Source organism: Epinephelus fuscoguttatus, linkage group LG5 (genome assembly GCF_011397635.1).
Source record: "Epinephelus fuscoguttatus linkage group LG5, E.fuscoguttatus.final_Chr_v1".
Classification (NCBI taxonomy): Eukaryota; Metazoa; Chordata; class Actinopteri; order Perciformes; family Serranidae; genus Epinephelus; species Epinephelus fuscoguttatus.
This window is the reverse complement of record NC_064756.1, coordinates 7,302,643-7,366,086: the sequence shown is the minus strand read 5'-3', so window position 1 is coordinate 7,366,086 and position 63,444 is coordinate 7,302,643. Positions and strand designations below refer to the sequence as shown.

Genomic DNA, 63,444 nt, shown 5'->3' with positions numbered 1-63,444 from the left:
AGTATGTGCCCCAAATGTTTCATACAGAGGCCCTTTGTATTTACTACGGGCGACTGTGTGTGTGTGTGTGTGTGTGTGTGTGTGTGTGTGTGTGTGTGTTTGTGTGACAGGAAAAGAAAGAGGGAGGTTAACTGAGACTTGAGTCTCAAACGCACACAGAAAATGAGGTTTTTCAATTTGGGTACCAGAATAAAATCCATACGCCACTTAATTTCATAATTACAGATGCAATTTAAGCAGGTCAGATCATGTGCCACAGTTTGTCATGTAATCATATTACTGCCTGACTGTATGACAAGCAAAAAAGACACACGATGTCTGCTAAGGTCAGCGACTCTGACTTGTTTTCTTATGTGCTTTGGTACAATCTGATTCTTTGTTTCATATGAATGCTGCAGTACTGTCAGATCATCTTTATCATACGTCAACATTAATGCACATGATGTGCATTCATCTGTATGAAACAGTGATTAAATGCCAAACCGAGGAGGGAAACCAAAAACAATGACGTGACAGCTGAAACAGACCTCTGCAGAGGAATAACCATTTTCCTTTTGTGGCATAACATTTACGCTAAAAACTGCATATATAGCAGCCTGTCTTTAAATCCAGTATGCAGTGGCTGCAAGGTTCTAAGATACATTTGTGTTTTGCATATTCCTCTGTGCTAAAAATGGCACATTTATTTCAGATTTGAGGCGTAACTGGACCACAGCCATACTAAAGGCTCTGCTAGGCTGCACGTGTAGAGTGGTGCTTTAAGCTAAATGCTAACATGAGCTCAAAGTGAAAATGCTAAGACCCTGATGTTTATAAAATATTATGGCCTACTTCCCATGCTCAGTTTAGCATGTTAGCACACTAAAAGCTCAAAACACAACATGCAGCTGAGGTTGATGGGAATGCCACTAGCCTTGCAGGTATTTTATAAACCAAAGTAGCAAACAAAAAGAAATTCTGACCTGATGATGGTGCTAGATGAAAAATAAAGGGACCACTGAGGTTATTACAAGTCATCGAAGGCAGGCATAAATGCATGTGCCATTTTTTATAGCAATGCACTGATAGTTTGTGACATTATACACAGAATCAAAATGTCAACCTCTCTGGTGGTGAGGAGAAGTCAGGGGATCACGAAAATAAGATTCATCATCTGGGCCTCATGTATGTCCGTGCAGACTTTCATGGCAATCCATCAAGTAGACGTTGACATATTTTAGTTTCAGTGAAAAATTTTTACTTACTGGTTGTGCTGGAGGAAAGTTAAGGGATCTCTAAACTCTCTAAAGCTTGGTTTGGTTTGGTTTGGGCCATCAGCCCAGTGTGGCCGGATTTGTGGTTGTGAGGGGTTGGCTGTGGTCGGCAAGATGTCACTGGCACCTGCTTGAGAGCGGGCGGCCTGGCTTTTGGACCTACTCCTGAGGTCCATTTCCAGCATGGCTTGGCATGGTATGGCTTGTCTAAACTGACAACAGAAACAAAAATCGGCACAGCATGGCTTTACTTAGCGCAGCCAATGATGCCTATGGAAAAAGGGTAATGGACACCAAATTTCATGGCAATCCATCCAGTAGTTGTTGAGACATATCACTAAAAGCCAAAAAGGTTTGTGGCGCTAAAAGAAAAGTCAAGATCATAAAAGTAATTTGGATTCTTCCATGGCAGTGTAACAGTTCTTGAGATATTTTAGACAAATATGGTTGACTGACAGACCAACCAACCAACACACATTGCCATCCTGTAGCAACGCTGCTATTATTGCTTAAGAACCTCTTGGTTCTGAGTGGTAATAAGCTTAACCTGGTGTTCCCTGACGCTAATACACAGTAACTGTGATTCTTTCTGTGTGGGGGCTTATTACTAACCTTATGCAACCAGGCCTGCTCTGACAGCTAGGTTCCTTTATGGCAGATCTTTGAAATGTGGTCTTGAGCACGTGAAACAAGGTAAAAGGTTTGTTGTTGTCCCTCCAAAGCAAACGAGATTCGGCAGTTCAGCCATTTGCAGGGTAGGTTATATTATTCACACCAAGAATGTTGGGAGTGAGGAACTAGCATTTGATGACACAAGTAATTAACTATGTCCATGCTTAGCGTAGTGAATGGATTTGTTGTGTTACTTTTACTAAAATCTTTCAGGTTCCCAAATGTCTGTCTGTACACCAGTTACTTGTGAATGCATGACAATAGTTTTCAAGACCTCAAAACCTGGCAGTTTAAACCCAAGTGCAAAATTAACAATACTCAAAAAAAAATTTGAATTATACGAGGAATGGCAACATGAACTCAGGGAACACATGAGCCGCGGGCGTCTGTTTGTGCGGAGTGTATTTTCAGTCGGCTTGCTTGGTGTTTGTTTTGGCTGTCCAAGCAGAGGCCAACATCTTGGTGTCTTCCATGCAGGTCTGTCTGGAAATAGTCAAATAAAATGTTAGTCTGAACTTTGAGAGCAAACATTCTCTCTGGGACTTTCGGTTGGCCTCTGTGCACAAACAGAATGACAGTTAGAATTAAGCAGCCCAAGAATCACTGCTTGCAAATGCGTAAAGCAAGACTCTAACGTTATTGAATGTAGAAACATCATCCAGCCTTTTATAGATGAAGCTTAAATTCATGAGCAGTGCAAGACATTTTTTCTTGATTTAACACACTCGACACTTTTGCTGCTATGTCCTCACTTGGTCCAGTATGACCAGTATGTCATGTTGGCTGATGTTAGCAAGCTTTACTGTTGAGTCAGTTCAATGATTGCAAGGCTTTTTTCTATTTGTACTACCTTTACAGCACTGAAGGTTTTAGCATATAGCATTATTGTCACTTGTAGCCACAGTTGTAGTGTTGCAGCCGAAGGTATGTACTCTTGCTAAAAGTATTTTTGGTTGCATGCCATTTATTTTGACCATTTGATCAATATGTGGCACCTGCTAACCTCAGTAACATCTCATAGAATTCATAGCCTTGCAAAGTTGTTCGAAACTTAATCTTTCTTTGAATTAAAAATGTATTTTTGATATGCCAGTAGATTCATGTCTATAAGATACTGGAATAAAAATACAAACTGTGTTGGCTTCAAGAAAAACAAACAAACAAAAAAGTGAAAAGTCAGTAACCAACAGTAGGCCACATGTAAACTTGTCAACACAGCTGACAGTGTGCGTGTCCCTTTGAGTCTATCCCCGAGGTTCCTGTCCCCCTCTATATTAGGGAGAGACAGTGAATGTGTATCAGCGTGGCGACCATATTAGGGTGCTCCCTTATAAAGGGAATTGATTTGGGGGAATCCCTGACTGTGAAGTAATCCCTGGCAAGTTCCATGTGTCAGTCACCATATTAGGAGACTAGTTTATACCCTGTATCCAAGGAGCACTGGATATAATGTGAGGCATGTGTGTGTGAATATACTGTATAAATGAACTAATGCATGTTTTGTTAGTGTACAATTATTCTGTCAGCATCACTAAGAGGACTCAGTGAATAAATGTGAGGCAGACACCAAGGTATGTTTTCACTTCTCAAAGACCAATAAATCACATATGAGGCACTTTAATTATACGAAATGTGTGAATTTACTGTTATATTTCATTCCAGTGTCTGGCACTGTATGTGGCCTGCATGGTTAGAAATGCTGAGGAAAGAAAAAAAACTTTATACATCATTAATTTCAAAAGGATTTTCTGGAACATGTGGTAGGTCAACACCTCATCAATGATCAACTCACTCTTAACTCTGGGTTAATGAACTTTGTTGAAAAAAAAAAGCATTTTCTCCTCATACTAAGTGCTTACCATTAGTGTAAGTATTTATGCTGGTTTATTTCCATGTATGCATGTAAAAGTCATTATTCAGTATGTTGTAGTCATGAACTCATGACTTGTTGTGAGTAGGAAAGATTTGATTTTGTGTACACAACTGAAATCTATGACAAAAATACAAGTTAAACTTTAACCAGTTTCAGGGCACTGGGTTTATGTGTATGACATGTGACAGTGTTGTTGTCAGTGATTACAGAGATAACCGTGTTTTGCTCACATTTGCCCTGGCATCCTTACTGTACCCGCCCTGGTCTAGTTTTTATACATTTAGTTCTCTCCTCAGATATTCGACTATACCTTCTTTGGTGGTACAACATACACACTCTAACTACATGAGCAGCAAAGAGTCTCTGCCGATATTTTGAAACTTAGCTGTGACCTGTGCTGGGCTTCAAAATGTTAATACAGCAGGCTACAATAAAAAACTGAAACAGAGCCCAGGCAGATGGATCCCTCATAAATAGAATTGTATGCAGCCACGAATTGTATGCAGCCACGAACCCGTCATGTTGCACTTGCAGTTTAGATCCATGTCTGTGAAAACATGGATGCTTCACACACATCTTCCCCCCCGGCAGCACATAAGATCTATACAATCAGCAGTTTCAAGGTGGACACCCAAGATTTGTGTCACTGTTAGGCTGCTATACTAAACCTGGCTTGTGGAATCCCATCAACTAAGGCTGGCAAGCCCATAACTGTGTGTGTATGTGTTGCATTAGACATGAGAAATGTACCTAGACTTCCCTAAATTACCTAAATTCACTGCCAGGCCACCACTCTTGCTTCTTGTGAGCAGCTCACTCGGACCAAGAGACTCCATTGGACACCCCTTGGGTACCTTTCTGGCGGACCAGTCGGCCAGCTTGCTTTTCTTCATGGTTGTTCAGGGTGAATGCGTATTTAATTCATGGTGGTGTGTCAAATGCTTTCTCAGTCTCCTTTCGTCTTCAGAATGTCTTGCGTCTGGCGTCTTACTCGTAGCGTGCCCGTTCAGCTCCAAGGCCTCTCCAGTTCTCCCTCCAGGTGCTAATAGTGGCTAATTAGTCGATATCACCAATCCCCAAGTGTGACATTAGTGCTGACCCTGCCTCCTGCCAGCTGTCTAAACCACATCTACAAGACATTCATTTTACCACCAATAACGCCACCATACCAGCCACCTACTCAGTACCAGACAAAATGTCTCCCAAAGTTATTGTGTTGAGTAATGGCCGGAAAAGTGTTTTTGCAGATCATTATGAGGTCACAGTGAAGCTGACCTTTGGCATTTTGGATTGAAAATTTCATCACCTCATCATTTTATCCCATTAGACATTTTTTTGTAAAAATTTGTCACAATGAGTGCATGAATTCTTGAGCCCAAGTGGACGTTTGAGCCAAATTTGAAAGAATTCCCTCAAGGTGTTTTTAAGATACCGGATTCATGAAATGAGACCAATGGGGTCGCAGTTACCTTGACCTTTGACCCATGACCACCAAAAACTAATCAGTTCATGGACATTTGTGCCAAATTTGAAGAAATTCCCTCAAGGCGTTCTTGAGATATCTCATTCATGGAAATGGCACGGACAGACAACCCCAAAACACAATGCCTCCCACCACAGCTATCACTGGCACAGTCAAGCAGGCAACCAGGAGGACTTTGAGCAACTTTAGGTGTTGCCAAACAGATAAGACCTGAGCCACACGATGTTCTCTTCACTATGCAGACCTGGAAGTGATCAAATTACACAAACACAGGCACAACTCCAGCTCGCCATTCACACAGATAGCAGAAAGAAAACACACAGCAGGAGAGAGAGAAAGGAGGGCAACTTGTAAACAAGGGAGACAGAAAGAGATGAGGCGAGGTTGAATCCCCTGCAGGACAAAGATCTGCATCCAAACATCTGGAATATGGCACCAACAGCCAGAGAGAGAAGTCCCAACCAATATTTTTTAGAGGCTTAGAGAGATGCAGTGTTTTTTGTAAATTTACAGGACAAACATGAACTAGTACTTGGCTTTACAGATTCACTGAGACTGAGACTTTATCGTAATTTTGAAACGGGAAATTATGTGACATCCACTTTTCAAAGCAGAGAAGCAGGTCTCTAATTTAATAATTTGGGAATGATCATCTTTACATGCACATAGAGTGGAGTATCAGCGTAGCAGGGAAAATTAATTCCATTATGTAAAGTTTGGCCAAGTGATGAAATTTATGAGAGATGAGTGGAGGTCCGAGAAGAGAGCCCTGAGGTACTCCAGTTTCTATATTTTATTCCTGTCACTCGCATTGAAAGTCAGGTCAAGCCAAGTCAAGTCAGATTTATTTATAGGGCACATTTATTGACCAAAGTGCAGTTGAATTTTGCAATAAAAATGTGTGGTTATCACAAAATCCCACAGCACACCTGGACTGATATAGCCTTTTAAATAGTAGTGGGGTAGTTTAAAGTAGCAGAAGATGCAAATACAAGTATTTTGACAAAGGCCCGAAAACTGTTGTAAATATTTGATGTATTGTTAGTAGAGTAGTTGAAATGTTACTATCTTCCACCACGTCTAGTTCATATTCACGACATAAATTTGCAGCCTGTCAAGGTTAGCATCATTGATCAAAACATCACTTTATGTCCATCAAGCATTAACCTTTTACCACCCACTTCCCTGTTTGTTCATTTATGTATAGACTATTCTTTTTGATCACTGCTGTCATTTTAAGACAAGCCTAATTCTCTCCAAAGTTACAATTAATGACATAACAGTCATGCTAGCTGCTGTTTGAGGCGATTAGTACACATGGTGGTGCTTTGAGCTAATTTGTTATATAACCACCTCTGTACGTACACCAAGAGATGAAACTCATGATAATGTGGAAAAGAATCAAGGCAGCTACCAGGCATGCCCTCACTGCAGACTATTAGAACTGATGCAAATCTTATGACATTCACACGCACACACATCTGGCTGCCAAGCATGATTGAGATTCTCCAAAAATTCTACCAACACAACCTCAGCATTTGATTGCACTTAAAATTTACTCTATAAAAGACACTTTGGGGATGTCACACAGACATATAACAAACCCATACACCTCTTAAAGTTATGAGCTGAAGCCGTCCACATGACAACAAAAATACATACACGCACAGACATGCCATTCCCAATCACCCACACCATCCCTGTCATCCCTGTCCCATGACTGCTATTGGTGCAGAGTGGATTTGAAAGAAAAAGGTCATGTTAAGTGGTTGCACGTTCAGCAGCTTGGCTCATATGACTGCCGTACCTTCAGATATTACTGCAGCAGAGGAGGGAGGAGGCTGTGGATAATGATCCACTGAAGGCCTGTGAGCTTCCTCTAGGATGCCTGATTCAATCATCAATAATCACAGACTGGCCAAGTTTGTTCCGGGACCCTTCTGCAGATGCACGCCACATTGGGGCCAATCAGGAAAAACACAAAGGAAAAACCAAACCACGAGACGGTACTGCAGTTGTAACAGTTATATAAGAAACTGGCTGACTTGTCACCTGCAATAAAAACATGGAGCTCTTGATGCTGTGAGTTGTTTCAGCTCCTACAAGAGCTTTCTCATCAAGACACATGTTAGTTGAGGTCAAATCAGTTTATTTAAAGAGCACATGTAGGGGACAAAGTGGCAAAATGACATGGATGCAACAAAAATGGCATTAGAATTTAAGATCGGTGGGAGACAGCTAGCTTGGCTCTGTTTAAAGGTAACAAAATCAGCCAACCAACACCCTTTAAGTTCAAAAATTAAAACGACAAGTCTCATTTGTTTAATCCATACAATTTAAAAAAATTATAAAATGACAATTTGTTGTTTAGGCCAGGCTAATTTTCTGTCTTAATGCTAAGCTAAGCTAACTGGCTGCTGGCTGTAGCTTTGTATTAAACAGATATGACGGATATGAGAGTGGTATTGCCTCGACCTTTTTCTTGGGGGGAATCAATAAGTGTATTTGCAAAAATGTTAAAACTACTGTCTTAAAGCAGAAAAAAATAAATATTTTTGTGATGACAATGTATCAAATGAGAATGTGTAAACAATGTAAATGTAAAAGGAGCCGTTTGAAATGACCCGACAAAGAATTATTGCCCAAATTTGCAGCTCCCCTTGGCTTTAAAGAGCTTTACCAACACATTCTCACTACGACCTCATCACATATCAACGTTTTCTCATGGACATGTCTAGATATGACGTGCAAGGTACCCTGAGTGCGTCAAAATACACTTCCACTTTCAAAGGAAATTTCCTATTTACATACAGTCTCTTTCAAAATAAACGCACTACGTTGATACAGCAACACAAACTGATAGTTTTTGCAAGTGGTTAAGTTTAGGAAAAAGAACAGAGTTTAGCTTTATAAACTTATGGGACTCAAACACCGCTCTCCTGGGTGAAAGTAGGTGTTTGTTGGACCTATCCACCACTACAACCACTTACCCAACTCTGACTTTCGTTCTTGTCCTGCCATGCTTCCCCCTGATGCCACAGAGTGTTGTTAAACTGTAACGGCGACTGTCTGCATACCATGGTGACGTTAAATGACATCTTTTTTCATCATTGTCTGACGCCACAAGTCACTGCCTAAGCGCCGGATTTTGACGACTTTGGAGTGAGACTGGGTTGGCTTTACAGTGAGTTTCAGCTGCGGCCCACAACTGCACCAAACATCAGATTTTTCTTTTGGATCTGGCCTCTGATAAGGCAACCCGGTCAAACTCCGAAGTTATCGAAATCTGGCGCTTGGGCAGAGACTTGCGGTGTCGGGGAAACATGGGAGCACAAGAACAAAAGTTAAGGCGACGAAAGTCCAAGTGGAGTAAGTGAGTGGGTCGGAGGGATGGTGGTGGGTCCAACAAACACAGACTTTGACCCAGGAAAGCGGTGTTCGTGTCCTGTAAGATTATAAAGCCGAACCCTGTTCTTTCATCCTAAACCCAAGTGTGTGTTAGTTCTTGGAGGAAAAAATGTCAATTAGCAGTGTTGTACCGATGTAGTGAAAAAACAGATAAACTAAAAAAGTGCGCTCACTCCCCTGGACTGATTCATCTTGTTAATGTGCCTAACTTCAGTGGCTCATAACACATCAGGCAAAAAACTAATCTGCAGATGCTCTGGTTCAAAAGTAGACCAAATGTTTTTATGAGCGATGACGAAAGCCAAAATGTGTCTTGCAACAAGCTTTTTGTTTTTAGTCAATTTCCGGAAAACTTGCGGCCCCTACTGGCTGGTTAAGAGGAGTGAGGTGTCAGCAGTCAGTGATGGTATAAACAGGTTTTTCCCAACAACTGTAAATCACCACATCCTGAGCATGCAGTCATACACGTGCACAGAAAATATTAGGCTAATTGGTCCAGTAGTTCAGGAGATTAGCCTTGGACAGACGGATACACACACACACACACACACACACACACACACACACAGCCAAACATGTGATCTCCTCTAGGTTTACGCCCTTGCAGAGATAAAGAGAGTAAACTGGACTTACATTGTCCAAATACACGACTCCAAATAAAAGATAATGTTGACTCTTAACTGCTGAATGTGTACATGACCAATGATTTGTGAACAAGTTCACTATATCAGAATCAGAATCAGAAATGTGATGTTGTGTCAATAATGTGTTCACAACTTGTTTCTGCACCAGTGTGGCTGAAAACATCAATAGGTTTGATGGAGACAACCTCAGTGACAGAATACAAAGTAGAGAATAGAAGCAGCTGCTCAGATGAGTCTGTCTGCATGATCCATCAGTCAGTGTCTGGGCTGGCAGCCCGACAATCTGCCTGCTGCTCTGCATCAATAACGTTCAGCTAACAAATTGTTCAAATGAGAAGCTTTTTGTCGACCAGGGGGTGATTTACAATAAATCAGCAGAACTGCACAAGAGCTGAATGAAGTTGCTTCTCAGAGTAAAGTACCAAAAGAGTGTGAGAGGGTAAGAAAATGAGGTTTTGAGAGATGAAATGTCAGAATGTAATAAGAGTGTGATTCTTGTCACAGTCAAAATAAAACGCTTGCATACCTGATATATAAATTTCTATCGTGAGCTGAAAACAAATAAGAACAAAAACGTCCAGTGATGAACTGAGTGATGTGTACGTGTTTCCAGCAGCCAACAGATAAAAAATGTTGAAATGTGATTCAACCAGGTGAGCTGACTAAGAATGCATTGTGACACACTGCACAATGCAAAGTGTCACTGCGTTCTCCTGCAAACCCAGCACCATTAGAAGCTTGTTTGTCTCTCAGTCTTTCCGTCACGTCTCAGTGTCTCGCTCTGACTGAGACTGAATGTGAGTAAACTCGCTGCCTCTTTGCTAACCACATGAGCAGACAGTGGTGTGCTGCAGGCAGGATGACACTGATTAGTAGCAACCAGATGGCTGCGCTACCGGACTGTAAAGAGTTGTGTGGAGAGGAGCGAGCTGTTAACGTTGTCCCACACATCTCATTTATAAAAATCATAACTTCAGAGCTGCACATTTGCAAAGCTGAAAGACTGCAAGAGATATTTTTTTTAATGAACTTGCATAAAATATTCAAAAACAGTTTATTTAAATAAATCCCAATCATCCTGAAACATTTAAAGCTCCTAATAGGGTTTAAAAATGTCTGACATTGGCGCCCCATGGTGGTCGAGATCCTGTGGGTCAGAGCGCAGCACTCCACTACCTGACAATAAAGGGCTGAGAGCAACACACACAACCCACACCAATTTTGTGCTTGGATTGACTCATTTTTCTGCCAACAAAAAATTACTCCATCCAAATGATTTGAAAGATCTTACAATAAAATTTAAGTCAACATAAAGGAGCTTTAAAGCAATATTCAGACCCGAATCTATGTTGAGCATCTCTGTAAACATGTTGCTCAAACAGCTTTATTTAAATAGAAGTAGCACTAACACTTTGTCCATTCAGAACCATACTTAAATATAAGGACACACACATTATCAGCAAAACTACTTAAAATATTAAAGTTAAGGTACTCACTATGCAGGTTTAAATGCTCTGTCAGTGGTTTGTTGTGACTTATTATACCTTTGGATAATTATTACTGATGCATGAAAAAGCATTTTAATGCTGTTCAATGATATTAAATTTGCAGCCCACGGGCCAAATCTGGCCCCTGATAGGGCAACCAGGTCTCACTCTGAAGTCATCAAAATCCAGCACTCGGGCAGTGACTTGCAGCATCAGACACTGACGAAAAAGCTCTCCTGAAACATCAGCGTGATACACGGCTAGTCACTGTTATAGTTTGATGGAGCTCGGTGGCATCAGGGGGAAACATAGGGGCACAAGAACAAAAGTCAAGGCGGCAAAAGTCCAAGTGGAGTAAGTGGGTGGGTGGGAGGGGTGGTGGTGGGTCCAACAAACACAGACTTTCACCCCGGAAAGCGGTGTTCGCGTCCTGTAAGATTATAAAGCCAGACCCTGTTCTTTCATCCTAAACCCAACCATGTGTGTTAGTTCTTGGAGGAACAAAAAAAAAAGTTGATTAGCAGTGTTGTACCGACGCAGTGCATTTATTTTGAATGAGACTGTAGGTGAACGATACATTTCCTGTGAAAGTGTATTTTGAAAGAAGACAATGCATGTAACAGGCAGAACTTGACACAGCTGCAAGGCTGCCAGGTGCCAGAGAAGGATCCCCCACACCCCGTAAGTGCCCTGGACTGACCCCTGGTTTCCTGTCATTTTGCAAAAGTGGCCCCCAGGCAAAGCAGGTTGAGGATCCTTGCTGTAGTGTGTTCAGATGGTGCTGATTTTAACAAGTGATAAACTATTGGATTGTTTAATTTGGGCTTCTGTGTAACGATGCATCATTTTTCATTCAGTCATAACACAGCTGTCAAATCAAAGTAGTGGAGTAAAAAGCACAGTATTTACAGTTGACATGTAGTAAAGTAGAAAGTAAAATCAAATTAGAGTATTTAAGTGTTCCTGTGCACAGTTCCTGAGTAGATGTACTTAGTCACTTCCACTTTCCTAAAATGGCCAAGAAAGAAATATATGTATCACATACACACACACACACACACACACACACACACACACACACACACACACACACACACAGAGGGTGTTCATCAGAAGTTTTTATAAAGCTATGTTACTTTAAAGTGATGCAATGAAGACTTCAAAATCAGTGCTTGACGTGTGTTGGATCCATTTTGTCAGTGAACATAAAACCAATATTCTGGATCCACAGTTCAGTTAAATATGAAAGTGACTGCTATATTTATACTGTTTGTAGGAAGAAAACATCTGTAGCTCTCAGAGACTCCCACGTTTGTGACTAAACTTTGACTAATAAGTGATACTGAAAAAAGGAAATCTGGACTGAAAAATTACAGTTCAGGACAAACATAACTCCAAAGTTTATTTAGAGTAAATTTGATGATACTTAACTTCCTCTCTGATACTTTCTCTTCTTGACTCAGTGCAGGCTCAGCAGGTTATTTTAGCTCATATTGGATCTTTCCTTCAAACACCAATTTGCGCCGTTTTTTTAAACTTCACATCATGTTTGAAAATATTTCTTTGTGTTGGTGAATATTTCATGTTCATGAGTTCAGGTGGAAGGAACTGATGTGTACGAATAATAATGAAACAACAAAACAAAACTGTGTCCTTTTACTTTTGTGTTGTTGGCTGTGTTCACCTCTAGGTCATACGGTCATGACAATCTCTGAAGGAGAAATTCTGCTCCCTTGGGTATTCATTGGTATTTAAGATGGCCAGGTATTTTATTCACGTTACCTGTCAGCACTAAAGAGTAGATTCAATACGTTTCCTAACAGGCCATAAAAAAGATTTTCCCAGGAGTGCCAATGATGTATAATTACAATCAGTCAGTGGTTAAAGTGTTTATGTGAATGTCTTTCCCTCCAAACCTGCTGCGTGAATTTGATGCTGCAACACTGTCACGCTATATTCTCTGTGTTCAGACTGTGATGAGTTCTCAAACATTACAACAAATACATCAAGTTTTTTTTTATATGTAAATTAGGGGGCGAGTGCTCGATTTTGAAGAGACCTGTGGTTTAATCAGTGATATGCCCATATTTCTATATTTTACTGGTGGTAAGTGTTTTGCAGATGGGATGCATATAAATATATAGACTTGCTCCTGACAGCTATGGCAAAGAAAACAATGCCAAGCATGGAGCGGCAGTAACATGTACATGACAAGGACAGGGCCAGGTTTTGCTTATAGTCAGAATTTGCTTGCAAGCTAAGAACCTTTTTGATGGAGAGAGGACGTATTCACTTCATATGCATATTGAAGACTTTACATGGATAGACAATGAGAAACCATTCTAAAAAAATGAATTAAAAAATCATGGGCACATTAGGTGTTTTTTTTAGCAGGACACTATTGTAATCCTAGGTCTTCTTCTTCTTCTTCTTCTTCTTCTTCTTCTTTCTTCTTCTGAGGAAATCATACTTCCCATGGGTGAAAACTCACCAAACTTTGCACAAAGGTCCAGTCTCATGCCAGATATCCTCAGCTGTAAACTCAAGCCAATAGTCCTGATGGTGGCGCTACAGCAAGCGTCTAAAGTTCAAAACTTTGAAAATTCATAACAAATCAACCATACGTGCTACAACTTCACAACTTTCATCAAACTGTAGCCCCAATACTGAAGAAACTTTTGTACATTTAAACCTATTAAAAATTATGAAGTTCATCACTGTTTTTTTTTTCAAAAACAGTAAAACTTCTTAAACCTATCTCCTCTCACAATTTTTGCTCAATTGACACCAAACTTGCTACAGAGCATCTTCAGACTGTCCTACAAAAACTACGTTTCTCAGATTTTTGATTTATCAAAAATTGAGCCTACAGTGCATCAAAATGTTTGACTGTAAACATATACTTGCAAATTCTTGCTAAATAAATCTTCAGTGTTCATGAAAAAAAGACAAAATTCTAGAGTCATGGTAGATGATGTGTGGCAAATTTCAGAATTTTATCTCAAAAACTGAATTTTTGACAGCATTTTGAATTTTGCTCTAATGTGAACAATTGGAGTCAATGTAAAAATGGCAATTTTAAACATCAGTTTTTCACTTATGGAGCAAATCAATCATTGTTACAAATAAATTACCAACATCTCCATGCTGTCTAGATGCAATATGTGGATTTTCAGATTTTTGTCCTAATAACTGAATCTTACAGTGGTTTCAAATCTGCCTTTCCATGCACAGATGGCTGCTTCCTACACAACAGTGAATGGCTTACTCAATTTGTGAAGCCACTGTTGAGTTGCTACTTGCCAGTTAGCTCAGAGCGGTAGATGACCGTCTTAGATTCCAGGGGTTGTGTGTTTGAGCCTCAACTGGTACAGAATCCACATTGTAATGTAAACATCTTAATCATCTTCCTGTGCTCCAGTTTATTGCTTAGAATTGCCTGAGCCTGACTCATTGATGTTCAGCATCTACGAGTCGTCTTCCTGCTAGAAAATCTGCCTTCTCATGCTTGAAAATAAACCAAACTTTGCACAAAGATCCAGTGTCAATACTTCAGTGTGAAACCATCTGAGGCTTCTCACTTTGCACATAGCTCAACTAGTTAAACATCAGTTTTTCACTTATGGAGCAAATCAATCATTGTTACAAATAAATTACCAATATCTCCATGCTGTCTAGATGCAATATGTGCATTTTCAGATTTTTGTTTCAATAACTGATTTTTTTTACAGTGGTCTGAAATCTGCTTTTCCATGCATGGACAGCTGCTAAACCTGAACGTCTGGCTTAGTCAATTTGTGAAGCTACACATGAATTGTCACTGACTAATTAGCTCAGTGAAATAGAAATTGATTCTTAGTCTCAGAGGTTGTTAGTTCAAGCCTCAGCTGATGCAAAAGGCAGATTGTGTTGCTAAATTCCTAAATGTCTTCCAATTGTTCTGCTTGTTGCTCAGAATTGCCTAAAAATGCCCAGACCCGACCCATCGCTGTGCAGCAGCTATAATTTTATTTGATATTTCCTTCCTAATTGAAGCATTGTTTACATTTTTATCAGAATCAGAAATACTTTAATGATCCCCGAGGGGAAACTGATTCATTACAGTTGCCCCCATGTTAAATGGAGAATTATAAAAAGTAAGAATAAGAAATAGAGGTATGTCAATATAAAGCAATAAAATAAAATGGAATAAAATGAAATAAAACAAAGATGAAAATATGCATTAAAAATAAAAATAAAAGGTGCGTTATTCTACAGTGTTTAACACCAATACTTAACATATTAAAAATAAAATATATATCATCACTGTGCTGAGGCTGTAAGTGTGAAAATTTAACTACAATATATTCATCCATAAAATAAAAGAACAGAGTAAGAGTAAACATAAGAAACATGTACAGTTATGTGCATTGTATGTTGAATAAATATATACATTCAACAGGTACTGGTGAGTATAAAGTTGTATACTGAAGCATATTGCACTGTTGAATTATTGCACCAAATAGATAATTACTAATTATAAATACAGTAGGTAAATAAAGTCCAAATGCCAAGTGTCTATTGGCTCAGAGCGTCTGACACTCTGAGGGAGGAGCTGTACAGGTTGATGGCTACAGGCAGGAATCCTGTGGCGCTCTGTGGTGCATCTTGGGGGAATGAGTCTAACACTGAATGTGCTCCTGTGTTTGACCAATACATCATGGAGTGGGTGGGAGAGATGATACGAATCCTAGACACTGCCACCAGAGAGCCCAGCTTCACCCTCATGATGTTAATTGGCCTTTTGAGTCAAAGGACTGCGATAATACTTGGAAAATTAAACAACTGTATTGCTCCTCAGATGTTACTTGATGTTACCAGATTGGATTTACCTGCCAGGGTCTCCTATTACAGAAGGATTGGCAAGATGTTCCTGAGCTGCACGTTTCTTCCTCTCCATCAGCCATCTTGGTTTTGACAGCTTTGTGTTGCACTGACGGCACCTGGCCAGTGGGTGGCAGTATATGACATGAAGCACTAGGGTCCACTGTAGTGACTTAAATGCAACAACAGCATCAAACCCTGCATATACATTTGCACTCATTTTTCACTTTATTTTCAGACAAATCTCTAACTTTGAGTTTGTTTATGAATAATTTCAGCTCAGTTTATAATTCTTATAGCTTTCTTATGTAGCATGAGATTCGAATTTGTGATTGTTTTGTATGTATTTACTAAAACCAAATGAATTTGGTTTCGTGCAGTACTGCAGTGGACTTTGGCATTTTTGTCTTTACATGATCTGTGTGGTTTCCAGCACAGTTTATGATACTTGACAATTCCCAAAATGTATTTTCATAGACTTTGTCTATTTTATCAGTCATGATTTGTACTGGATTATTGATTTGTTGATATCCAAATATTGTACATATTTAAATTTCATGACAAATTTTAATATCAAACCATGGTTTTAAAGTTTTCACTAGTGTTTCCACTGGTCCTCAGAAGCTGCTTATAATCTTTTGTTGAAGAAAATTAATTTGAATCATTTGCAAACAATCCAAGCTTTGGCAAACTGATCAAATCAAATAAAACTACATTCACAAAAATGTCACTATTAACACAGTCTATTTGTTTTCGTGTACGGTCAAAAGCATTTGAACACCACATCTAACACCTCCAGCGATCAGGCCTTGGAGGCAACATGTGCACCGCCGTCATCAGTCCTGCAGATGGCGCAGTGTGGTCGGGTTTCAGCAGGGCTGTCCGTCCACAGACCAGCATCAGAGACTCGCGATTCCACAACCGTCAAGTTGGTAAGAGAAAGTTCAGGTGGCACCGGAAAACAATACACTTTGCTTTCAAAATAAAAGCACATTCAGTCAAGTCTAATACGCCTTTGTTCTCAACACAAAACCTGGAATATTCCTACATCTGAGAATCACCTGCAGCTGGCTCATGGTGGTGGCCATGGTTGCCATAATAATAATAAATATTATTATTATAAGTCAGTAACAATCTATAACAAAATATGTCATAAAATGCATGCTTATTCTACATAAACTATAACTAAACTAAAAAAATATTCAATAAAATGAATAATTCCTATTTTCTTTGGTATTTCTGTCACATATGTGTGTGCGATTATTATTTCGGGGTAATATTTAGGGCCCATGTTGGTGTTAGACAGTGTCAGGACTACATTTCACCACGTGAGGAGATGATACGAGTACACCTGCATCAGTGGTAACTGTTAGTCTCGCCACCAGACAATCAGAGATCTCTGCCTTCTGATAGTCTGGGGACACTCCTTTCTAAAGTGTGTTTAACACATCGGTGAAAACTTCCGGCAACAAAGCAACGCCTCTTGCATTTTTGAAAAGGACACACCTTCTCGGAAATGTGCGCTCCTCCTTTTGTCGTCCGCAAGGAAACAAACACACAGAGAGCTTGAAAATGGATGCCGAGACATTTAACTCCGTTTTATCAAACGTGTGCTCAACCGTGAAGAAAAAATATTTTTTCCAGCGGATGTCTGACTTACAACATGATTGAGCTAACTGGAGTAGTTTCATGTCGTATCCAACAACGGGAGGCTTTTAACAGATGACGTCCTGATGTTAGCTTTGCTGCTAGTGTTAGCTGTCCCTGTCAGCTGCAGCCGCTGATGCTTTCTAGACATCGTGATTTCCCAAAACTGAATAAATACCACACATAGCAACACAAAACTGCTTTGCTAGCTCAATCATGTTGTAACTAAGATATCCGCTGGAAAAGATATTTTTTTCACGGACGGTTTAATGAGTTATTACCTATTACAGACACCGCTAACGGCTAACAGGGCTAACAGCTAACGGTTAGCCCAGCTAAACGTGCACACAGAAATAGTAATGTTTGTTCAATCATTGTGTTTATAGACTTTACAAACATCGGATTAGTCTAAACGGTGATACAGTGATGTTATATATATATATATATATATATATATATATATGTAAAAGTTATATATATAGCTCTGCTGGTTTTCTACCCGGACTATAGACTATAGAGGGAATCGCCTTGTAAACAACAAGGCGATTCCCTCTATAGTCCGGCCGGACAGATGAGTCATGTCCTTGTAAAAAATTATGTTTGTTTCTTTTAGTTGGCGAGAATGTGTCGCCGCAAACGCGACAAACATCCACTAACTTTGGCGGCGTTTTCTGCGAGCACGGCTGAGCCATTTTGTACCGCTACACGTGTTTCTAGTGGGACTATGTTTACAAGCACAAGAGTTCAGCGAGCCACCGAAGGACCGCCCTGCGGATTTACTATTAGTTCTGCAACGTAGGGAGTTTTTTTTAAACTCTGAAATTGTATCCACCCATCTAAACACAAAATCAGTCTTTAGTTAAGCAAAGCGTCTAAAGACTGACTTGTGAGTCTAGGTAACTGTATGCATTGGGGCCCCTCATAATAACGTGCACAGGGGCCCCTTGTAGCTACGCCACTGCTACACTTTATTTTTTTTATTATTATAATTATAAAACTATTGAAAAGTTAGTGTCTGAAAATATCACACACTAATCCACTATGTAAAACACAAAACGTAGCAGTATATTATTTTAAAAGTCCTCACCGGAAGTGTCTCTGTGTGTCGCGTGCACCTTGACGCCGGTCCGCGCCGCTGTGTCGGCAGTCGGTCGTACCGGAGAAATCGGAGCGCTGGATTCAAGTGTTTAACCCGGTCGAGTGACACTGAGCCGCTCGGTTCCTGCAGGTAGGAAACATGTAACACACACTACACTGTCAGTACAGGTACACACATGTAATGTTTGTGTCACCGTCTCCTGCATCGAGTTCTCAGGAGTGTTAATTTAATTTCTTGTCTCGGTTGCTCGGTCGGTGAGGAGCGACACAAAGCCGCACATCAGCACCGGAACATGTCTCCGGTCCCACAGAAGCAACAAGTACCGTTACCGAGGAGTAAAGTTAGGAGAAGTCAACTATAACATACATGACAGCAGCAGTAGCTCCATTTACAGTGTTCCTCATGAGCCAGTCAGTCGCATTGTGTCGCTACCGTGCGAGATTAATGGATCTAAGTAGCAAGCTAACTGTTAGCAACTAGTTATCTAGCTGTAGTAACAATACACCTTTGGTTACCAACGTTACGCGCAGAACTCCATTCAAGAAACGGTCACTTGAAAGAAATTCAGTTTCACGTTACTTATGGATGAAATAATGTGTCAGTTAAAGGTGTTTGGCATTTGTTATAGTCCACTTTTGATTTCGGCGTTGAAACAATACAGAAATTAGCGTGCTGTTAAATGAAAATGAGACCTGGCAGCGCTCCTTCACTGTAAATGTCGACAGCAAATAATGCGTCATACGTGGATTTAAGTTGGTATTTAATTTCAGTGAGTGCCTTTTGGTGGGTTATATGTAAGCCGAACCAACCAGCTGGTCCCTTATTTTTAAAATATCTATGTGATAATTAAACTGAGTGACATATTTGAGCTGATGAGCAACACAGTAATAAAGTGCTGGAATTTTGACTGGAGTTTGGTGTGACACGTCCTGAAGCCACAGGTTAGTGTGCGCAGGCGGTGAAATGGGTCAGGAAGGAGCATATTTGTTGGTCTAATCCTGCCTGGAGCATCGTTTTACAGTACCTCGGTTAGACTCCAGACTGGAGTATATTTAGGCCGCCTAATGGTAGGGTTTATTGTGTAGGGCTGCATTTACTGCAGATTTAGTTTTTCCACCCCCATGCCTCTCTCTGCTTGGTTTGCAACCCTGTGCCCTTGCACGGACTGGGCTATTCATGGGCATGTTTAACTGCTGGGTGCATGGTGGACAATGGTGCAAGCTGTCACAGTGCTGTATTACAATAATAACAATGTAATAATTTTTATTTATAAAGCACTTTTCAAAGTTACAAAGTGCTTTACATGTCAATAATTAAAACAGACAAGACATGAAAACAACAGCTTTTAAAAGAACTGATAAAACACTCTGGTATATAAAAACTGAGGAAATAAAACACAAAATTAACTTAAAACACAAGTAAAATCAGGAAAGGCGCTCCGATAAAAGTATGTTTTGAGAAGGGACATAAAAGAGATCACTGACTCGGCTGACCTGATTTCCTCGGGGCCCTGACAGCAAACGCTTTGTCCCCTTTAGTTTTCAGTCGGACCTCTGGAACAGACAAAAGACCTCAACACACGTCCTGGCGTGTACGGCACTAAGAGGTCAGCAATATAGCTGGGAGAGAGACCATGACGAGCCTTGAAAGTCATCAGTAATATCTTCAATCTGTTGTAAAACATACTGGGAGTCAGCGTAAAGACGCTGAAACTGGAGTGATGGCATCATGTCTCTTGGTTCTGGCTCTGGCTGTACATGTGTGACTTTGGAAACCTTGTTTTCAGTCATCATGATAATCATCGTGGTTATTTAGCTTCTAACCAGTCACTGAATGACTTGGCTTGTCCATTATAACAAAATCCCTTTTATCCGCCCAGTGTACTACATCTTGCATGCAGAGCTTGGCCTCATAATATTAGTGCAGCAAAACAGGCTAGAGTCCTTATCTGTGTAGTCAGAACAAAACAGTAGAGCTCAGTCGTCAGATTTTCTTATTTCTGTGAATAGCTGGTCAAACAGACGACCTGCACACCAATGTAACTGGACTAGAAAGCCACAAAAGGGTCCACAGGCTGAGATCCATGCCAAATAGTCAGTTTATTGAAGCTGTCTGTGCACAAAAAGGGTGCTCAGAGTGCAAAAAAGATAGACTGAATGAAAACAGCAGCAGAGTTTCAGTCCTTGACTATCATCAGTGCAAACAGATGAGGTGACATTCCTTGGTGATGTCAACTGTCTTTTTGAGTCACCATTTTGCACAAACCTTGAAGAGTTAATCTGTCACTGACGACGCAAACATACAGTGTTTTCTGCAGATTGTATTTGTGCAACACAGCACTTAACGTTTAAGGTTTTCAATAAGATTGTTGCAAAAAAGCGTTGCTGCATTTTGCACTTGTTTCGGGACATGATGGAAATGACTAAATTATGTCAGCCTAAAGTAGCCAGGTCACACTGAAGATGGCAGACCAGAGGTAATTTGCATTAATGGCTGTGCTAATGCAGTGAATGTCAGATATTGATGATGGCTAGAAATATGAAGAGCATCTGAAGAAGGCTTTTTTTTCCAGGTTAAAGGCATGTTTTAGTTTCTCCAGAAGAGGGAGGGACGTGAGGAGAAATTTCATTGCTGACTTTTTTGGATAGTTGAGTCATTGTTTCAGCAATTTTTCAGGCAAAAATCTCAAACATTTGCTGCTTTTCGTCTTCATTTCATAATAGTAAATGAAAAGCCTTTTGGTTTTGCACTGTTGGCTCAACAAAAAAAGCAATTTGAAGACAAGACTTTGGCCTCTGGGACATTGTGATGAGCAATTTTCACATTTTTTGACATTTTATAGACTAAATGATTGATCGATCATTCAAATAATCTGCAGATCGATGCCCTAAAAACAACAGGAAGTTAGTTATTTAGTTAGTTATTTTAGTTCGGGTGCAGATTTTGCCCACTCATCAAAGCTCAGCCAACACATGAGGCAATTAAGGTAACCAGTTGCAACAATATGCATTAAAAATTGCTCTGCCTTTTCTCTCATGACTCAGTCAAATCCGCACACACAGATATTATACACATATTTTTAGAGTCACTGTGACTTAACACCTCCTGGTGATTTCATTATCTCTGAATACATTTTCATAAACCCTATTAGAAATGATAGAAAGGAGGTGTTTCTAATGACTCCAGAACTTTCCTGAGAGTCATGATGTTTTCCTCAGCATTAAAGTAATCCAGTGATAGTTCTTTGTACATCCATGGGTATTTGGCGTACTTTAAGTGGTGCCTGTTTGGCAAAATTTGAATAAACATTGACTAAAAAGTGAGCCTCCGGTTTTAGCCAATAGCATATGTCTGTGATTTGAGGGGTGAGTGGGACACAGTTGTCTCAAGTTTGTCTGAGGGAGTCCGACAGTGTCACATGTTGAAAACCTCTGTGTTATAGCAAGAAAACAGCCCTGAGATAATCACTGTCTAATGGTATGAAACTGACAAAACTAAAGTTGTTACCACACTATATACATTCTCATCCGCTCACTCCTTGTGTCCAGACTGCAGGGATGGGCCGTGGAATGGATGGCTGACGGAAAAGGACAAGGACCAATCACATGATAAGATGCTGGCCCGTAACCGCTTCCTCCTCCTGGTGGCGGTGGGCGGAGCCGCACTGGCCATCATCAGTCTGAGCCTCCAGTTCTGTAAGTGCGCCGTGATGTTTGTGATCCACTTGACTGCTTCACATATTCACTCTGTCTCTGACGCCCTGGCCCAGTATTCAAATTTTAATGTGAAAGACAGCGCTGTGTTCAACAGTTCTTGTGTTTGCATGTGTGTTTGTGTTCATACATGCATATCCTTTCATTGCGTTCCCATTCAACAGACCCCATTCATACCAAGACAAAGCACAATCCCCTATAGGGTTCCTATAAATATCCAGCTCCAGCAGCGGGCCTCTGGATATTCTGAAACCCTCGGAGAGACTGTGGCAACACACATCAGCTGTGGAATGCCTAGGTGTATATACGATTGTGTCTTTGTTCAGCATCTCCTGTAGGTATTGTCTAGACGGTGTATCCCTACCAGCCGCAGTGAATGCAAGGAAACCACCGCTCAGCAAGAGGAGACGCTCTCTGTTGCACTGGAAATGATTTGGAAGCCTCGCAGGCGTGATTGGAAAAACAGTGGGTGATGAGGCAGGCGGGGTGCACAGCACAAATGGAAATTTGTATTTTCATGTAAAATGCGAAAGATTAAGCTACTTTGCGCTCGTTTCCTAAAAACCCCAACGCAGTGGAAGCGTTTGTGGTGATAGTAAGTCTTTGTCTGGACAAGCATATAGGATTAGAGTCGCATAAACCATGCTCTCTCTCACACACACGGGATTACAGTGGAATTCAGTGCGACAGAGCTGGTGTTTTGGACTGCATGTTTGCCAAATTTTCATGAGCTGTCCTTCATCAGCTTTTTTTACGACACTGTCCCCTCATTTCAACTCAAACTGGGATACTGAAAGTGTTCACTTCTTTATCATCTCTCCTCTGCTGTTGCTTTAAATGCTCTGCAACATTAGAGGTATATAAAAAAATAGCAAGAGCAAGTACGCTCTCACAAATACTTGTTCAGTGTTTGAACTTTGCGACCCTAAATACACACATGCCTCCCCAGCCGCCGCTCCCTCCCGCCTCCTCCACGAGATAATAATGTGTACTTGACCGCCTAAGAGGAGGTTGCTGTGTAAGTTATTATTAATGCCTCGCTATCAAACCCACTCTCATCTCCTGCCCTGTAATCTTCTCCTTTTGTAAAACTCTCGGAGGCAGATAAAGACGCCACGATGAGAGAACTGGGAGTGTGTAGGTATTTGCATACATGCCCATCTTTGAGAGTTGACACTGTCTTCTGTTTTTTATCTTCACCGTGGAAATGGAATTGATTAGTAGGGATGTAAATCACTAGTTTCACCATGATGATGGACATTGCTTAGATATTTGGCGATATCACAATGTCTGCCATTTTGATTTGATTCAACTCAGGGGCCTGTGGTCAATATGAGATGATGTCATCTGTCCATTTAACACAGTCAGTTACAGAAGAAGCTGCCAACCATTTCTTTTTTACTTTCATGCTATCCCAAACTAGGGCTGTGCCATATCATCTTGTTCATGACAATACCTGTATAATTTTAATATGATATGAAAAATTCATGTTGTGATACTCGCGATATTTCAGCTTCTTGACATATTGATGTCATGCTGTCACCCACAGCAACAGTAAGCATGGCTGAAAGCAAATTATTACTGACTCCGCAGTGGTTCCAAAAAGAGGAGCAGCTTCAGTAGTGTGGAATAAACTGTGGCGTCCTGAATGTTTTATGAACAGTCCCGGACTTCTCAGACTCTTTTAGTGACTTACCGCTCAGAGGGAACTTATTCAGCGGCTCCTCTGGCAGCAGCACAGCGTCATTTTGTCGATTTTGTCATAAACCTTTGGTAATGTAAACCTACGTGATGCTCACAGTTCGACAGAAAACATATATGTGACTGTGTGATAGTTGTGGTATCATAACAGCCTGCCAGGTTACAGCGTGATGATTAGAGGAGAAATGGCAGAGCATTAAGGTCCAGGTGGAAAAAAACAACTCAATCATTTAGGATTTTACTAAAAGAAGGAAATCACCTGTTGATTTATATATATATATATATATATATATACAGTACAGGCCAAAAGTTTGGACACACCTTCTCATTCAATGCGTTTTCTTTATTTTCATGACTATTTACATTGTAGATTCTCACTGAAGGCATCAAAACTATGAATGAACACGTGGAGTTATGTACTTAACAAAAAAAGATGAAATAACTGAAAACATGTTTTATATTCTAGTTTCTTCAAAATAGCCACCCTTTGCTCTGATTACTGCTTTGCACACTCTTGGCATTCTCTCCATGAGCTTCAAGAGGTAGTCACCTGAAATGGTTTTCCAACAGTCTTGAAGGAGTTCCCAGAGGTGTTTAGCACTTGTTGGCCCCTTTGCCTTCACTCTGCGGTCCAGCTCACCCCAAACCATCTCGATTGGGTTCAGGTCCGGTGACTGTAGAGGCCAGGTCATCTGCCGCAGCACTCCATCACTCTCCTTCTTGGTCAAATAGCCCTTACACAGCCTGGAGGTGTGTTTGGGGTCATTGTCCTGTTGAAAAATAAATGATCGTCCAACTAAACGCAAACCGGATGGGATGGCATGTCGCTGCAGGATGCTGTGGTAGCCATGCTGGTTCAGTGTGCCTTCAATTTTGAATAAATCCCCAACAGTGTCACCAGCAAAACACCCCCACACCATCACACCTCCTCCTCCATGCTTCACAGTGGGAACCAGGCATGTGGAATCCATCCGTTCACCTTTTCGTCTCACAAAGACACGGTTGGAACCAAAGATCTCAAATTTGGACTCATCAGACCAAAGCACAGATTTCCACTGGTCTAATGTCCATTCCTTGTGTTTCTTGGCCCAAACAAATCTCTTCTGCTTGTTGCCTCTCCTTAGCAGTGGTTTCCTAGCAGCTATTTGACCATGAAGGCCTGATTTGCAGTCTCCTCTTAACAGTTGTTCTAGAGATGGGTCTGCTGCTAGAACTCTGTGTGGCATTCATCTGGTCTCTGATCTGAGCTGCTGTTAACTTGCCATTTCTGAGGCTGCTGACTCGGATGAACTTATCCTCAGAAGCAGAGTTGACTCTTGGTCTTCCTTTCCTGGGTCGGTCCTCATGTGTGCCAGTTTCGTTGTAGCGCTTGATGGTTTTTGTGACTCCACTTGGGACACATTTAAAGTTTTTGCAATTTTCCGGACTGACTGACCTTCATTTCTTAAAGTAATGATGGCCACTCGTTTTTCTTTAGTTAGCTGATTGGTTCTTGCCATAATATGAATTTTAACAGTTGTCCAATAGGGCTGTCAGCTGTGTATTAACCTGACTTCTGCACAACACAACTGATGGTCCCAACCCCATTGATAAAGCAAGAAATTCCACTAATTAACCCTGATAAGGCACACCTGTGAAGTGGAAACCATTTCAGGTGACTACCTCTTGAAGCTCATGGAGAGAATGCCAAGAGTGTGCAAAGCAGTAATCAGAGCAAAGGGTGGCTATTTTGAAGAAACTAGAATATAAAACATGTTTTCAGTTATTTCACCTTTTTGTGTTAAGTACATAACTCCACATGTGTTCATTCATAGTTTTGATGCCTTCAGTGAGAATCTACAATGTAAATAGTCATGAAAATAAAGAAAATGCATTGAATGAGAAGGTGTGTCCAAACTTTTGGCCTGTACTGTATATATATATATATATATATATATATATACATATCCCAGGGGACATTTATTGTATTTGGGAGCTGTTTAAATGTGTAATTTTTGGTAGATTTTTTTTAGCTGAACTATTAATATTGTATACAGAATCTGAATCTCACAAACTAAAGAAATGAGAGATCATTTTATTTCTGAATATTTGGAGGCAAACTGTAAAACTGTATCACTTATTTTGCTGCAGTTCTGTTTTCTTAAATTTATAATACATTTTTTGAATAATTTGTAATATCGTCAAGAATAGCATTATTGCAAAAATACCCTGAAATTATTATTTAATTTAACTTAATTATTATTATTGGCCATATCGCCCACCCCTAACCCTTTCACTGTCAAGATTCATAGACAGAAAATGTTTTTTTCTAGTCACCCATTTTCATCTTAAGCACTTTTACATTGCTGAAATTAGCCTAGTGGCTAGCAGACTTTTCCTCCACAGCTTGACAGATGTATTTATACTCTCTTACTGATCATTGGCAGAAGAGCGCAGTTGAATTTAGTGGAGTGAGATGCCCGGCTAGGCAGGTGAGCCAAGCTTCCTGAGTATTTTATCTCATAACGGCATTGTTTAAACACAACGTGCTTTGTCTGTTGACCTGTATTTTCTTTGTATTTCTTCCAAAATATTTACAGTAAATAACATTAGCGTCGCTGTCTTGGTTGCTGGGCGTTATCTGTCGGGTCACTGCTGTTTGACAGTGACACAGAATTTCAAAATAAAGGCTTAAAGATGATGATGTGAACCAATATTTTCACTTTGCTTTGATGATATTTTATCACTGATTGCTAAATCGACACATGGATAAAGATTGTTGGATAGTTACACCGCGTCTGATGAGGTGTTTCATTTTAAGTAAGGGACATTATTTGTTGTGGGACGGTTCGTTTTCAAAACTGCCTCGCTTTAGTTCTGCTGAAGAAAAGCTGTTGTCATCATTTATTCATCACACACACTGTAGAGAAGGATTTTGAGCCATTATCCAGAAGAAGCATGGGAAGAAAGCATATGGGATTTCTCCTCATGTTTAATAGATGGTCAGCTTCTGCTTTTGTTCCACGTTTCTGTTCAGTTTTTTAAATCCTTGTCTGTAGTCTGTCTCTGCAGTATCTTCTGTCTCCAACCCCCCTCCCCTTGCTTTTTAGAAAAGCCCATTCATGTATTTATTATTGTTTGTTGACCATTACCATGAGAGACTGAGTGACGGATGGTGATCGATGGTGGAGTAAATGCCTCTCTCTGGCTCCAGGCTACCTCAAATAAAAACTGGCAGCAAAGGGCGCAGTCGCCACGCTGATTGACACACGGGGGACTCCCTGAGGAAAGTGACGACATAGCTCAGAGACACTCCAGAGAGGCCAACTGCAGGAAGGGGAATCAAAGTGGCTGAAACACAGAGAAAGGAGACTATTTTGAGATGTTAGCAGCCGTAGTAGTGAGAGGAAAGGTGAAGCAGAGCTTGATGGGAGTTAAGTGCTCCAGGAGTGCTGGTAGATTCACAGGGAGAGGGGAATGTCATGGGAGGATATAAAAGGAGAAATAAAAAGGCAGGTTGCCTGTGAGCGATGAGAGAGGTTTAAGCACAGTGATAAAAAGAGCTGGAATAAAATAAATGCTTGTTTTAAGGGAAAAGAGAGACAAAAGTTGTGCAGTTAAGGCCCACACATACTTCAAACGAAACGCCGTCCAGACAGTTTGAGAGCGGTGAAAATGTCTCATCGCCAATTTTGTAACTTTTCCAAAACAACAATCCACTAACAAATGTCGTGAAGTGTTAAATAGGCAGAGCTCCAAGCACTTTGCAAATTCTTTCCTCCACATTCCTCACATTCTTACTTTCTAGTGTCGGCACTCACCGTTGGAACAAACTGATTGCCCCTGTGCTTTCAGAGAAGGGAGGGGAGTGCAACTGGAAGCTGGATACACTTCTGTACAAAAGGTCGACCTTAATTTTGCTCTTAGATTATTTTAAACTTTAACTTTTAGCCACCCTATCCCAAGGCTAACTCAGGGCAGAGAGCTGTACTTCTATGGTAAATATCAGTGATGCCTGCTGACTAGTATGGGTGTGACTCTACACAGAGGTCACGGTCTGGTTCATATCCTGGTTCAGGACTCATGGTTGGGAGTGTGTTCAGTACAGCAAAAAAACAACCAAACAAATGTGTAAGGATCTGTTTCTTTTCATTTTTTTTTAAACAGACAATAGCACCAATGTCAAAGATGGACAGAATCCTCTTTGTCCATTTTGGTAAACTGTTTTCATTATAAAAATAAAGAACATTTTAAATACTTCTGTATTACGCTGTGTCAACACTGTATGGACACTTATGATGAACATACAATAGACCAGTCTACAGTGAAATACCTCATCAACTTTCAGGCTAGCTGCTGTGAAATTTAAGACTCTGGCAGTTGCCTGTTGTGCTGTGAACAGCTCAGGCTCATCCTACATCCAGGACACAGAGGCATCTCAAGAATTATTCGTGGAATGGTGAAAGGGTCGCATATCCGAGGCTGGGTCGCAGGGGCAGCAGGCAGACACTTTCCAACTCCTCTTGGGTGACCCCAAGGTGTTCCCAGGCCAGATGAGATACGTAATCCCTCCACCGTGTTCTGGGTCTGCCCCAGGGCCTCCTACCAGTGGGGCGTGCCCGAAAAACCTCTAGCAGGAGGCACCCAGGAGGATCTGACACTAAGGAGCAGCGGCTCTGCTCTGAGCTCCCTCTGGATGTCCAAGTTCCTCAACCTATTTCTAAGGCTGAGCCCAGCCACCCCATGGAGGAAACTCATTTCGGCCTCTTGTATCTGCGATCTCATTCTTTTGGTCATTACCCAGAGCTCATGACCATAGGTGAGGGTTGGGACGTAGATGGAGCAGTAAATCGAAAGCTTTGCCACCAAACCACTGATCCATCTCACGCTCCATTCTACCCTCTCATGTGAGCAAGACCCCGAGATACTTGAACTCCCTCACTTGAGGCAGTCCACCTGTTTTGGGCAGAGAACCATGGCCTCAGATTTGCAGGTGCTGACTCTCATCCCGTCCGCTTCACACTCGGCTGCACACCACTTCAGTGCATGCTGGAGGTCACGATGTGAAGCCAACAGTACCACATCATCTGCAAAAAGCAGAGATGCAATTCTTAGGTCCCCAAACTGGATATATACTTGCACTTTTAATTAATATAAATATTTGCTTGGAAAAGCCTTCAAATAAATTCATTGTAACTTTGAAGATAGTAGTGTGCTGGAGGACCATCTTTATTCCATGATACTCAAGAAGAAACACAGGTGCACTTAAAGAGAAGGATCAGCACATAGGAAGAAAAAAATTGACTTCAGGCACTCACGCGTGGAGCAGGAACAGATGCATTTGTCATTGTAGGCATATAGTAAAGCTGCTGATGTGAGCACTTTTTAGTAAAGCTTCACAGAGTGGCCGTTTAGGCTTTAGACTCTTGGTCTTGTTTCCTCTTTTTCTGTGCCAACTACACCAAACTACTGACGTGAAAGGGAAGTTGCACTCACATTCATGTCAACTGGCAATTTAGAGTTCCTGCTTCACCTAATAAGCATTTTCCACTCTGTAGGAGGAAACGGAAACATGTAGAGGAAACCCACAGAGATATGGTGAGAGCACACAGGAAGAACCGCCGCACAGGAGGGCTGGGGCTTATCTGTGCAGTGACGATGCTAACCACTGTGCACTTTAAATACAGACTAAAATTAAATATCAGATCACACTCAGTATGATAAGATAGTCTGTTTTATAAGATTCAGAACAGCATGTGGGCAATCAGGGGTCTTATCAGTACACTCCCAGCTCTCTCTGTGTTGCCTAGCATTAGTGCTTAATTAAATGTGCTGAGGAGAATGTTAATCTGTGCTCCGATACGGTTTGTATCCCTGCGGATTGTTTATAACGCCACATAGCGCTCCCCTCTCCAGTTGTGAATAGTTTTGATTTTGATTAGTTCCCCGTGAGCAAGAGCCAATACATGTGATTCGTGTTGAACTTTAATCATGTCTCCACTCTGACTTTATACAAGGCTTTTGTGCCCAGGTGATGAGTGCACGTGACAGAAAATGTGATGTGTAAAATCTGCCATCAGAATTAGAAGGTCTGTTATGATGGACAGCTGCAGGCTGCCATGTCCATCCACAAACACAGTACTTAGACTCCACCAGGTAGGAGGAGACACTCCTTAAATTAAGGTCAAACCACATTCTGTGAACACCTGTTTATTTAGGATGTGATGATGATTTGGCTCCAGTGCACCAGGGTAGACGTTAAGCTACCGAGCTGTCATCAAAATGGTCACTGCTGTCGCTGCACACCTTCTCCTCTTCCTCGTCGGTGGTGAGTTTATTTAGTATCTTCAAATAGAAAATCAACATGTTTTTATTGAAGACTTTACTGCTCAGCATCTGGAACATCTTTACACGGATTTCACCGCTTATTTAACTTGCCGTGTTGCTCTAGGTGTAGTCTCCAGTGTCAAAGAAGAAGCAGAATTTACAGGGTGTCTTAAAATGTCTTAAATAGAGTTTTCTTAGTATATGGCCTTAAAAAGTATTAAATTGTCTCAAATTCAAATTCCATGGGTCTCAAATGTTTTCGGTCACGTTATAGCGAAAATATCTCCAGCCTGACTGTTTACAATCATCTTGTTTCCATTGTCTGCACCGAGGGTACGTACAGAGTTTGGCAAGCGAGCCTTTATGTCTGCAGCTCCTTATATGTGGAATCCTCTGCAGAAGGACTTAAAATTGCTCTCATTGGTTCCTCTCGGCTGTTTCAAAGCACTGTTGCAGGATTTTTGTACACAATCTTTTATATGTCAGTGTCACAGTGTGTCTGAGCCGGTATTTGTAGTTCATGTTACCATACTTTTTGGCTTTTCCTTGTAGTGGTTGTGTTTTATATTGCTTGTTTTAGAGATTTACATTTTTATTCTGTATATTTTGATTTTTAATCTCAAGAGGTGGTATAAAAAAGGTCTTAGAGTCTTAAATTTAACTTGGTTATATCCAGGGCTGCCCCATTATAGTCGACTAAAGAGGTTAGGGTCGTCAAGATTTCATTGGTCGCTTAGTCGCAGAAAAAAAAATCCCCAAAAAACAAACATTAAACTCTATTAGGAGCTGTGCCTTGTTAATAAATTAAAACCTATATGACTGGACCATGTGGGAATTTAATTCGAAGGGACAGACACAGGAAGTGTCCACGCTCAACAGTCAGACTGGAGTCAGGCTACAAACCAATCACAGCTGACAGATGTCCTTTCCTTCTTCAGTAAATATTCAGTCTGATAAATACGGAAAAGTTGATCATGTTAGTGCAGGGCTACCCTGAGCTTTACATCTGTCCCATGGATGATAGGCCTACACACTTATAAACAGCTCTTGGAAGAAGGTCAGCTCTGCACTCAGGATTTCAGGTAAACAACGCAGCTTGTCGCCACGCTCTTAAAACTGGTACCAAAAAGGCTCAAGAGTACCGCCCAGCCATTTCCAGGTGGTTCAAGATGCAACGTGTACAGCCTCTAATTTCCAGGGCTGGTACCTGCGGTTATTCCACAGGCTAGTTAATAACATGTCTGGCAGGAAATCCAAAGTGTGGGATCATTTTGAGAAGGTGAAGGACGAACCCAAGGTGATATGTAAACTCATCTTCATTGGTCGACTACAAACATGACGTATCATCTGAAACATGGAAGTAGCTACATGCCCATTAGCCCACAGCGTCATTAACAGGCGGCTCGCTCAGTGTGTGACGTGCACTTGTAGATAAAATATAGGCCTATATTAATGAAGGTTCATTAGTACGGTTTGTATTTCTCTGTAATGTAGCACAGTGTTAACAATGTTACTGATACTATTCTTTCTCACACCTTCAACTCAAACCACCAAAATATATCATTTAATAATTAAATTGATATCATAAACATGCAGGCGACTAGTCAACTAATGGCCCTAAATGACGACTATTGGTCGACTAGGAAAATTCTTAGTCCGGGGCATTTTGATGGACAACTGGAGGCTGCCGTGTCCGTCCACATACACAGTACTTAGTTTGTGTCAGTATTTGTCACAACCTCTCCACTTGGTTTTGGTCATTACCATCGTGCTACCAGCACAAAACCCCTCAGAGTCAGGCCAGACCACATTCCGTAAATAACAGTTTATCGCCTTATCGCTATGGTGTTTGCAAGTAGATGTCAAGCTGTGTCTGTGTGTGCATAATGATGGGTTCCACAACACGCTGGTGGAGGACTTAACAGGGTGTACTATGTTTAGCTCTGGAGTTGTGAGCTAGGATTCATGCATGTTTGTTTATGTGTGTGTGTGTGTGTGTGTGTGTGTAAGTGGAGTGTTACACTATTAGAATTCAAGATAAATGATGTACAAGTATCAAACTGAGCTCCCAGCTTCGTTGAAATCCCTCTCAGGCAGCCTCCTTTTGTGTTTTTAAGATCTCATGTAGGTGGACACAAAGTTGGAAAGACATTTTAAGTCCTAAATGCTTATTACACTGGCCACATTTAGTGTGGGTGCATGGATTTGTCATGTCGTGTTTGGGCTGCAGCGAGCTGTGTGTCATTTGCTGTATGTGCACTCAGTAGTGTTTGGCAGCGAGTTACAAAAGCTCCATTGTGTAGGTGACTGCGGCTGAGTTGGCCTCCAGAAGTTTGGTAAGTCCAGGCAGGCGTGTGTGTATGTGAGTGTGTATGTGGATGGGTAGCTGGGGGTGGAGGGTGGCAGTGTATGGGGCACACAGTGTAGAGGGGGACAGGTTGTGGTAATGAATGAGCTCCAGTGTGCGTGGCTGGACCTCAAGCTACCAAGCAGTCGTCAAAATGGTCTCCGCTTTCGCCGCACACCTTCTCCTCTTCCTCGTCAGTGGTGAGTTTATGCTGACATCTTCATGTAGAATATCAACACTGTTTTAATGAAGACCTTTCTACTACCTATTTGGAAATAGAGACGATATTCACATGAAGTTCACCACTTATTTAACTTAAAAATATCTTGCCATGCTGTTCTGGGTAAACTTCAGCAGAATTTGGCTTTGTCTGACTTTTATTATGTCTTTGCTCTGACTTGATACTAGGCGTTGTGCCTTGCTGATAAGTTTCCCAGTGCTGCTGATGAAGTTTGCTCCTTAATCACTGTAACTATTAACTAACAGCCATGATTGAGATCACATTGTCCAGTATTTACCTTCTTCTGTTACAAGATAGTCAGAATAAAACGCCTGTTTGGCACTTTCTTGTTACCTTTTCAGCAACTTGTGCTTCAATAGTGTCAGCTGTTCAGATGAAGTTATAAAATAATGTCTTGCTGTTGAGGAGAGAGAAGTGAGAAATGGCTGTAGAAGAAAAGTCTGCTTCCTGTAGATAAAGGACGCCTGGCTCCATGAGACAGCTGCTTTACGGGTTATAGTGAACATTTTGTCTCATCTTATTTAGTCCTTTAAATGCATGTGAATCTCAGTTTTATTTTCTAAAGCAATATGGTACATTTTCTTGAACAATTTGCATTGTATTGAGGTTTTGTATAAGCATTAGTAATGCTTGATTTTATAGTGATGCAATCACGGTTTTGGGGCAGCAACAAAATATTTCAGCAGGTACTGTTCTCTTGATATTTCTTTTGTTTAACTGATTAATTGTTTGGTCAATAGTGAAAAGTGGCTCTGACATTTCCACAAGCTGACATATTCATATTGTCCCACCAACGGTCCAAAACCCAAAGATATTAAATCTGCCAAAATGCAACACAAAGAAAAGCAGCTAATTATCACACTGGAAAAGCTGGAACCATCCAAAAATCAATGTGACGTATCAGCTGTGGATTATTTTTACAAATACATCTGGGGTCAGCAGGAATCTGGGATAAAAAGGCAGAATTTGAAAATACACCCTCCTCCTGCAGCTCTCCCCTCTCTGTCCTAAGCCCCTCCCACCAGATGACCACGGGCATATGCATGCTCTTCATACTGTAACCCAGCGTTTCCCATACATTGATTTTTTTTAACCCTATTTCATTGTATTCCCACCCCTCCTTGTCCTGGTTTCCCTCTCTGTTTATCAGACCACAAATGAGACATGAATTAGCAAGCTAGCCCCCCCACCGTCGTTCTGTCTACTCCTCGCTAAAGTGGGTTGCTTCGCCGGCAGGAGAGCATGAAGCAGCTCCAGACTTGACCTTTGGCTCAATTGTGGTGGCTCAAATTCAGCCAGCGCAAACCCCGCAGAGTTAGGTCTCACAGCGGGCTGGTGGACAACAGCAGCAGGTCTGACCAATGTAAAGGCAGCAACAGAAAGTTTGCTTATGAGCTGGGTAGTTTGGGTTGTCCGATCCTCCATAGCTGGGGTTTGCACCGGCTGGATTCAGGTTGCTGCAGCTGCTGACTGGGCCTGCTGCCCGCTCTTCTCCTGGCAAGGTGGTCTGCAGCTGTGGGCAGTCAGGCGGAGGACACACTGTGATACACACTGTGATTCGAGGCTCTAGCTAATGTTAGCTGCATAAACGTAAGCATAAAGCCGCAGCTGTGAGCCTGTAGCTATGGTTACAGAAGGCTAAACCATAAGCAACATTTCTCTCCATCTCTGAAATGCTTTGCTGATATTAACTGTTCTTTTAGACCCTTTTTTTTTTTAAAAAAAAAAAAGTCTGTCTTCCTTTTTTTGGGTTGCTTTGCAGTGTATGCAGTTGTTTACAACTCAGGCTTTCACCAAAGGGACATGCTTGCACATCTGCATTTGTAGAAAAGTCAATAGGAACACCCTCTCTCTGAAATGACCTGTGATTGGCCAAAGTCACCTGTCACCAGCTCGAGGAGGTGCAGAATTCTGGTTTTCTCTTGGTCTGTAGATAATTATTGAGTTTTTTGCCAAATGACACCAAAATGAAAAAAAAAGGGTTTAGTCTATAAAATGTCTGAAACTAGTGGAATGCCTGTAACAGTTTCCCAGAGCCTAAGATTATCTCTTTAGATTGCTTTGTTTTGTCAGACCAAAGGTCCAAAGCCCAACAACAACTTTAACAATGATATAAAACAGAGAAAGGAGTATTGGTGTCAGACTTTGTTGAGTGCTATCACTAAAACATGATCCTGGGAGCAGTTTTATAGAGCAAACATGCTTTGCACAAAATGCCATGTCTGCAACCCAGTGAACTTTATGAGCTCAGCTGGAGGGATGAGGGAATGGAAAAGTGTGTGTGTGACGAAGAATGCAAGAGCGAAAAGAGACAGTGTACTTTTCACACTATGTGTACGCCTATACTTGTGTAAGTAATTTAAGTTTGAGGGTAGTTACAGCGATGTGAAACCATTAGCTCTTTGTGCTTTATGATGGAACAGGCCTGGCCTCTCCTCTTTCTCTACAGCAGGATGTTATATTTGCATAGTTGACTTGCAAGCTTGAATTTCCGTGTGTGTGTGTGTGTGTGTGTGTGTGTGTGTGTGTGTGTGTGTGTGTGTCTATGTGACATAAGTAGGACTTGGATATCCCTCTTGCCAAAGGGCCATATGGGTTCAACTTCTTTTTCTTCAGAGTTGGATCTTTGTGAATGGGCCTTCCAGTTCCCACAACATCTCTGCTCTTATTGGACCTTTTCTGCCAGGGGTCGCAGGCCACTGGTGTCCGGGCAACGCAGTGAGGGGTTTTGCGGTACAGAGCTGTTGACATGGAGATGAACTACAGTTGTGGATTTCTTAATTTTAGCCACTGTGTCACTGCTCCGTCAGTTGGCCTTTTTACTTTTCTTGGTCCCATTTATGAAGTATTGTCTTGAAATGTTTCTCAACTCTTTAAATTTACGTTTTAGATCCTTCTTTTAGATCCTGTCAGTTGCCAAAATTACTTCCCCTCTCTTCTTAGCCATGCTTGCAGTGTGGCCCAAGGGATCACAATGCTGGTCTGTCAGTCAGTTCACCACTTTGTTCCAGGCTAAAATATTTCAACAACTCTGGGTTGAATTGCCATAGAATTTTGTGCAGGCATTCATGGTCCCCAGATAATGAATCCTCTGTCTTTTCCTTTAGTGCAAAAAATAAAGTTGACATTGCTTTCTAGTTAAATATCTCAACAACTGCTGCACTGATTGTCATTAAATGGTCTCCAGGATAAATCTAAATGACCTTAGCAATCCCTTGGCCTTTCATCAGACGCCGTCATTAGGTCAAAGTTTGCACTTATACAGTGAAGTATTTCAACACTCAGTTTTGTTCAGACATTCATCCTTCCCAGACGATGTGTCCTAATGACTTTAGTGCCTCTCCTGATAATTTATCTAATGTCACTATGGATTATTCATTTGTTGATCCATTATTATGGATTACGGAACAGGCCTACTGGGCACAGGCCCAGGGGCCCACAGTGTCAGGGCACCCTGGCCTCCACCTCCAAAATGTCACTCAAACAGATATGTACCAACCAGGAAGAGACTCAGAATAATCAAAAGAAACATGAAATGACTACAAAGAGAAGCAAACAACTACAAAGCCGCCTAAAACAGCTGCAGAGACACACAGTGACAGCAACTATGAAAAGGGCCAAAACAACCATAGAAAGACAAAAAATGACTACAAATGGACACACTGAAACTCAAAGCATCTACAAAGTGACTTAAAATGTCTACAAAAAGACACAAAATAACCAAAGAGAAGTGCAAAGCAACTACAAAGAGTTGCAAAATGACTACTAAGAAACAAAACAACTACAAAGAGACACACAATGACCACAAAGAAATACAATAACTGCAGAGACACAAAATGACCACAAAGAAATACAATAACTGCAAAGACACACAAAATGACCATACAGAAACACAATTACATAAAGACGACAAATGACTACAAAGAAACACAAGAATGACTACATAGCAGCACGAAGCAACTATAACAAGACTCAAAACGACTACAGAGTGGCACACAATGACCACATAGAAGCACAAAGGAACTATAAAAAGACTCAAAACGACTACAGAGTGGCACACAATGACCACATAGAAGCACAAAGGAACTATAAAAAGACTCAAAACGACTACAAAGTGGAGCACAATGACCACATAGAAGCACAAAGCAACTACAAAGAGACTCAAAACGACTAAGAAGAGACTCAAAACAACTACAAAGAGACTCAAAACTACAAAGTGACACAAAATGACCACATAGAAGCACAAAGCAACTACAAAGAGACTCAAAATGACTACAGAGAGACTCAAAACAACTATGAAGAGACTCGAAACGACCTCAAAGAGACTCAAAACTACAAAGTGACACAAAATGACCACAAAAAGAGGCTAAACAACTATAAGGTCTGTGTGTCTCCCTCCTGCGTGGGAGAGGTGGTGGGGCCTTTTACATGTCTGTATCTAGGGGCCCATTGTCTCATGATCCTCCCATGACCATAAGAAACTGTTGGATCAAGTGCTATAAAATCTGGTGCAGGTGTTCATTTTGCCACAGGCTGAATTGAGGCTATTGTGATGATCCTTTCACTTTTTATCCAGCGCCATCATCAGGTCAACACTTTTGTTTATGACCAAATACCTGCTAAACTAACAACACTCTCATTAGCTGTGCTTTGTGTCTCCTCTAACTTTGCTTCATTTTGTCTACAGTGAACCTGATCCCCACCACTCCCATACTGGAGGAGCGCCCCTTCCAGGCTGCAGATGGAGGTGTTGGGCAGGCTCTGGGGAAGAGCAGGAAGAGGGTGTTCCCCGCGCCTCACACCCAGGAGCCCAACCCCATATCTGAGGCTTACGGTTACTGTAACACCCCGAACCGCACCGAACATTCCTGGGAAGGTGAGGGGGCTTAATAAAGACTGTGAACCTGTGGATGTGATATGTGATGTTGACCTTGGTTACATCTACGATTTGTGTTTCCGGAAGTCTTAAATATGAACTGATCTGGGAGCAGCAATAGGCGATGAACTTCTTATGTTAATTCTTTCCACTGTGGCAGCAGCAAGTGTCGCAACATCACTGTTTCAGAGCATTAAATACAAATTTGGATCAGTTCTCCCACTGCTAGAATCACCCAGTTTGATGGACAGTGCATAAATACTTAATATAGTAATAATGTCAGATTTAGTGTGTCAGGACTCGGGGGATGTGTTAATTGTGCGAAAGTCATTTTCAGTAGATTGCATCATCCATAATGCTGCAGTGCTCCCTCTCTATAGCACAGTGGCATGGAGCCCTGTGTTTTTTTTCCTTCATTGAAAAGTCAGCAAAGCCCGAGGCAATCATATAAAAATCCTTCACTGCCTAAGACAAGTTGCACCAGCCTCCGCTAATTGAGTTTTACTCTGTTTATCTCCGGATGGCAGTTTAGTCTCCAAAGAAGAAAAATCCATTACGTCTCTTTGATTTAGATGGGAAGTTATTGAAAATCAATCAGGAACAAGTTTTCTTGTTTCAGGTGGTGTTTTTCCTCCCAGTGACATGATCATTTTCTAAGTGTCCTGGTTTCTCCTATCTACTTAATTTACTGTTAAACACAAACACACCCACAGACCACAGTCCATTCTCTGCACTCACAGACAGTGAGCAAATTTGTTTGATGTTCCTCGGGCTGCTGCTGTGGCGTGGCCAAAAGATTTGTTAAATCAACATTTGCTTTTCTAAGAGGTGACGTGCATTAACTCTCCTGAGCACTGTTTCAATTTCAGTGATTTAGTTTTAATGGTTAGAGTAGCATTAGGTCTTCAGGGTGTTTTAAAATAAGCAGGTGATTTTCGTGGCCACTAGGGGCAGCGAAACAAGCTGCAGACACAACACTGGCATACTATTACCATTCAAGGTTTTAAAGCTAACTTTTTTGCAAACATTTGCTCTTTGGCACATTTAGCAGATACAGTGAAACACTGTATGTTTGGGTTCTGTCCACCTGATAAGTCAAACACCCCTTTCTGACAGTCATGAGCTGGCTTGGCATGGTTTGGTTTGAGTCGTCAGACCAGTGCAGCAGGGATTTGCATTTCCATTACAACAGGGCTGCCTTCTTGAAGGTGTGTCTTAAACTGATGACAGCTTGTCTTGAGTGATGACATTTAAAAGCAGCGGGGTGATCTAAGTCAATTGTTATTTGTTATTGTCGGGGGTTGGCTGCGTTTGGCGAGACGTCACAGCTACCCACTTGAGGGTGGGCAGCCTGGCTTTTGGATCTACTCCAAATAAGGTCCGGCGCGGCTTGGCGTGGCATGGCATGTCTAAACTGACAATGGAAACACAAATCGTCGCAGCATGGCTTTACTCAGCGCAGCCAAGAGTGACAATGGAAAATGGGTGAAAGTCCACTATTAACTGGTCTGTTAGGTCAGTTCTTTTCTCCTCCAACTCCTGAGAACAACATTTGGCTTTGTAGTTGCTAAATGCTCCTCCCTGTACGCCAGCTAATTGCTACCTTAGTCTGTCCACCCTTTGGCGCTGGACAGGTGGTGTAAAGGTTGCTAACAGAGCTTTGACCCTGAAAGTATCTGCCTGCTGCATCTCAAAATGAGTGTAATAAGATTCAGTTGTGGGTTGTAAAACCAAAACAATGAGCTGAAAAACATTAAAAGCTTCAGTAAAAGCTGTGGATGCTGACGAGAGTTTCCTTTGACAGGTCACAGTCCTGCTGACTACAAGCTGCTGTCTGTCCAGGTGATGATTCGCCATGGTGACCGCTATCCACTCTACTACATCCCCAAGACCAAACGGCCCGCCATTGACTGCACCTTGTCCTTCAGCAGGTACAAACATGTTCACTACATTGTATTTAATACAAGCATGACATGTAGCCTTTTTACGTCCTAGTCAAATTTGCACATACTGTGGGAATAAATGACGGCACAGAGGTGCAGTGGTTAGCATTGTCACCTCACAGCAAGAGGGTTGGGGGAGCCCTTCTATGCAGAGTTTTCATGTTTTCTATCAGCGTGGGTTTCCTCCAGGTGCTCCAGCTTCCTCCCACAGTCCAAAGACATGCAGGTTAACTGGTGACTCTAAATGTCCGTAGGTGTGAATGTGAGTGTGAATGGTTGTCTGTCTCTATGTGTCAGCCCTGTGATAGTCCTTCCATTTATACAGTTTTATCCACATTTTCTGAAGAGGGTGGACATGTTGAAAGAATCTTTTTTTTGGCAGATTTCTTGGCCGTGTCAACCCAGTAGTTGGCTGGAAAGCCTCAAAGTGACAGAAAAGTAGCACTGTATAATTACAGATTTCTAAAAAAAGAAATTATATTGTGATCTGGAATTGGGGACATGTTAAACTGGACCATCGCCTGAAAGAGCACTGCACACTGCTGCTTAAGAAAACAAATGCAAAAGGCATGAAATACAAGCTACGAATCAAACATCTCCACTGAAAAACATGCTGCATTAAAAAAAACAACAACTCATGATATTGTTGCATTTAATTGCATTATATTGCAGGCTATTTATGGTGATTTGACTCATTGTGCTGTAATTAAGTAACACTATGAAGACAGCAAACAGGAAAGAAATGAAAAGCTTAATGAGGAAAAAGCCTACACTTTTCACTGGGTTCTCCAGTCTGAAGATACAGGCTTTGTTCCCACAGTTTCAATTAATCCAGGTCAGAGTTAAGGGCACAAAATGCCACCGGGATTTAAGCCGGCTTCCCGAGCAGAGCCCCGGCTACCTCTGTGTAATGCCTAACAAGGAGAAAGTGTGAGAGAGTGAGACACCAATTACTGCAACAGCTTCTCATATCCTCCGACAAAAACTGCCAGCTTGGTAGCTGCTGTCAGAAAATGAGCTGTGTGTGTTAAATAGACAGCGGTACTACATTCTTTTTGGTGGTGTTTGTGAGGCTTACAGGCAGCGGTAATGAATTTGTTTTACATTCCAAATATCCGGATGTGTACAAGCATTAAACTGAAGAATTCAACAATTCCCCCGGTGTCCCAGTGTTATTGTGTGTGTCAGTGGGAGCGGGTGGGTTTGGTTTGCTACATCTGTTGTGCTGTGCTTTGGTGCAGATGGATACACAAAAATGCAGACGCATTAACGTGTGTGTGTGTGTTTGGGGGGGGAGTCTGTTGACGCAGAGTTATGAGGGTCTTATCTCACTTGATTTAAGCAACATGCTCACTGAGCAGCTTTGGTGAGGCAGAACTGTCGCTGCCGCAGAAACTCCCCACAGAACTGGGGGTGGAAAAATACATGAAAGCTCAATTATTAATATCGTTATCTTCTTTAATTCATTTTTGCTCCGTTCTCTCATCTGTATCTTTTCCTGTCTTTTTTTTTTTTTTTTTTTTTAACGGTAAGCAGCCAGGCTCTGTTCACACTGACTCTGCTGCTCTTTCAAGTGGGCTGGATGAGGGTTCCTGATAGGAAGTTATTAAAGGCCAGGATGCCTCTGTGCTCTAGCTTCAGAGGAAGCTTGAAATCAGCACTTTCACACCCGCTTTCTGTGTATACATTAACTCAAATTTATGCAAACTCCTCATGTGGATACACATTTGTGCTAAGATAACAAACTGCTATTTTTGAAACCAGAATATTTAGCCTGGCGGCATGGCTTTTGATGTGAGCACACACATCCTCTTGGATGATTTATTTAGACCATACGGTCAATAAATTCACTGTGACCAATCCCCTTTTCTGGGCAGTGTACCTGAGTTCAGATTTAGCCAGTGACTTAATTTTGCACAAAGCTTTCACATCAGCTTTGCACATCTGGATGGAGCAGGCACGCTGTAATCCTCAGAGCGGGCACGGTGACACACAGTTGCATTTCAGATTGACAGGATGCAGATAACCTGCTATGGACATCTAATTATTAGATATTGTCTCTACCCGTGATCTTTGAACTGGAGCTGAAAGTAAGCCATCCAGCAAATGAGACGTATTATGGATGTTGGATTCCGTTCAGAAATTGAATTGAATTGAACTGATGTAGCCATGAGCTTACATCTTCTCCCTTTGCTCAGGGAGCTGCTCTGTGGCCAACAGTCGTACCCTCTGGCTGGAATACTGCGCTCCCTCCTTGTGTGAATACATCAAAGTGTGTGTGTGAAGTAGGGCGCTGCTGCAAAAGGCATTTTTGGCTCAATAGTAAAATTATTAAAGTCGTCCTTCACTCAAAAATGTGCTCTTCTCATATGTCCTCTAAAATGTCTGACCTTGACTATACTGACTTGAAACTGTGCAAAGTTTGTCACGAAGGGGGCGATGTCTGTGCACTTCTCTTAAATCTGAGATTCAAACATACGCCGGTCAAGCTAGATTGGGTACATCAGCCAATCGCTGTCTAATACAGGAAGCACATAATGACAGTGGAAACAATACCAGCAAAGAAACATAGAACTGACTTGTCAGCACAGATAGCGTTAGCAGTTAGCATTAGCATAGTGAAAGTTTTGACAGCAGTTTTTGGTTGTAAACTGGACCCTGTAGCTTCCCTTCACTATTTACTAAAAACCCCATCATAGCAGATGTTATTGTAAGTTTAATAATCCATTAATGCTGTGTCAGCCACTGCCAGTTAGCCTACAAGCTAACAAAAAACACAAACAATTTAAAAATGCTAACTACACTTGGTATTCTGATACGTCCGCTAGTCTCAGACTTTAGTCCCCGTTTCATAGTTTTTTTTTAAATTTTATTTATTTTTATTAAATATTATGTAGGAAAACCATGATAAAGAATATAAGTATTAGCTTAGTCCACATGAACATTTTTTTGAAAACAGGGTTTTCCCCTCGAACATCCTCAGAAGAAAAAGTCCCGCCCATATCAGCTCTGTAATGACAAAATCTGTCTCAGTGAAAACACAAAACACAATTGAGGTGCTGTCAAGAGCCTGCCAAACTAACAGGCAGTGATACAACTGTAATCCTAAAGCCACACAAAGAAGAAGAAGATGCTGACCAGTCAGAAGCATGGAAAATATAAAGCTATTAGCAGAAGGCTACTTGGAGCAGTGACCTCCATGACACATGCCAACGCCTCTGTTCTTCAGTATAGTGGAGGAGTAACTGTACATTAATGTGTAAAAATGTAAAAAAAAAAAAAAAAAGTCCTGTCCATAAAGTAAGAGCTGGCATTATTTTAGTCACATCTGCCATTGTGTGAAATGTTGCTTCATTTGTGATGCTTTACAAAGGAGATGACAGCGCACACTCTGACATCTGACAAAACAGTTTCACAAAATCACAAGATCTGTTTTCAGTGACCTAAAACGCAGCTTGCAATTGGACGAAAAGCCAAAACTTCTAAAATAAAAAGGACATTTTTAAATATACCCGTGTACGTGTGGATAAGGCCTAAGTTTTTGAAATTTGTTTTCCACAAAAGAAGAGGCGTAACGAGGTGATTCAATTAAAAGCACACCAGCCAAACAGTAGAAAACCTTGTGGAAAGCAAGATGGAAATATGGCATTTCAGTTTGCTTCATGTTTTCATTGGTGGAAGGTTCCAGTCTCCTCATCACTTCACACTAATCTGATGTTTGAACGTCTGCTACTTTTTCCTCTCTACAGTGAAGTGGAAGCTTCTGTTGGACGTTTAAAGCCCAATTCATGCCGATGATTCAGGACATGACAATCAGTTTTAGAACATTGCAGCGGTGTGAACTGGCCGGTCTGAGCTCAACTCAAGCTGGCTGATGTTGTCACCTGCAACTCAGCTGGTCAAATCGCCTGCGGCTGGTTTTAGAACATAAAGCATGTATCCTGTCACCAATCAGCTTGAGGTGGAGTTTGCTCATCAAGTCAAAATAACCACAGATGGCATGTTCGCTCCGTCCCTGCCTGTCCTCATGTGTGCCAGTATCGCACGGTGGGTCACTGCTGCCTCAACACACACACACACACACACACACACACACACACACACACACACACTCTCTCATTGACTGATAGTTGCACCCATTATTTATATATGTCTGGTTGTATTGGTGTGAACTGGCAGGTTTTCAAAACGTTGCAGAATGCAAGTCGTTGCAAGTTTCAGCTTGTCTTGTGGTGAATCATTGATCTAAACTGGGCTTAAATCACTTGCTTGATGTAGGTCATGATTTTACTGTTTCCATTGGCCTTTGTTGCATTTTGTTTTTGTGGATAGATCAACTTTTCCAACTTGGCAAAGCCTAAAACACTTCTCATGACATTTCTCTTTCTGTATTTTAATGCCCAAATTGGAAATGCCCATAAAAGCTGGTGAATGGAATCTAATTTACTGTGATCATGTTGGCATGCTGAGGTTAGCATTTAGCTGGGAGCACTGCTGTGCTCAAGTACAGCCTCACGAAGCTGCTACCATGGCTGTAAACTCTTCATCTGATTTAATAGCAGCTCTTCTCTTTGAGACGGAGTAAAGATCTGAGGAAACTGGAGGTACACAGACACACCACGCTGGGGCTGAGTGAGTTCAGCTGCAGAGTGTGTGTGGATTATTAGTGGTTTGAACGTGCTTATTTCACAGGCAGATTGAATATTAAAAGCTTGCTAAATATTCTGTGTGTTCTCATAATGATGTAGGTAGTTGTGTTTTTATTTAGACTGGGGTGTAATTAAAGAGATCTGAACTAGCATATGCCCAGGGCTGTCTCCGCAGAGAGAGCTCAGTGTGTGCTTGCGTGTGCGCGCGCGTGTGAGCTGGCACCAGCTCGCCGACCCACTGTCTCTGTCTGCGGTTAACTGAGCTCTCTTTAGCAGGGAACATCTCCTCTCTCTCTTTCCTCTTCATCTTCCACCAGTGCAGTCTTTGTCAAGGTTTTTGTCTTTCTGCCTCCCATTTACTTTAATCTGCGTCTTGCACTCCCCCGGAGTTTCGACCACATCATCTCATTTGCCTTTCTGCTTATGCCTCCTCTTCATTTATACTACCTCTTTTTCCTCATCTCTCCATCCCCTCCTCCCTCCCCACTAATCTCCTTCCCTGTCCTATCCAGTGATAATAATCCCTGCTTAATGTAATTGGGCTCTGTAATCTTTGGTTAGCAACAATCATCCTAATAGACAGCCTGGCTGGCTCTTTGTCCACACTAGTGTCCCCATCCGCTGACGTCTAGTCTCCCACTGTAGCCAATTAAATCTAGACTGCCCCAAACTCCCCTCAGCTAACTGATTTCCTGATGACAGAGCAGAATGGTGCACTGGCTGCCACAGTATCTCACTCATTTCACCACTCCCATGCATTCATGCGCCTGATGCTGCATATATTACAGTTAAGTGAATATTTAAGTGCAAGCGGAGAGATGGTGACAACAGCTGCTTATGCAACGTGACAACAAAAGGAAACAATCCCCTCAAAAACACAAAATGTAGGCTGGTGTTTGCAGGACCAGAGGAGTGCTTTGAAGCTTTTCCTTTAGACAATAAAGGGAACCGTCAAGCTATAATCGTCCTTGTAGGTGGTGGCTTTAGATGCTAGATTGCGTTGACTGTGTTGAGTCAGTTACAATCACAAGCGGGATTTTAATGGCAGAAGGTCGTTTTTTATGTCATGTTCCTGAACCACTCCATGATCACTATGGAAACTGTGTGTGTCTGTGTGTGTGTGTGTCTGTGTGTGTGTGTGTGTGTGTGTGTGTGTGTGCGGGGGCTCCTTTAATCTGAGCGAGCTGAGCTGCAGCTCCCACAGATTTGTTATATTAAACTGTAATCTTCAATCATCTCTAATCTATCAGATCACCGACTGCTCCTCTTGCTGCCCTCGTCCCTGCGTGTGTCAGTGTGTGTGTGTGTGTGTGTGTGTTTGTGCTCGTATATGTGTAAATATGTGAGTGTGTGTCCCAAGGCAACACATTCTTTCATCTTTTTATATCTCCATCTCCCATATTCCCTCCCACACATATCGAACTGTGCTGTAGTCCAGCAGCGTTGTGTTAGAGGGACACCTGGTGGTGGATGTAGGAAGTGGCCCGCACGTGCAGTTACATACTGAACATGTTTATATTATTTCATAAATGGTTTTATTCACTGTACACTGACAATAAACTAATGTCATTGGCTCCTCCCTGTGTTTATTTTCATATTTATTAATATGTTTTTTTGATTGAGGGAATTCAGTGGTGATAATCAACATTTTACATAGTTCAGGTTGACGTTACCAAATTTCCTGTTTTGTCACAACAAATAAGCATAAAAAGAAATTAAGTCTACATATTGATATTAAACAGAGAACAACAGGAAATCTTCACATTTAGAAGCTGGGGCTGGAAAATATTTTGCAATGTTGCTGAAGAAATGATTCAAATGGTCATTACTACAACACATCTCCTCATCTACAAATTATAATTTCTGCTGGTTGTATATGTTTTGAGGAACAAAATCATGACCAAGACAGTTGTAATTTTATGTGAAGTACTGATGTTTAATAGCTGCATTTCTTACAGGGCTGCGACTAACAGTTATTATAGTCCCACCAGTGATTGATGACCTGAAGTTATTCAGTTTTCAATGATTACAGAAGCTGGAGTCAGCAAAAGTTTGGCATTTTATCTTAATAATCTGTCAATCTATTGAAATTTGTTTGAATTAATTTTCTATCCATTGAATAATGTATTGGCTTGTGCTTGTAGTGTAGAAAAAGTATTCAGATCTTTTACCTAAGAAAATCAATCAATAGTACAGTGTAGAAATATTTTTACATGTAGAAGTCCTGCATCCAAATTATGACTTAAATGTCCAGTGTATAAAATTTCATGGCATTTAGCCGAGAGAATTGCAGACCTCAACCAACTTAATCTTTTCCCGATAAGAATTCCTTAAGTGTTCACTATTTGTGAGGTTTTTATTGTGGGCTGAAGTATCCACAGAGGTCTCTTCCTCTCCAAAACAAACGGACCAGGGGTCTCATTTATAAACACGAAACAATTCCTGAAAGGGGCGTAGGCCATGGAAGAGGTGTGATCTATAAAAACAGACTTAATGGGAGAAACTTTGACCCATGATAACCAACATTTTGGAGACGGGAAATTGGCGACGCAGATGTTGAGGTGGAAGCCTGATTGTAGAAACTGCTCTACACACTGTTTTATAAATGAGACCCCTGGTGACAAAAACTGGTAAAAACACAGATTAAAGCAGTTTCACATATCAAATCAGTGTTTCCTCTCTGCTGTGTGATACATCGCAGACGGGCTGCTCACCCAGTGCTATGTCTGCTTAACGGTTTTCTTTGATGACCTTAAATGTGCTCATCTTTTTTTTTTTTTGATCCACAGAGGTCTCGTCCTCTCCAAAACAAACAGACCAGGTGATTTAAATTGGTAAAAACCACTGAATAAAGCAGTTCACATTCAGTTTTCACAAAACAGTACTATACTATCCTACTATTGGCTATCGATTATTTGATTACTTTCACTTCTGTTGCGACTGTGACATGTCAAACTGTCTGCTGTGAAAAATGCCCTTTCCTTAACATGAGAAGAGAATTGTGGGTGATTTATACTGAAAAAACAAAAATTAATTGTGGAAATTCTGTTCAAGCAAAATCACATTTTGTTGTTCAGACTTGCTGTTGTTGTTTTGTGCTGTTGTGTATTTAGAAACCAAGTGAGAGGAGAATAAATCTGATTAACTGCAAAGTAACTTCTTGGATGTTTGAATCGTGATGGTGTTTTAAATCAAGAAAATCCTCTAAAATGTATTTTCTCATCTGGCATGTTCCTTTAAATATTTAGTTTCCAAGAGGTCAAACACACAGGCTTTGAATCCAAAGGGACGTTGAGACAGCTGCTCTGTTTGTCAGAGGCCAACAATAAAAGCTGTGGTTTCAACAGGAAGCTCCCCAGTGTCTACTGAACCATTTTCAGAGTGAATGTTTTCCTGTGTGTGACATTATTTTGCATAACTGTGGGCTGAAGTGGAGTATTCTGCGAATACCATGGTGATGGAGTAAAACTATTCTTTTAAGTGGCACCATGTTTGCTTGCAGTAGATATTATTCCAAATAGCTGACACAGCCGCAGCAGTAGCAGTGAGCAACCTTTTAGCCACAAGTCTAAATGTGGTACACTGATGAAACTGTGTGGTTAACTGGAAATAATGCACACCCGTGGACCATCTCTTAACATTTGTCATCCCTCACCACCCTCAGGAAGCCTTCCCACCCCCTGCTGAACCCCTTCATCCGTCACATGGGTCAGGGAAGTCGCGGCCACTGGGATTCACCACTGGGCTCCGTTCCTCGTCTGCCCAACCACAATGCCTGTGAGATGGGAGAACTCACGCAGACAGGTGAGCAAGGAACCAGATGTTTTTCTTTTTATCATCCACCAGAGGTTAACCTTAACTTTCATAGACCAGTATTCATTCATCTACAAATTAATGTTTTATTTTATGCATTAGAGCCTTTTGTCCCTCTTAACCCTCTTTGTTAAGAAGCATTTATCGAGTCCAGATGTCAGACAAACCATCTTCTTTCCATTTTTCCAGGTGTGGTGCAGCACCTGCGCAACGGGCAGCTCCTGCAGCAAGCCTACAAGCGCCACATTTTCCTCCCCTCCGACTGGTCACCCCGCCAGCTATGGTTTGAGACCACAGGTAAGAGCCGCACTCTCCAGAGTGGACTGGCCTTCCTCTACGGCTTCCTCCCAGACTTTGATTGGTCAAAAGTGACTGTGCGGCACCAGTGGAGCACGTTGTTCTGCGGCTCGGCCTGCGACTGCCCCGCCAGGAACAGATACCTGGAGGAAGAACAGAGGAGGCAGTATCGGCTCAGAGTGAGTGATACCGAACTTGAGAGGACCTACGCCAATATGGCACGGACTTTGGGTCTGCCGACCCGCCAGCTCCGAGCTGCAAACCCTATAGACTCGCTGCTGTGCCACCTCTGTCATGGCATCTCGTTCCCATGCGTTCCTATGGGAGATGGCACCAGAGGGTGTCTGACAATGGCCCAGTTTGCTGTGATTCGCAGACAGCAGCTAGATGATGAGGTGGATCGGAGGAGGGTGGGGCTGTACCATAAATACGCCATCCTCGCCATGTACCCCTACCTCAACCGAACTGCCACCAAGATGGAGCGTGTTGCCAAGGACAATGAGGCTGGCAGACAGCCTCGTGCAGGGGCCGAGGAGGTCTTTACCCTCTCTTCAGGCCACGACGTGACCGTGGCCCCACTGCTGAGCGCCCTGGGACTAGAGGAGGCCCGCTTTCCACGGTTTGCAGCGAGGCTAGTCTTTGAATTGTGGAAAAGTCCCCCAGCCACGCAAGGACAAGCAAAGAAGAAAGCTGGTAAAGGTGAGAAGTCCAAGGCGAAAGACGGGGAACTGTTCATCAGGGTGCTGTACAACGGCGAGGATGTGACATTTCACACCACCTTCTGTCGCTCCCACGACCGCCACGCCAACCAGCCCCTCTGCCCTCTGAAGAACTTCCTGTCTTTTGTCAGGAGAGACATGTTCAGTGTTGTCAACGCTACTTCCTACCAGGAGGCCTGCTACAGGCGTGCTGGTTGACAGATGGAGAGGAGGGTGACTGAGTAAGGGCGCAGAGTTGGCAGATGGTTGTACTTGTTTTTTAGTCCTTTTCCACTTTTGAAGATTGTGCACTTTCATGCTGCTCATAGCCTCAAACTCTAAAATTCCACATCTTTTAAATGTAGTCCTTTACATTCCTGAGCACAAAGTGGCAAACACACAGTACTGTATGTCATATCTTCATAAGATCAATTTCTAACCTTTTACAAACTCGTTTTTTTGAATACTGTATTTTGTCTGAAGAGAGGTCATTCAAGGGAAGTTGTATGGCACTTAGCCACTTTATTCCGACATTCCATAATACCATGGAATTTTAAAATTCCAGTATTCCCAAAATGCTTGCAAGAAAAGGGAATTTTGATGCTGGAAATACTGTACTGGAAATACTGTGCTAGTCATTCCTGGGAAATACTTTGTTTATAATAAATCTTTTCCATGAAAATTACACTTTGGGCTAGTTTTGGCCGCATTACTCAATATGACTCATATGTCACTTTCTTTTACTGTATGGGTTTTATGGGTTTTAATGTTTATTCATTGTGTTAGGCTGTCTGTTTAATAACAAGGGTTATTATTTCTGTTTTGACACATTGATTCTGTTTTAGTAAAACTGACTACGGTACTCTGTAACAAATTAGTTTTTTCCCGTACATTAATTTACAGCTACAGAACATCTGTATTTATATTAATTGGTGATACACATGATCACATTCCATTTTATGTTTTTGCTTGTAGAACACTGAATTAAATAAAGGTTCATTCTGACTAGACGTTTTTCTATCAGTTGTGACTGGTTTGCTGAGGAATGGTTTTCTGGTGGTATTCTGGTGTAAAGCATGTGACCTGAAGAACGCTGCAAGTCCATGTCTACCCATCAGCTGAAACATTAAAACCACTGGTGGGTGAAGTTAATAACATCGATCATCTCGTTACAGTGCAATGTTCTGCTGGGAGACCTTTGGTCCTGCATTCATGTGGATGCCAAATGACCCTCACCATCCACCCAAACACTGCAGACCAAGTACCCCCCTTCACGGTGACGGCACTCTCTAATGGCAGTGACCCCCCAGCAGGACAATGCACCATGCAATACCACAAAAACTGCTCAGTAGCAGCCAGATGAATGTGACAAAGAGCTCAAGGCGTCAAATTTGCTTCTGAATTCCCCATATCCAAATCTGATTGAGCATCTTTGGGACGTGGCCGTACCCCAGATGTCCTGTGTCCATGCCTTGACAGATCAGAGGCCCCACTGTGGATTGGACTTGGCTCTGACCTGTTGGTGCATGGATACAGGCCCTGTGTTGTCCTAAACCAGGGCGTAGGCACCAGATCCTTTGAGTCCTATGGGTTGTGAGATGGGATACCAGCGTGTCCCACGGATGCTTGATCAGATTGGGAGAGAGACCAGGTCGATGCCTTGAGCTCTTTGTCACATTCCCTGGGCCATTCCTGAGCAGTTTTTGCAGTGTGGCATGGTGCATTGTCCTGCTGGGGACCCAGTGTTTCAGGGAATGCTGTTGCCATGAGAGGGGGAATTGGTCCGTGATGGTGTTTGGGTGCATGTCAAGTGGCATCCACATGAACGCCAGCACCCAAGGTTTCCCAGCACAATACTGCATTATAACATGGTAATCAATGGTAATTAACTTCACCTGTCAGTGGTTTAATGTTTTGGCTGGTCAGTGTGCTCATGTAGAAACAATTCTCAGTTGGTGTCTCTTCTATTAATCTACCACTAGATGGCGTATTAGCTCCACAAACCCCATTCAAACCTCTTCTAACCCATCTGCTCCTATCAGTTATCCACTTTGTCAGCAGTGTTGCAGGAGCACAGCGCATAGTCAATACATTTATATAAATGTAAAAACCTTGAGTGCCTATTCCACCGCCACTAGACAAGTCGTGTGTCATCATCATTAGGAACATGATACAACGCTGACAAGATATCAATTGTACAGCTCATTTTCAAAAGTGCCCCAGCATGCTCGCACTGCTTTTTTTCTCTCAGAATCCTCAGAATCAGGAGAGTATTGACTGGAAAAATGCAATAACAAGAGTGAGTCGGGTAAATTACATTTGCAGTATATGGATGTTAAATTTGTCCTGGCGGTAGTCGGCTATTTTCTAGTGAATAAGTGGGTAACGCAATTGATGCTGTAGACAGACTATAAATGTCATCTGCTGGGGCAGGAGTTTTATTTTGTTACACTATGAAGGCAGGTGTTGGATCTTTAGGAGACTGTGTGATTTGATTGTTTTAATTAACGGTCTCCTAATGAAGATTTTCATCGGTGACCACAAGTGTGACGTACATTTAATAGAGTCAATTTCATTTTATTGTTTGACAGCAGTGACACTAAAACCCATGTGTCAATTATGAACATATTTGAACTCAAAGATTGGATTAAAAGTCACATTTCCCTCTGTTGCTGAGTCACACCCTAAACTTCAGCTCACATCTCAATCCTAAAGTTGAGGCAAAGCACATAAGTCGATGCAAATTTATTCCCAAACTTTCCCCGGTCACATCCAAACCTTCTCCCGGGCCATTTCCCATGTTATGCCATGACGTCAGGGTTGTTAATGATAGGAGCTAACCCTCCCCGGCCGACCCGATTCCTCCCCCTCTTGTCCTGCCCTCTCCCACCAACGCCTTGCGCTGCAGGCCCCAACACCCCTCTGCCACCCACGCCTCTGATGTCATCCCGCCAGACCGAGGTGGAGCAGCAATTTCCTCCCGCCGCAACTCGCTCAATCTTTGATGTTGTTACGCTGCCTCCGGCTTTGGCTTATACACCGGTGTCTCCTGGTGTGTGTGTGCTGTAAGGAGAGGGGTAAAGACGGATCAAGGTGAATGTATTGGGTGTGTGTGCGCTTTTGCTTGGCTCAATGTTTACGTCAGCCTGTTTGTCTGGCCCCAGAACAATGTCCACTTGACCCAGTCTGGCTACAAAATCCTGCATATAGATTTCCAAACACACCCAGGTTGTCCAGCTTCAATAGCAGCACTGTGTGTGTGTTATTTGGAGAGACGATGGGAAGACAGATGACTGACAGCTCAGACAGTAGGAGAGAATCATTGTGGTCAACGCTGTGAAGAAGCAAAGATGGGAGAGAGGGAGAGGTTGCGGTTATGGTTCGACATTAACCTCATGGAATCAGCCCCGGACTCTCCTCTCTCCAAAACCGCAGTCATAGCCACTGGTTGGAGGAATTAGAGAGATTAGATTTCATGTTGTGAAGAGGGTTCGGAGGAGGAACAACAGCTACCAGACGCGGGGCGAAAGAAGCCAAGTGTTGACCGGAGGGAGCAGCTCGGGTTCAGACTAATGCCACCACTAAAATGACTCCAGCTTCCCACGGTGGGTTCTCCCAGCTCCATTCCACTATAATTCAAAAGAAATGAGCCAGTAAGAGCATGTGTGAGAATGACATATTATAGGCTTCACTCTCACGGCAGGATCTCATCCTTGTGAGACTATTTAGGAACCTGGGATATTGTACTTTTTGTGATCCTGATGCAGATGCTTTCTCTGCCAGAAAACAGATTCCCCCCTCTGGGCTGGGAGAGAATTACTGCCCCAAGTGAAGTCGTTCAAATATCTTAGGGTCTTGCTTACGAGTGAGGGTAAAATGGAACTTGCGCTGGACAGGCAGTTTGGTTCGGCATCCACAGTGATGTAAGCGCTGTGCCGGACTGGTGAAGAGGAAGCTGAGCCAGAAGGCAAAGTTTTCGGATAACTGGTCCATCTACGTCATGAGCTTTGGGTAGTGACTGAGAAAACGAGATTGCAGATACAAGCGGCCCAAGTAAGTTTCTTCCGTACGGGGGCTGGGCTCAGCCTTAGGGAAAGGGTGAGGAGCTCAGACATCCAGAAGGACCTTGGAGTAGAGCCATTACTCCTTTGCATTGAAAGGGGCCAGTTGAGGTGAGTTGGGTATCTCTTAAGGATGCCTTCTGGGTGCCTCATGTTAGTGGTTTTCTGGGCACGTTCAACTGGTAGGAGGTCCTGGGGTAGACCCAGAACATGCTGGAGGGATTGTATATGTCATCCGGCCTTGGAACGCCTCACAATCCCCCTGGAGGAGCTGGAAAACGTTACTGGGGAGAGGAATGTCTGGAGTACTTTGCTCAGCCTGCTGCCCCCGTGACCTGTCCCCGGATAGGTGGATAAGAATGGATGTATTGATGCCACCTCCATGAAGACTTTTAAAGAGATATTTTAACATTTTGTTTAATGCACTTTTTTGCTTTCTTTGACTCTCATATCTGTAAGGTAAACGCAAAGCCATAGCTGAGATACAGGAATTTGTTAGCTTAGCTTAGCACAGAGAGTGGAAACAGCTAGCTTGGGACTGTTCAACAGTACTTTTGGACAGAGTAACAGCAGGCGTGTCACGTCGGCAGAGCAGAGCAGGGTTTTTTACCTGCTCTGCAGACTATTTCTGCAGCTTGTGGTTGCTGCCAGCTTTACTGTGTGTGAGTTGTGCCAAGTGATAATGCAGTTGGTTAAGGAGGGTTTGGAAGTGTATGGACTATTGTAACTGGTACTGAATTAATGAATGAATTAATTAATTAATTGGATCATAACGACAGGGTGCATCAATCTGATTGATCGTAAAAACACATACAGTGTTGCTCTGCTCCTTCGCATTGCATGAAATATTCATTTTTATCATTTCTAAACAGACAGTACTTATTATTTACACAGTTCTATGTCGTTTTTATCTGTTGGAGGGCCACAGAGCTGTGCACAGGCGAGGAAAAATAGACCAGCCATACAAAAATAGTTGAGTAGTGCGGTGCCCGTGTGGGCAGGTGCAGCTTCCGTGCTTCAGTTTAGCAGCTTCAGGTGATCATAATGGTTGCGGTCTGCTGCGGGCATGCCACTGCTGATGTGTTGCGCCGCAACTGTGTCCCATTGGCCGTTAGGCTAGCAGTTTGACCCTGTTTCCAGGCTTTAGCTGGGCAAAGATAATACGTTGCTAACTGTAGCCTTATTTTTAGTACAGACATAAAAATGGTGTTGAAAACTGTTTTTTTGTACCAGGCTGTAAAGGCTTATTTCTGCTGTAAAGTTGGGCATTATAACATTGAGGTCTATAGTAATTGACTTCTGCAGCCAGCCTCAAGTGGCCGTTCAAAGACCTGCATTTTTTGGCATTTTGTTGGCTCAGTTTTTCAGCCCTGGAGGTTGCTCCTTGTAAGAAAGTGTATAGCCTATTTTACAAAATGTCAAACTATTCTTTTAAAGCTTCATATAAACTACAGTAAGAACTCTGCATTATTTTACCAAGTTTGGAAGCTAGTCAAACACTCCAAACCTGCCAAGCTAGGTTTAAAAGTGATATTCTTAGCAGTCATAAGGAGCCATATTTGGGAGATGAGGTGACAGAAGAGATGTGTGAGAAAGCGACCGAAAGAGTGAGTGTAAGTTTAGGGTCAGCTAATTGGGGTCTGCAGGGTGTGTGTTCTGTCTGTCAGTGTCTAGACTGCACCGCCAGTGGGTTTCTCTGATGTTATGCTTTATTAAGCTCTTTACCTAAGCAAATAACCCGGCTACCATGCACGCATGTGTCTCTGTGTGAGTGTGTGAGCTGCTCGTCCAGTCTGAATGCGGGTTGTGTTTGGTGCTCCTTGTGGATGCACTTACCTGTGATTTATTGAGATGGGAGCGAGTTCTCGTTAGCTAAAATAATCAGGATTTATGAGTCTCTCTGTGCTGTAAGTGACGGGCCAGAGGCTTCGCCCCACACAGACGCACACAGCCGGGCTAATTGAGTTTGGTTATTACTGTCTCGTTCCTCTATCAAGGGCTCGTTCAGCCGGTCATCCATCACAACACACATACACACACACACACTCAATAAAAAAACAGTTTGTTCATTTTCTTTTCTCTGCACACAGTCTTTGAACACTTTCTCTTAAGGTGTGTGTTGCTACTATTATTTTTATTTGTGTGTGTGTGTCACTCTTGTCGCCATATACCAGCATGCACACACACCCTGATGTCCACCCCGGCCGATCTTGCCCGTCTTCGGCGATATTTGTGTCTTTATTACCCCAACTCGCACGTCTTCATCCTCTGTCTTTAGATGTTGCACATTTGAGTGTCTGAGTGTGTCTCTAGCACAGATAGCTGGGATTAGGAGTGTGTGTACGTGTGTGGCATCCTGTAGAACACCCCTCGAATGGAAATGGCTAAGGAACCTCCCCCACCCCCCGATCATTCGAGAAAAAACAGAAAGAGGGAAAATGAGACGGACAGACGAAAGGAACAGACATACATACCAAACACGGCAGAGTGATAGAGATGCATACAAATGTACAGCAAGTCGACGACGGGTAGCGAGAGATGGAGTGAAGGAGGAGGGGGAGAAAAAGCGTTTGGTAAGTGGGTCAGGCCTGTCTGCCATCCCAGGCACATACACACAGTGTGCAGCCCCCAGAGAGAGACCCAGACTGTACAACATGCTGCTGAGAGGAGAGACGACAGGAGGAGAGGGAAGAAGACAGAGAGGAGAGACGAGAGCAAAATGTGATGAAGTAGAAGGTTGCAGATGGATCGCGAGGGAAAGGGGAAGGATGGAAAGCAAGAGGGACAGATGTGTTGGCTCTGATCTGAAAGGGTCAGTGCAGTCAAATCGAACAAACAAAGCGGTATGTAGCCATGGAGATTGAGGTTTATCTGTCAGTCTGTAGTAATTCTGCCACCATCCCAATCCTATGTACAGTTTTCTTTGGAATCACTTCCTACTAAAAATAATACATCTGATGTTTTCCATGTGGCTTTTTAGAATGATTTGACAAATGAGTTTTCATTAACCCTCACTCAGAGTTCAGGGATGATATGGTTTGGCCAGATACGACTGTAGTTAATGAGAAAATTATATGTGTATTTTGGATGAACCGGCTATTCAAGTTCTACTCTAACTGGTTTCAGAGGAAAATCACTATAATGTTCCTGAATTTACTGAAGAAATTCAAAGTCAACAGTTGCCTCGTTGTATTTTTCAACATGTTATGACATAATTCACTGAATCTTCGTGTTAGATACTCAGTAGGGGGTTTACAATAGATGTTTTTGGACCAAGCAGTTCTGGAGACTCCCTGAGAGGAAGTGCCCACTGTGGAGCTCATCCAAGAACGACATACTTTCAAGGACTTTATTCTGTTTGCATTTGTGCCACCAATAGGAACGCTGAAGTGACGTAAGGTGGCTATCGAAGATTCATATAGTTTGCTTTCACGAGTCAAAATTGTGTAATATTTCCCTCATTGCATATGTGCTCAGTGAAGCCTGAGCAGCTAACAGGTGATTAAAAAATGGCGGTTGCTGATGTTGCATTGGCTCATGTGTTTAACCAATCACTGCACTCTTATGTTACTCAAGGTTCCTCTTAAACTGGGAGTGTTTCTACTCTGAAATAGGAGCTAAAAAAAAGTGCCTTAAAATGGTGTTTGAGGAACCAAGATTGTTCAAAGTTCTTTGTGAACGCAATTAAAAGAGGGTTCCTAGATCTATGAAAAAGTTCTGGTCTGAAAACGCCTCATGAGTCTTGAGACTTGGACTCAAATCAAATTTAAGCCACAAAAATGAGACTTGAGTTCGACCAGAATCCTATGGGACTTTCTCTTAACTCTTGACTCTTGCCCAGTCAAAACTGATTTTCGGTTGTCCCAGACGAAAGATGACCAACGTGAAAGAAACGTAGCCCTACATTGCACGGTGAGAGAAGCTCAAGGATGGCTGTTGTCACAGTCTTGCGAACAAAGACAGCCTGGGATAAAATTCTGAAAGTGTCAGAAATTTGGGATGACCATCTCACAGCGTGACTGCTGTTATGACCTACGTATACTAACCAACCAATAGAAATGCGGCATGAAATGATGCACTGGCGCTAAACCCAAACAAACAGACAGATAGCAGCTCTCCATGGAGGCAGAACGTGCCAAAAATAATGTGTGGGATTCCAGCAAAGAGGAAAACCTTGTGGAGTTGTGGCAGCAGGAGCCTTGCGTAAATGATGTGTCCTCCAGCTCTTACCATGATTAAAGAAGAGCGAAGCATCGAAGGAAATAGAGGCGGCGTTACAGCTGCCAGGTGAGCAACCTAGCAGCTAGCAAACACACTGCAGTGCTCACAAAACTTAAAGTTGTTTAAAAATGTGACCCGCTATGTTGTGCTTCACAGTTGGAGAAATAATAACCCGTGCAGCATCCTTGCACACTCAGTATGGGATGCTTTTGTATTGTATGTCATAGCCTCAATTCAGTAGGCGCTGTCATCGTTCAGTCTGCATGCATCAAACTTGATGTCGTACCCAAATTTATTAGATCCATGTCACACGTTATAGCTGCACTAAACTTGTAAGATTGATAAAATCTCACAGTTTGTAAGAGGCTTTACAGACTTGACTCTGCTTGAGACTTGAAATTATGTATTTTATGATTAGACCTTAATGTTTAGTCACAACTCTATAAAACACACTATTGAAAGGCGAATGTTAAAATGGCCAGTATTCAGAGACCTGACTTTGACATCTCTAAAGTAACTTGAGGCAACAACAGCTCAGCTCTATTTGAAACCAGAAGATCCACTGATATTTGAGACATAATAGAGTTACTCTTGCTGCAGTTCCAAGCTTTCCATTTTTACTTCAACACATCATCAGGAGCAGGTAAAGGAGTCAGGAAACAGCTGATAAACTCCAGGTGTGATGTTCCATCTGACAATCACTGTCGGCCTCTGACATCATCATTCGCATCAAGCCTAATTGATTCAATTGAGTAATCAGCTGGCACACCTGTGCAATGTCCAAGATCACTTGTGTATTATCAGTCATCGTCATTCTGAATCATCACTGACAGCTGTATTGTCACACAGACGTTTGCATCTATAAAATGCAATGCATTGCATGGTGGGATTGTTAGACATGGACACTGCTTTTTGTCATTCCCTTGTTGATTTGTTTTTTTTACGGGTACTATATAGAGCATAAATTCACACTCAGAATTCGGAGACTCAGATAAAATGGTGGACAGTAAAGTCAGTGCACTATAGTAAACTGCTAACACAGCCCCAGTATTTATTAGCTGCTGTGTCCCGACACCTCTACCTGCTCCTGGTTTATGGCTAATGTGGTGGTTTAGAAATAAAACCAAAAGCTTGATGCTGCAGCAGTGACTCAGTCCTTTTTTGGACCAACTCCTCTCCTTTATCCACACCTGTTGCATCAGCCATCCATTCAGGCTGATGAAAGTATTCCAGACGTCCCTCTTCCCAACAATGCTTTCCAGCTCTTGCTAGGGGACCCCGAGGGTCTGCCCTGGGGCCTCCTACTATTGGGATATCCCAAGAACACCTCTAATGGGAGGCGCCCAGGAGGCATCCTGATCAGATGCCCTAACCACCTCAGCTGACCCCTTTCTACGCAAAAGGAGCAGTGGCTCTACTTAGCTCCTTATCCTATCTTTAAGGCTGAGCCCAGCCACCCCACGAAGGAAACTCATTTCAGCCACTTGTATCTGCGACCTCATTCTTTCAGCCATCACCCCCCTCCATGAATTGGCACCTTAACGTGGTGGAGAGATTTGCTTGTACCCGTGATCCTGGGGGCTGTGTTGTCCAGGGCTAACAGGCAAAGGCAAAGTGGTCCCAGGGAAGGGGCCAGACTAAGAGCGGTCCAAGAAGACCTCAATGAAACAGCACATTCAGGGAAAGAGTAGCTCTGGGGCCAGACCTTGTGGGGGAGCTCATCAGCGAGCGTCTGGTGGCCTGGCCTTGGGCAATGGGGCCCCGATGGTCTCGGCCCGAATGAATGACATGGAGCCGCCACCTTGTGGGTCCACCACCTGCAGGGACTAGCATCAGGACCCTGTGCATTGTGTGACAGGCGGCAGGCAGGGGCATCGACCCGGGCATGTTGCCCCCTGGTGTCACAGACCTGTTGCTACAGTACGTATGATAGAATATGCCCCCAGGTAGGTAAAACAGCCTATATGTGTCATTTTACATCCCGTCTGTCCTGGTCCCTGTCAGCAACAGTATCATTTTATTTAATCAGAGTGAGCAGCGTGAGCTATACTTTAATATCCTATAATATTAAAAGACAGTGTCTCATAGTTTTTTTGTCTGTGTTGCTCTGTTGTGGCCGGATTTAATCAGCCTCTCCAGCATGAACTAAATACTCAAGTTCACATGCAGTTTTCAACCAGCAGCAGCACTTTAGAAGTGTGGCATCATCATGAGTGACGAGTCGTGATTATGAATACTGTTATATTGTATTCTTCTTTTTGGCTGACATGTTATAGGTTGCTGTTTTACAACATTGTATGGAGCCCATCCTGCTCTGTTCTGATGATACATTTTGCATTCAGTTGCGATAAAGATTAATTTTTGAGGAGGAAGGCTGACTGTGTATGTGTACAGCGTCAAAAGCCACCTACAGTAAGCATCTCCCTGAATGTCTTGTTGTATAACTCTTTTTTTTTTTTAGAGAGAGAACTAAGCATTTCTGAGTGACAGGTCTTAAAGGAGGAAGCGTAGTTGGGTTTGACCTGTGACAGAGGTCCTGCGTTAGACTGTGATCCACGATGCAGAATGTGCTCCGACCTGCTGCTACTGCACCGCAGGCCGCACCAGTCATTTTTTATGGTACGCTGCCACCTGATGAAAGGACACGGTAAGTTTGTGTGCTGGACTGGAACTGCATCAAAGAAAAAGAGAGAAGAAAGGAGAACGAGCCAGGCTGTCACTGAAGTGAGAACTGCTCCATGGCTGCTTGGCCTGAACAGATGAAAGGGTTAATCTCATTTGACAACACACAACAATGAGTAATGACTCCAAAGCTTCTCGCTCCCTCCTTCACTCGCTTTTTTTTCGCTTCCTTTTTTTTTTCCCTGAAGCATGGCCTTATTTGCCGTACAGCCCTCTGCTATACACTTTGCCTTGTTTGCTTCCATTGTATGCGCAGCAGGCTGCTGCTTACCGTCTGTGTGCGCCTAGGTAAACACGTTTTGGGAATAGCAGCTAATCCATCACGGGCGTCACGCTGAAATGTTTCTCCCCCGGGGCCCTGCAGTGCTGCGGTATCAGGTGGAAGAGTTCCACTTCCTGTCTTTGTGGGCAGGTTCCTGGCCGAGGGGGACAATCTCCCAATTGGCCCCCAGTGGTTTGAGCATACAACCCGTGGGCGACACTACCTGTTCCACCACAGCCCCGGACGGCGCCACTCAGGGCCCTGTGGAAGGGTGTGCGTGTGTTAGTATGCATCATATGTTTATGGGTAACAAGGAAGTAGATTGCTGCAGCCGAGAATAGGACTTCAAGAGTTTCACCAACATTATTTGCAGTCCTGCTGGTATGATTGCACAAATGTACCAAAGCTGTGGTGTCAAATTTTGATTTGAGGAGATTGTACCGCATGACTGTGAACCATGAAGAAGGGTACATGTCAGTATCTCTCCCTCTCTCTCTCTCCCACACACACACACACACACACACACGCACGCGGGATGAGTGTTCCTCGGTGAGCTGTACAGATTTTAAATTGAATCTCTCTTGTCCACGCTGTGGGTGACCTTCCCATTCTGAGCTGAGGAGTGTTCCAGAAAGCCAATACAGCCATGATTTCTTTCTCACAGAGCCAGACAGTGACAAGCAGGGAGAGAGATCCAAAGAGACAGAAGGAGTGAGACGCCTAGCTCAGATTCTTCACACACTCCTTTGTTCCTTTTCTGACCTCGTGTGTGATTCTAAAGGTTGCCCCCAGAAGAGATGGATCAAAATCTTAATAGGTTATTAGTCTTGCATTACATGGAAATGAGATATTTCAAGTTTAATCTTGAAGAAGAAGACGATATTGTGTATTTGTGTGTATTTCTGATGCTCTATTGTCTTTTTTTTAACTCAGAGGAATGTCTAAAAATAATTCAGGTGTCAGTATGCTTCAAACAAAGTGTTCGTCTGTATGACAATTTTTATAACTTTATCAAAGCAACAATTAGATATAGATAGATATCTATGCCTGCTTTATGCAGCAACATAGATGTGATTAAAGATATCCAGGATGTCAAACTGACTCAGCAGCAACAACAGGTTAAAAAGACAAAGATAGTTAGAAGCTAAAGCCGAACTATAGGCTACAGATCACAGTGTAGAAGTGAACCACCACATCACTGCTGATCGCCACACAAGACAATGAATATAAATGGAAACTTTGCTGATACTGAACCTGCTGTGTGGCATCAGAAGTGAAATATCATTCATCTGTGCACAATGCAATGACACACAGCTGGTTGACTATCAGCAAAGTTTCCCTGCTTCCCTTCACTGGTTCCTGTACAGCAGGGTCGGTCTTTGTTTCACTGTTATAATCATTAAAAAGCAAAAGCAGCATGTGTATACATTCAGTAGGCTATATCTTCAGTAGCTAGCTAGCTAACCCTACACTTTTCAGGGTTCGATTTTGGTTTTGGAACAGGGAAGAAACGTATATCTTTCTCCAACCTCTCCAGGTAACGAGTATCATTAATACACGACGTGCCCCAGGCACAACATTTAGCTCCAAATCCACAAAACCAGCCTGGAAATGAAGGAAATCTGAAACAACTGCAGCCAGCCAGATGATACGTTATGATTGGCCAGTCTGCGTACAGGGGCAAAGGGTCAATTGAGGGTCCGTGTCAGCCCCCAGCAGTACATGCGAGAACTGGGAGGGTAGCGGGTAGCTTACTGTCCTCCTACTGCCTGCATTGGGTAAAAGTGAAACTAAGAAGACACTGCTGGGTCCTGACTGTCTGTCAATATCCAACTTGATACTACCTACACAGTGGGGAGGTGGCACCTTGACTGCAGTGCTTTGGACTGAACTAGTGTGGAACAAGAAATTGGGGCGTATGCAGTCGGCACACTTGCTATGCATACAGTCTAGGCAGTCACAAATAATTGGTGTCCATGTAGTGGATTACAAAATTTCTGTCAAATGGACCAACGCAGACTAAGCGGTCAAACAGATGCAGAAACTTGACACAGAAGCACTTGCTACCCATGCAGTCTGCACAGTCACAAAAAATAGGCTGCACATGGATGTACGCACAGGGGTATATGCAGACGTTCACAGGCGTGGGTGAATAATGACATTTATGCCATGTGGACCAAAGCAGGTGTTAGCAGACACATAGATGCAGAAACTATGCATTGACCTTATAGGCAGGGGTTGAAATTCTCTCTCCAACTCTCTTTCACTCTTCACTCAGCTGCTTCTCTCACTTCTTACCATGCACAACTGAATGTAACACCCAGAATGCCTTTAATGAGAAACTGTGCGAAAATGTGCACCATCATCCACTTCTTTTAAAATAAATAGTGCTTCACCCTTGTTATGACGACAGGCTTTCCACCCTATCTTTGTGTGTGGCCATTCCTAACAGCTGTAAACATTTTTCCTTGAGACGTGGTCAGACAACACTTTGTACAAACTAGTTAGTGCCTTTAAGCATTTAAAGTGCAACGCAGCATGGGCTCTGACACATGAGGCTCTGTGGTACATTCACACCAACGTGGCCCTTGAAAAACACATCAGAAGAACTCCCACCTTGGCGAGAAACAGCCTCACCACAGATGGCTTTCTCAACAACAGCGCACTGAGACAAAAGTTCACGTCTACCACTGTGGGTGGAGTGAGGAGGACGAATACATCATCATCAAAACAAAGGCTCCGAAGACAAGATTAATGTAGTAAAACAAAGATTGTCAGAGCAGTGCTACAGTACATAAAGGGCAATGGAGGGTATATTGTAAATGCTAGAGTCTGATGTCTTAAGTGCTATTTAACATATTTTCTTCTGTTTTGTTTTTCAAGGAGAAAGAAGTATCCTATCCTATTACACAACAGCGCACAACGAAATAGAAAGCCACAAATGAAAGTGGATTAAATAAGTATAAATCCATTGAAGGTCATGTAAAAGTGAGAACAAAGTGAGCACTTTCAAAGCAATAATCTCCTATCAAAGCAGCAGGCTAATGGTGCTCGAACTATTCAGTCTTGACTAAACAAAGAAGAGACAGCACTTTAATGAGCACCACTCACCAAGAGACAGCAGCGCCTTCACTCTCAAACAATTTACAAGTTACATGCTTGATAGTTTTAACTGCGTCTGTCTCACCTTGAACTCAGAGTGATG

General features: G+C 42.3%; 1 protein-coding gene across 2 annotated transcripts; it reads left to right on the top strand.

Annotated features, from left to right (window-relative positions):
* Window positions 1-18,252: 18,252 nt before the first annotated feature.
* pxylp1 (2-phosphoxylose phosphatase 1) lies at window positions 18,253-50,023 on the top strand. Of its 2 annotated transcripts, XM_049575496.1 has the most exons (6): window positions 18,253-18,558; window positions 21,978-22,124; window positions 37,425-37,613; window positions 39,418-39,544; window positions 47,870-48,009; window positions 48,208-50,023. In XM_049575496.1, the coding sequence occupies exons 2-6, from the start codon at window positions 22,043-22,045 to the stop codon at window positions 49,230-49,232; spliced, it is 1,563 nt and encodes a 520-aa protein (XP_049431453.1). In that variant the 5' UTR covers window positions 18,253-18,558; window positions 21,978-22,042; the 3' UTR covers window positions 49,233-50,023. The 2 variants fall into 2 exon arrangements, with proteins under 2 accessions (XP_049431453.1, XP_049431452.1); XM_049575495.1 differs by lacking the exons at window positions 18,253-18,558; window positions 21,978-22,124 and adding an exon at window positions 32,593-32,696.
* The last annotated feature ends 13,421 nt before the right edge of the window (window positions 50,024-63,444 follow it).

Coding starts and splice junctions, on each gene's coding strand:
- pxylp1 (XM_049575495.1), top strand. CDS start 32,600: ATGAGCTCCAGTGTGCGTGGCTGGACCTCAAGCTACCAAGCAGTCGTC. Junction 37,614..39,417: donor CACCGAACATTCCTGGGAAG/GTGAGGGGGCTT, acceptor TTCCTTTGACAG/GTCACAGTCCTGCTGACTAC. Junction 48,010..48,207: donor GGGAGAACTCACGCAGACAG/GTGAGCAAGGAA, acceptor CCATTTTTCCAG/GTGTGGTGCAGCACCTGCGC.